Raw genomic sequence first — 72089 nt, 5'->3', positions numbered from 1 at the left:
GAGAGGGAGAGAGGTGGCACACCCAGGAGTCAAGACTGGCACACAAGCTGAAAGGGCAATATTACTCTCCCACTGTTTTTTTATGTTTTTTTTTTTTTTCAGGGAGACTTTAGAAACCAAATAATATTAAAAAAACCAAAAAAAAAAATAGCCTTTCTATGGCCCACTGAATGAGAGAGAGAGGTGGCACACCCAGGAGTCAAGACTGGCACACAAGCTGAAAGGGCAATATTACTCTCCCACTGTTTTTTTATGTTTTTTTTTTTTTTTTTTCAGGGAGACTTTAGAAACCAAATAATATTAAAAAAACCAAAAAAAAAATAGCCTTTCTATGGCCCACTGAATGAGAGAGAGAGGTGGCACACCCAGGAGTCAAGACTGGCACACAAGCTGAAAGGGCAATATTACTCTCCCACTGTTTTTTTATGTATTTTTTGTTTTTTAAGGGAGACTTTAGAAACCCAATAATATTTAAAAAAAAAAAAAAAAAAAAAAGGCTTTCTATGGCCCACTGAATGAGAGAGAGAGGTGGCACACCCAGGAGTCAAGACTGGCACACAAGCTGAAAGGGCAATATGACTCTCCCACTGTTTTTTTATGTATTTTTTGTTTTTTAAGGGAGACTTTAGAAACCCAATAATATTTTTTAAAAAAAATAAATAGGCTTTCTATGGCCCACTGAATGAAATGAGAGGGAGAGAGGTGGCACACCCAGGAGTCAAGACTGGCACACAAGCTGAAAGGGGCAATATTACTCTCCCACTGTTTTTTTATGTATTTTTTGTTTTTTAAGGGAGACTTTAGAAACCCAATAATATTTAAAAAAAAAAATAAATAGGCTTTCTATGGCCCACTGAATGAGAGGGAGAGAGGTGGCACACCCAGGAGTCAAGACTGGCACACAAGCTGAAAGGGCAATATTACTCTCCCACTGTTTTTTTATGTTTTTTTTTTTTTTTTCAGGGAGACTTTAGAAACCAAATAATATTAAAAAAACAACAACAAAAAATAGCCTTTCTATGGCCCACTGAATGAGAGAGAGAGGTGGCACACCCAGGAGTCAAGACTGGCACACAAGCTGAAAGGGCAATATTACTCTCCCACTGTTTTTTTATGTTTTTTTTTTTTTTTTCAGGGAGACTTTAGAAACCAAATAATATTAAAAAAACCAAAAAAAAATAGCCTTTCTATGGCCCACTGAATGAGAGAGAGAGGTGGCACACCCAGGAGTCAAGACTGGCACACAAGCTGAAAGGGCAATATGACTCTCCCACTGTTTTTTTATGTATTTTTTGTTTTTTTAAGGGAGACTTTAGAAACCCAATAATATTAAAAAAAAAAAAAAAAAAAAAGGCTTTCTATGGCCCACTGAATGAGAGAGAGAGGTGGCACACCCAGGAGTCAAGACTGGCACACAAGCTGAAAGGGCAATATGACTCTCCCACTGTTTTTTTATGTATTTTTTGTTTTTTAAGGGAGACTTTAGAAACCCAATAATATTTAAAAAAAAAAATAAATAGGCTTTCTATGGCCCACTGAATGAGAGGGAGAGAGGTGGCACACCCAGGAGTCAAGACTGGCACACAAGCTGAAAGGGCAATATTACTCTCCCACTGTTTTTTTATGTATTTTTTGTTTTTTAAGGGAGACTTTAGAAACCCAATAATATTTTTTTAAAAAAATAAATAGGCTTTCTATGGCCCACTGAATGAGAGGGAGAGAGGTGGCACACCCAGGAGTCAAGACTGGCACACAAGCTGAAAGGGCAATATTACTCTCCCACTGTTTTTTTATGTATTTTTTGTTTTTTAAGGGAGACTTTAGAAACCCAATAATATTTAAAAAAAAAAATAAATAGGCTTTCTATGGCCCACTGAATGAGAGGGAGAGAGGTGGCACACCCAGGAGTCAAGACTGGCACACAAGCTGAAAGGGCAATATTACTCTCCCACTGTTTTTTTATGTTTTTTTTTTTTTTCAGGGAGACTTTAGAAACCAAATAATAAGAAAAAAAATAAATAAATAAATAGGCTTTCTATAGCCCACTGAATGAGAGATAGAACACACAGAAGTGGCACACAAGCCCTGACTGAGGCCAATATTTTTCTCCCACTGATTGATGTAGTGTTTTTGTGTTGAGGTAGATTTTAGAACACAAATCAAGGAAAAAAAAAAATGCTTTCTATGGCCCACTGAATGAGAGAGAGGTGGCACACCCAGGAGTTAAGACTGGCACACAAGCTGAAAGGGCAATATGACTCTCCCACTGTTTTTTTATGTATTTTTTGTTTTTTAAGGGAGACTTTAGAAACCCAATAATATTTAAAAAAAAAAATAAATAGGCTTTCTATGGCCCACTGAATGAGAGGGAGAGAGGTGGCACACCCAGGAGTCAAGACTGGCACACAAGCTGAAAGGGCAATATTACTCTCCCACTGTTTTTTTATGTATTTTTTGTTTTTTAAGGGAGACTTTAGAAACCCAATAATATTTTTTTAAAAAAATAAATAGGCTTTCTATGGCCCACTGAATGAGAGGGAGAGAGGTGGCACACCCAGGAGTCAAGACTGGCACACAAGCTGAAAGGGCAATATTACTCTCCCACTGTTTTTTTATGTATTTTTTGTTTTTTAAGGGAGACTTTAGAAACCCAATAATATTTAAAAAAATTAAAAAAAGGCTTTCTATGGCCCACTGAATGAGAGGGAGAGAGGTGGCACACCCAGGAGTCAAGACTGGCACACAAGCTGAAAGGGCAATATTACTCTCCCACTGTTTTTTTATGTATTTTTTGTTTTTTAAGGGAGACTTTAGAAACCCAATAATATTTAAAAAAATAAAAATAAATAGGCTTTCTATGGCCCACTGAATGAGAGGGAGAGAGGTGGCACACCCAGGAGTCAAGACTGGCACACAAGCTGAAAGGGCAATATTACTCTCCCACTGTTTTTTTATGTATTTTTTGTTTTTTAAGGGAGACTTTAGAAACCCAATAATATTTTTTTAAAAAAATAAATAGGCTTTCTATGGCCCACTGAATGAGAGGGAGAGAGGTGGCACACCCAGGAGTCAAGACTGGCACACAAGCTGAAAGGGCAATATTACTCTCCCACTGTTTTTTTATGTATTTTTTGTTTTTTAAGGGAGACTTTAGAAACCCAATAATATTTTTTTAAAAAAATAAATAGGCTTTCTATGGCCCACTGAATGAGAGGGAGAGAGGTGGCACACCCAGGAGTCAAGACTGGCACACAAGCTGAAAGGGCAATATTACTCTCCCACTGTTTTTTTATGTTTTTTTTTTTTTTCAGGGAGACTTTAGAAACCAAATAATATTAAAAAAACCAAAAAAAAAAATAGCCTTTCTATGGCCCACTGAATGAGAGAGAGAGGTGGCACACCCAGGAGTCAAGACTGGCACACAAGCTGAAAGGGCAATATTACTCTCCCACTGTTTTTTTATGTTTTTTTTTTTTTTTTTTCAGGGAGACTTTAGAAACCAAATAATATTAAAAAAACCAAAAAAAAAATAGCCTTTCTATGGCCCACTGAATGAGAGAGAGAGGTGGCACACCCAGGAGTCAAGACTGGCACACAAGCTGAAAGGGCAATATTACTCTCCCACTGTTTTTTTATGTATTTTTTGTTTTTTAAGGGAGACTTTAGAAACCCAATAATATTTAAAAAAAAAAAAAAAAAAAAAAAGGCTTTCTATGGCCCACTGAATGAGAGAGAGAGGTGGCACACCCAGGAGTCAAGACTGGCACACAAGCTGAAAGGGCAATATGACTCTCCCACTGTTTTTTTATGTATTTTTTGTTTTTTAAGGGAGACTTTAGAAACCCAATAATATTTTTTAAAAAAAATAAATAGGCTTTCTATGGCCCACTGAATGAAATGAGAGGGAGAGAGGTGGCACACCCAGGAGTCAAGACTGGCACACAAGCTGAAAGGGGCAATATTACTCTCCCACTGTTTTTTTATGTATTTTTTGTTTTTTAAGGGAGACTTTAGAAACCCAATAATATTTAAAAAAAAAAATAAATAGGCTTTCTATGGCCCACTGAATGAGAGGGAGAGAGGTGGCACACCCAGGAGTCAAGACTGGCACACAAGCTGAAAGGGCAATATTACTCTCCCACTGTTTTTTTATGTTTTTTTTTTTTTTTTCAGGGAGACTTTAGAAACCAAATAATATTAAAAAAACAACAACAAAAAATAGCCTTTCTATGGCCCACTGAATGAGAGAGAGAGGTGGCACACCCAGGAGTCAAGACTGGCACACAAGCTGAAAGGGCAATATTACTCTCCCACTGTTTTTTTATGTTTTTTTTTTTTTTTTCAGGGAGACTTTAGAAACCAAATAATATTAAAAAAACCAAAAAAAAATAGCCTTTCTATGGCCCACTGAATGAGAGAGAGAGGTGGCACACCCAGGAGTCAAGACTGGCACACAAGCTGAAAGGGCAATATGACTCTCCCACTGTTTTTTTATGTATTTTTTGTTTTTTTAAGGGAGACTTTAGAAACCCAATAATATTAAAAAAAAAAAAAAAAAAAAAGGCTTTCTATGGCCCACTGAATGAGAGAGAGAGGTGGCACACCCAGGAGTCAAGACTGGCACACAAGCTGAAAGGGCAATATGACTCTCCCACTGTTTTTTTATGTATTTTTTGTTTTTTAAGGGAGACTTTAGAAACCCAATAATATTTTAAAAAAAAAATAAATAGGCTTTCTATGGCCCACTGAATGAGAGGGAGAGAGGTGGCACACCCAGGAGTCAAGACTGGCACACAAGCTGAAAGGGCAATATTACTCTCCCACTGTTTTTTTATGTATTTTTTGTTTTTTAAGGGAGACTTTAGAAACCCAATAATATTTTTTTAAAAAAATAAATAGGCTTTCTATGGCCCACTGAATGAGAGGGAGAGAGGTGGCACACCCAGGAGTCAAGACTGGCACACAAGCTGAAAGGGCAATACTACTCTCCCACTGTTTTTTTATGTTTTTTTTTTTTTTTTTCAGGGAGACTTTAGAAACCAAATAATATTAAAAAAACCAAAAAAAAAATAGCCTTTCTATGGCCCACTGAATGAGAGAGAGAGGTGGCACACCCAGGAGTCAAGACTGGCACACAAGCTGAAAGGGCAATATTACTCTCCCACTGTTTTTTTATGTTTTTTTTTTTTTTTCAGGGAGACTTTAGAAACCAAATAATATTAAAAAAACCAAAAAAAAAAATAGCCTTTCTATGGCCCACTGAATGAGAGAGAGAGGTGGCACACCCAGGAGTCAAGACTGGCACACAAGCTGAAAGGGCAATATGACTCTCCCACTGTTTTTTTATGAATTTTTTGTTTTTTAAGGGAGACTTTAGAAACCCAATAATATTTAAAAAAAAAAATAAATAGGCTTTCTATGGCCCACTGAATGAGAGAGAGAGGTGGCACACCCAGGAGTCAAGACTGGCACACAAGCTGAAAGGGCAATATGACTCTCCCACTGTTTTTTTATGTTTTTTTTTTTTTTTTCAGGGAGACTTTAGAAACCAAATAATAAGAAAAAAAATAAATAAATAAATAGGCTTTCTATAGCCCACTGAATGAGAGATAGAACACACAGAAGTGGCACACAAGCCCTGACTGAGGCCAATATTTTTCTCCCACTGATTGATGTAGTGTTTTTGTGTTGAGATAGATTTTAGAACACAAATCAAGGAAAAAAAAAATATGCTTTCTATGGCGCACTGAATGAGAGAGAGGTGGCACACCCAGGAGTCAAGACTGGCACACAAGCTGAAAGGGCAATATTACTCTCCCACTGTTTTTTTATGTATTTTTTGTTTTTTAAGGGAGACTTTAGAAACCCAATAATATTTAAAAAAAATAAATAAATAGGCTTTCTATGGCCCACTGAATGAGAGGGAGAGAGGTGGCACACCCAGGAGTCAAGACTGGCACACAAGCTGAAAGGGCAATATTACTCTCCCACTGTTTTTTTATGTATTTTTTGTTTTTTAAGGGAGACTTTAGAAACCCAATAATATTTTTTTAAAAAAATAAATAGGCTTTCTATGGCCCACTGAATGAGAGGGAGAGAGGTGGCACACCCAGGAGTCAAGACTGGCACACAAGCTGAAAGGGCAATATTACTCTCCCACTGTTTTTTTTATGTATTTTTTGTTTTTTAAGGGAGACTTTAGAAACCCAATAATATTTTTTAAAAAAAATAAATAGGCTTTCTATGGCCCACTGAATGAGAGGGAGAGAGGTGGCACACCCAGGAGTCAAGACTGGCACACAAGCTGAAAGGGCAATATTACTCTCCCACTGTTTTTTTATGTTTTTGTTTTTTTTCAGGGAGACTTTAGAAACCAAATAATATTAAAAAAACCAAAAAAAAAAATAGCCTTTCTATGGCCCACTGAATGAGAGAGAGAGGTGGCACACCCAGGAGTCAAGACTGGCACACAAGCTGAAAGGGCAATATTACTCTCCCACTGTTTTTTTATGTTTTTTTTTTTTTTTTCAGGGAGACTTTAGAAACCAAATAATATTAAAAAAAACAAAAAAAAAAATAGCCTTTCTATGGCCCACTGAATGAGAGAGAGAGGTGGCACACCCAGGAGTCAAGACTGGCACACAAGCTGAAAGGGCAATATTACTCTCCCACTGTTTTTTTATGTTTTTTTTTTTTTTTTCAGGGAGACTTTAGAAACCAAATAATATTAAAAAAACCAAAAAAAAAATAGCCTTTCTATGGCCCACTGAATGAGAGAGAGAGGTGGCACACCCAGGAGTCAAGACTGGCACACAAGCTGAAAGGGCAATATGACTCTCCCACTGTTTTTTTATGTATTTTTTGTTTTTTTAAGGGAGACTTTAGAAACCCAATGATATTAAAAAAAAAAAAAAAAAAAAAAGGCTTTCTATGGCCCACTGAATGAGAGAGAGAGGTGGCACACCCAGGAGTCAAGACTGGCACACAAGCTGAAAGGGCAATATGACTCTCCCACTGTTTTTTTATGTATTTTTTGTTTTTTAAGGGAGACTTTAGAAACCCAATAATATTTTAAAAAAAAAATAAATAGGCTTTCTATGGCCCACTGAATGAGAGGGAGAGAGGTGGCACACCCAGGAGTCAAGACTGGCACACAAGCTGAAAGGGCAATATTACTCTCCCACTGTTTTTTTATGTTTTTTTTTTTTTTTTCAGGGAGACTTTAGAAACCAAATAATATTAAAAAAACAACAACAAAAAATAGCCTTTCTATGGCCCACTGAATGAGAGAGAGAGGTGGCACACCCAGGAGTCAAGACTGGCACACAAGCTGAAAGGGCAATATTACTCTCCCACTGTTTTTTTATGTTTTTTTTTTTTTTTCAGGGAGACTTTAGAAACCAAATAATATTAAAAAAACCAAAAAAAAATAGCCTTTCTATGGCCCACTGAATGAGAGAGAGAGGTGGCACACCCAGGAGTCAAGACTGGCACACAAGCTGAAAGGGCAATATGACTCTCCCACTGTTTTTTTATGTATTTTTTGTTTTTTTAAGGGAGACTTTAGAAACCCAATAATATTAAAAAAAAAAAAAAAAAAAAAGGCTTTCTATGGCCCACTGAATGAGAGAGAGAGGTGGCACACCCAGGAGTCAAGACTGGCACACAAGCTGAAAGGGCAATATGACTCTCCCACTGTTTTTTTATGTATTTTTTGTTTTTTAAGGGAGACTTTAGAAACCCAATAATATTTTAAAAAAAAAATAAATAGGCTTTCTATGGCCCACTGAATGAGAGGGAGAGAGGTGGCACACCCAGGAGTCAAGACTGGCACACAAGCTGAAAGGGCAATATTACTCTCCCACTGTTTTTTTATGTATTTTTTGTTTTTTAAGGGAGACTTTAGAAACCCAATAATATTTTTTTTAAAAAATAAATAGGCTTTCTATGGCCCACTGAATGAGAGGGAGAGAGGTGGCACACCCAGGAGTCAAGACTGGCACACAAGCTGAAAGGGCAATACTACTCTCCCACTGTTTTTTTATGTTTTTTTTTTTTTTTTTCAGGGAGACTTTAGAAACCAAATAATATTAAAAAAACAACAACAAAAAATAGCCTTTCTATGGCCCACTGAATGAGAGAGAGAGGTGGCACACCCAGGAGTCAAGACTGGCACACAAGCTGAAAGGGCAATATTACTCTCCCACTGTTTTTTTATGTTTTTTTTTTTTTTTTCAGGGAGACTTTAGAAACCAAATAATATTAAAAAAACCAAAAAAAAAAATAGCCTTTCTATGGCCCACTGAATGAGAGAGAGAGGTGGCACACCCAGGAGTCAAGACTGGCACACAAGCTGAAAGGGCAATATGACTCTCCCACTGTTTTTTTATGAATTTTTTGTTTTTTAAGGGAGACTTTAGAAACCCAATAATATTTAAAAAAAAAAATAAATAGGCTTTCTATGGCCCACTGAATGAGAGAGAGAGGTGGCACACCCAGGAGTCAAGACTGGCACACAAGCTGAAAGGGCAATATGACTCTCCCACTGTTTTTTTATGTTTTTTTTTTTTTTTCAGGGAGACTTTAGAAACCAAATAATAAGAAAAAAAATAAATAAATAAATAGGCTTTCTATAGCCCACTGAATGAGAGATAGAACACACAGAAGTGGCACACAAGCCCTGACTGAGGCCAATATTTTTCTCCCACTGATTGATGTAGTGTTTTTGTGTTGAGATAGATTTTAGAACACAAATCAAGGAAAAAAAAAATATGCTTTCTATGGCGCACTGAATGAGAGAGAGGTGGCACACCCAGGAGTCAAGACTGGCACACAAGCTGAAAGGGCAATATTACTCTCCCACTGTTTTTTTATGTATTTTTTGTTTTTTAAGGGAGACTTTAGAAACCCAATAATATTTAAAAAAAAAAAATAAATAGGCTTTCTATGGCCCACTGAATGAGAGGGAGAGAGGTGGCACACCCAGGAGTCAAGACTGGCACACAAGCTGAAAGGGCAATATTACTCTCCCACTGTTTTTTTATGTATTTTTTGTTTTTTAAGGGAGACTTTAGAAACCCAATAATATTTTTTTAAAAAAATAAATAGGCTTTCTATGGCCCACTGAATGAGAGGGAGAGAGGTGGCACACCCAGGAGTCAAGACTGGCACACAAGCTGAAAGGGCAATATTACTCTCCCACTGTTTTTTTTATGTATTTTTTGTTTTTTAAGGGAGACTTTAGAAACCCAATAATATTTTTAAAAAAAAATAAATAGGCTTTCTATGGCCCACTGAATGAGAGGGAGAGAGGTGGCACACCCAGGAGTCAAGACTGGCACACAAGCTGAAAGGGCAATATTACTCTCCCACTGTTTTTTTATGTTTTTGTTTTTTTTCAGGGAGACTTTAGAAACCAAATAATATTAAAAAAACCAAAAAAAAAAATAGCCTTTCTATGGCCCACTGAATGAGAGAGAGAGGTGGCACACCCAGGAGTCAAGACTGGCACACAAGCTGAAAGGGCAATATTACTCTCCCACTGTTTTTTTATGTTTTTTTTTTTTTTTTCAGGGAGACTTTAGAAACCAAATAATATTAAAAAAACCAAAAAAAAAAATATCCTTTCTATGGCCCACTGAATGAGAGAGAGAGGTGGCACACCCAGGAGTCAAGACTGGCACACAAGCTGAAAGGGCAATATTACTCTCCCACTGTTTTTTTATGTATTTTTTGTTTTTTAAGGGAGACTTTAGAAACCCAATAATATTTAAAAAAAAAAAAAAAAAAAAGGCTTTCTATGGCCCACTGAATGAGAGAGAGAGGTGGCACACCCAGGAGTCAAGACTGGCACACAAGCTGAAAGGGCAATATGACTCTCCCACTGTTTTTTTATGTATTTTTTGTTTTTTAAGGGAGACTTTAGAAACCCAATAATATTTTTAAAAAAAAATAAATAGGCTTTCTATGGCCCACTGAATGAGAGGGAGAGAGGTGGCACACCCAGGAGTCAAGACTGGCACACAAGCTGAAAGGGCAATATGACTCTCCCACTGTTTTTTTATGTATTTTTTGTTTTTTAAGGGAGACTTTAGAAACCCAATAATATTTTTTTAAAAAAATAAATAGGCTTTCTATGGCCCACTGAATGAGAGGGAGAGAGGTGGCACACCCAGGAGTCAAGACTGGCACACAAGCTGAAAGGGCAATATTACTCTCCCACTGTTTTTTTATGTTTTTTTTTTTTTTTTCAGGGAGACTTTAGAAACCAAATAATATTAAAAAAAAAATAAAAAAAATAGCCTTTCTATGGCCCACTGAATGAGAGAGAGAGGTGGCACACCCAGGAGTCAAGACTGGCACACAAGCTGAAAGGGCAATATTACTCTCCCACTGTTTTTTTATGTTTTTTTTTTTTTTTTCAGGGAGACTTTAGAAACCAAATAATATTAAAAAAACCAAAAAAAAAAATAGCCTTTCTATGGCCCACTGAATGAGAGAGAGAGGTGGCACACCCAGGAGTCAAGACTGGCACACAAGCTGAAAGGGCAATATTACTCTCCCACTGTTTTTTTATGTATTTTTTGTTTTTTAAGGGAGACTTTAGAAACCCAATAATATTTAAAAAAAAAAATAAATAGGCTTTCTATGGCCCACTGAATGAGAGAGAGAGGTGGCACACCCAGGAGTCAAGACTGGCACACAAGCTGAAAGGGCAATATGACTCTCCCACTGTTTTTTTTATGTATTTTTTGTTTTTTAAGGGAGACTTTAGAAACCCAATAATATTTAAAAAAATAAATAAATAGGCTTTCTATGGCCCACTGAATGAGAGGGAGAGAGGTGGCACACCCAGGAGTCAAGACTGGCACACAAGCTGAAAGGGCAATATTACTCTCCCACTGTTTTTTTATGTATTTTTTGTTTTTTAAGGGAGACTTTAGAAACCCAATAATATTTAAAAAAAAAAATAAATAGGCTTTCTATGGCCCACTGAATGAGAGGGAGAGAGGTGGCACACCCAGGAGTCAAGACTGGCACACAAGCTGAAAGGGCAATATTACTCTCCCACTGTTTTTTTATGTATTTTTTGTTTTTTAAGGGAGACTTTAGAAACCCAATAATATTTAAAAAAATAAATAAATAGGCTTTCTATGGCCCACTGAATGAGAGGGAGAGAGGTGGCACACCCAGGAGTCAAGACTGGCACACAAGCTGAAAGGGCAATATTACTCTCCCACTGTTTTTTTATGTATTTTTTGTTTTTTAAGGGAGACTTTAGAAACCCAATAATATTTAAAAAAATAAAAAAAATTCTTTCTATGGCCCACTGAATGAGAGGGAGAGAGGTGGCACACCCAGGAGTCAAGACTGGCACACAAGCTGAAAGGGCAATATTACTCTCCCACTGTTTTTTTATGTATTTTTTTTTTTTTTCAGGGAGACTTTAGAAACCAAATAATAAGAAAAAAAATAAATAAATAAATAGGCTTTCTATAGCCCACTGAATGAGAGATAGAACACACAGAAGTGGCACACAAGCCCTGACTGAGGCCAATATTTTTCTCCCACTGATTGATGTAGTGTTTTTGTGTTGAGGTAGATTTTAGAACACAAATCAAGGAAAAAAAAAAAATGCTTTCTATGGCGCACTGAATGAGAGAGAGGTGGCACACCCAGGAGTCAAGACTGGCACACAAGCTGAAAGGGCAATATTACTCTCCCACTGTTTTTTTATGTATTTTTTGTTTTTTAAGGGAGACTTTAGAAACCCAATAATATTTAAAAAAAAATAAATAAATAGGCTTTCTATGGCCCACTGAATGAGAGGGAGAGAGGTGGCACACCCAGGAGTCAAGACTGGCACACAAGCTGAAAGGGCAATATTACTCTCCCACTGTTTTTTTATGTATTTTTTGTTTTTTAAGGGAGACTTTAGAAACCCAATAATATTTAAAAAAATAAATAAATAGGCTTTCTATGGCCCACTGAATGAGAGGGAGAGAGGTGGCACACCCAGGAGTCAAGACTGGCACACAAGCTGAAAGGGCAATATTACTCTCCCACTGTTTTTTTATGTATTTTTTTTTTTTTAAGGGAGACTTTAGAAACCCAATAATATTTTTAAAAAAAAATAAATAGGCTTTCTATGGCCCACTGAATGAGAGGGAGAGAGGTGGCACACCCAGGAGTCAAGACTGGCACACAAGCTGAAAGGGCAATATTACTCTCCCACTGTTTTTTTATGTATTTTTTGTTTTTTAAGGGAGACTTTAGAAACCCAATAATATTTTTTAAAAAAAATAAATAGGCTTTCTATGGCCCACTGAATGAGAGGGAGAGAGGTGGCACACCCAGGAGTCAAGACTGGCACACAAGCTGAAAGGGCAATATTACTCTCCCACTGTTTTTTTATGTTTTTTTTTTTTTTTCAGGGAGACTTTAGAAACCAAATAATATTAAAAAAACAAAAAAAAAAAATAGCCTTTCTATGGCCCACTGAATGAGAGAGAGAGGTGGCACACCCAGGAGTCAAGACTGGCACACAAGCTGAAAGGGCAATATTACTCTCCCACTGTTTTTTTATGGTTTTTTTTTTTTTTTCAGGGAGACTTTAGAAACCAAATAATATTAAAAAAACCAAAAAAAAAAATAGCCTTTCTATGGCCCACTGAATGAGAGAGAGAGGTGGCACACCCAGGAGTCAAGACTGGCACACAAGCTGAAAGGGCAATATTACTCTCCCACTGTTTTTTTATGTATTTTTTGTTTTTTAAGGGAGACTTTAGAAACCCAATAATATTTAAAAAAAAAAAAAAAGGCTTTCTATGGCCCACTGAATGAGAGGGAGAGAGGTGGCACACCCAGGAGTCAAGACTGGCACACAAGCTGAAAGGGCAATATTACTCTCCCACTGTTTTTTTATGTATTTTTTTTTTTTTTCAGGGAGACTTTAGAAACCAAATAATAAGAAAAAAAATAAATAAATAAATAGGCTTTCTATAGCCCACTGAATGAGAGATAGAACACACAGAAGTGGCACACAAGCCCTGACTGAGGCCAATATTTTTCTCCCACTGATTGATGTAGTGTTTTTGTGTTGAGGTAGATTTTAGAACACAAATCAAGGAAAAAAAAAATGCTTTCTATGGCGCACTGAATGAGAGAGAGGTGGCACACCCAGGAGTCAAGACTGGCACACAAGCTGAAAGGGCAATATTACTCTCCCACTGTTTTTTTATGTATTTTTTGTTTTTTAAGGGAGACTTTAGAAACCCAATAATATTTAAAAAAAAAAATAAATAGGCTTTCTATGGCCCACTGAATGAGAGGGAGAGAGGTGGCACACCCAGGAGTCAAGACTGGCACACAAGCTGAAAGGGCAATATTACTCTCCCACTGTTTTTTTATGTATTTTTTGTTTTTTAAGGGAGACTTTAGAAACCCAATAATATTTAAAAAAAAAAATAAATAGGCTTTCTATGGCCCACTGAATGAGAGGGAGAGAGGTGGCACACCCAGGAGTCAAGACTGGCACACAAGCTGAAAGGGCAATATTACTCTCCCACTGTTTTTTTATGTATTTTTTTTTTTTAAGGGAGACTTTAGAAACCCAATAATATTTTTTTAAAAAAATAAATAGGCTTTCTATGGCCCACTGAATGAGAGGGAGAGAGGTGGCACACCCAGGAGTCAAGACTGGCACACAAGCTGAAAGGGCAATATTACTCTCCCACTGTTTTTTTATGTATTTTTTGTTTTTTAAGGGAGACTTTAGAAACCCAATAATATTTTTTAAAAAAAATGAATAGGCTTTCTATGGCCCACTGAATGAGAGGGAGAGAGGTGGCACACCCAGGAGTCAAGACTGGCACACAAGCTGAAAGGGCAATATTACTCTCCCACTGTTTTTTTATGTTTTTTTTTTTTTTTCAGGGAGACTTTAGAAACCAAATAATATTAAAAAAACCAAAAAAAAAAAATAGCCTTTCTATGGCCCACTGAATGAGAGAGAGAGGTGGCACACCCAGGAGTCAAGACTGGCACACAAGCTGAAAGGGCAATATTACTCTCCCACTGTTTTTTTATGGTTTTTTTTTTTTTTCAGGGAGACTTTAGAAACCAAATAATATTAAAAAAACCAAAAAAAAAATAGCCTTTCTATGGCCCACTGAATGAGAGAGAGAGGTGGCACACCCAGGAGTCAAGACTGGCACACAAGCTGAAAGGGCAATATTACTCTCCCACTGTTTTTTTATGTATTTTTTGTTTTTTAAGGGAGACTTTAGAAACCCAATAATATTTAAAAAAAAAAAAAAAAAAAAGGCTTTCTATGGCCCACTGAATGAGAGAGAGAGGTGGCACACCCAGGAGTCAAGACTGGCACACAAGCTGAAAGGGCAATATGACTCTCCCACTGTTTTTTTATGTATTTTTTGTTTTTTAAGGGAGACTTTAGAAACCCAATAATATTTTTAAAAAAAAATAAATAGGCTTTCTATGGCCCACTGAATGAGAGGGAGAGAGGTGGCACACCCAGGAGTCAAGACTGGCACACAAGCTGAAAGGGCAATATTACTCTCCCACTGTTTTTTTATGTATTTTTTGTTTTTTAAGGGAGACTTTAGAAACCCAATAATATTTTTTAAAAAAAATAAATAGGCTTTCTATGGCCCACTGAATGAGAGGGAGAGAGGTGGCACACCCAGGAGTCAAGACTGGCACACAAGCTGAAAGGGCAATATTACTCTCCCACTGTTTTTTTATGTTTTTTTTTTTTTTTTCAGGGAGACTTTAGAAACCAAATAATATTAAAAAAAAAAAAAAAAATAGCCTTTCTATGGCCCACTGAATGAGAGAGAGAGGTGGCACACCCAGGAGTCAAGACTGGCACACAAGCTGAAAGGGCAATATGACTCTCCCACTGTTTTTTTATGTATTTTTTGTTTTTTAAGGGAGACTTTAGAAACCCAATAATATTTTAAAAAAAAAATAAATAGGCTTTCTATGGCCCACTGAATGAGAGGGAGAGAGGTGGCACACCCAGGAGTCAAGACTGGCACACAAGCTGAAAGGGCAATATGACTCTCCCACTGTTTTTTTATGTATTTTTTGTTTTTTAAGGGAGACTTTAGAAACCCAATAATATTTTTTTAAAAAAATAAATAGGCTTTCTATGGCCCACTGAATGAGAGGGAGAGAGGTGGCACACCCAGGAGTCAAGACTGGCACACAAGCTGAAAGGGCAATATTACTCTCCCACTGTTTTTTTATGTTTTTTTTTTTTTTTTCAGGGAGACTTTAGAAACCAAATAATATTAAAAAAAACAAAAAAAAAAATAGCCTTTCTATGGCCCACTGAATGAGAGAGAGAGGTGGCACACCCAGGAGTCAAGACTGGCACACAAGCTGAAAGGGCAATATTACTCTCCCACTGTTTTTTTATGGTTTTTTTTTTTTTTTCAGGGAGACTTTAGAAACCAAATAATATTAAAAAAACCAAAAAAAAAATAGCCTTTCTATGGCCCACTGAATGAGAGAGAGAGGTGGCACACCCAGGAGTCAAGACTGGCACACAAGCTGAAAGGGCAATATTACTCTCCCACTGTTTTTTTATGTATTTTTTGTTTTTTAAGGGAGACTTTAGAAACCCAATAATATTTAAAAAAAAAAAAAAAAAAAAAGGCTTTCTATGGCCCACTGAATGAGAGAGAGAGGTGGCACACCCAGGAGTCAAGACTGGCACACAAGCTGAAAGGGCAATATGACTCTCCCACTGTTTTTTTATGTATTTTTTGTTTTTTAAGGGAGACTTTAGAAACCCAATAATATTTTAAAAAAAAAATAAATAGGCTTTCTATGGCCCACTGAATGAGAGGGAGAGAGGTGGCACACCCAGGAGTCAAGACTGGCACACAAGCTGAAAGGGCAATATTACTCTCCCACTGTTTTTTTATGTATTTTTTGTTTTTTAAGGGAGACTTTAGAAACCCAATAATATTTTTAAAAAAAAATAAATAGGCTTTCTATGGCCCACTGAATGAGAGGGAGAGAGGTGGCACACCCAGGAGTCAAGACTGGCACACAAGCTGAAAGGGCAATATTACTCTCCCACTGTTTTTTTATGTTTTTTTTTTTTTTTTCAGGGAGACTTTAGAAACCAAATAATATTAAAAAAAAAAAAAAAAAATAGCCTTTCTATGGCCCACTGAATGAGAGAGAGAGGTGGCACACCCAGGAGTCAAGACTGGCACACAAGCTGAAAGGGCAATATTACTCTCCCACTGTTTTTTTATGTTTTTTTTTTTTTTTTCAGGGAGACTTTAGAAACCAAATAATATTAAAAAAACCAAAAAAAAAAATAGCCTTTCTATGGCCCACTGAATGAGAGAGAGAGGTGGCACACCCAGGAGTCAAGACTGGCACACAAGCTGAAAGGGCAATATTACTCTCCCACTGTTTTTTTTATGTATTTTTTGTTTTTTAAGGGAGACTTTAGAAACCCAATAATATTTAAAAAAAAAAAAAAAAAAAAGGCTTTCTATGGCCCACTGAATGAGAGAGAGAGGTGGCACACCCAGGAGTCAAGACTGGCACACAAGCTGAAAGGGCAATATGACTCTCCCACTGTTTTTTTATGTATTTTTTGTTTTTTAAGGGAGACTTTAGAAACCCAATAATATTTTTTTTAAAAAATAAATAGGCTTTCTATGGCCCACTGAATGAGAGGGAGAGAGGTGGCACACCCAGGAGTCAAGACTGGCACACAAGCTGAAAGGGCAATATTACTCTCCCACTGTTTTTTTATGTATTTTTTGTTTTTTAAGGGAGACTTTAGAAACCCAATAATATTTAAAAAAATAAATAAATAGGCTTTCTATGGCCCACTGAATGAGAGGGAGAGAGGTGGCACACCCAGGAGTCAAGACTGGCACACAAGCTGAAAGGGCAATACTACTCTCCCACTGTTTTTTTATGTTTTTTTTTTTTTTTCAGGGAGACTTTAGAAACCAAATAATATTAAAAAAACCAAAAAAAAAAATAGCCTTTCTATGGCCCACTGAATGAGAGAGAGAGGTGGCACACCCATGAGTCAAGACTGGCACACAAGCTGAAAGGGCAATATTACTCTCCCACTGTTTTTTTATGTTTTTTTTTTTTTTTTCAGGGAGACTTTAGAAACCAAATAATATTAAAAAAACCAAAAAAAAAAAATAGCCTTTCTATGGCCCACTGAATGAGAGAGAGAGGTGGCACACCCAGGAGTCAAGACTGGCACACAAGCTGAAAGGGCAATATGACTCTCCCACTGTTTTTTTTATGTATTTTTTGTTTTTTAAGGGAGACTTTAGAAACCCAATAATATTTTTTAAAAAAAATAAATAGGCTTTCTATGGCCCACTGAATGAGAGAGAGAGGTGGCACACCCAGGAGTCAAGACTGGCACACAAGCTGAAAGGGCAATATGACTCTCCCACTGTTTTTTTATGTAGTTTTTGTTTTTTAAGGGAGACTTTATAAACCCAATAATATTTAAAAAAATAAATAAATAGGCTTTCTATGGCCCACTGAATGAGAGGGAGAGAGGTGGCACACCCAGGAGTCAAGACTGGCACACAAGCTGAAAGGGCAATATTACTCTCCCACTGTTTTTTTATGTATTTTTTGTTTTTTAAGGGAGACTTTAGAAACCCAATAATATTTACAAAAAAAAATAAATAGGCTTTCTATGGCCCACTGAATGAGAGGGAGAGAGGTGGCACACCCAGGAGTCAAGACTGGCACACAAGCTGAAAGGGCAATATTACTCTCCCACTGTTTTTTTATGTTTTTTTTTTTTTTTTCAGGGAGACTTTAGAAACCAAATAATATTAAAAAAACAAAAAAAAAAATAGCCTTTCTATGGCCCACTGAATGAGAGAGAGAGGTGGCACACCCAGGAGTCAAGACTGGCACACAAGCTGAAAGGGCAATATTACTCTCCCACTGTTTTTTTATGTATTTTTTGTTTTTTAAGGGAGACTTTAGAAACCCAATAATATTTAAAAAAAAAAAAAAAAAAAAAGGCTTTATATGGCCCACTGAATGAGAGAGAGAGGTGGCACACCCAGGAGTCAAGACTGGCACACAAGCTGAAAGGGCAATATGACTCTCCCACTGTTTTTTTATGTATTTTTTGTTTTTTAAGGGAGACTTTAGAAACCCAATAATATTTTAAAAAAAAAATAAATAGGCTTTCTTTGGCCCACTGAATGAGAGGGAGAGAGGTGGCACACCCAGGAGTCAAGACTGGCACACAAGCTGAAAGGGCAATATTACTCTCCCACTGTTTTTTTATGTATTTTTTGTTTTTTAAGGGAGACTTTAGAAACCCAATAATATTTAAAAAAATAAATAAATAGGCTTTCTATGGCCCACTGAATGAGAGGGAGAGAGGTGGCACACCCAGGAGTCAAGACTGGCACACAAGCTGAAAGGGCAATATTACTCTCCCACTGTTTTTTTATGTTTTTTTTTTTTTTCAGGGAGACTTTAGAAACCAAATAATATTAAAAAAACCAAAAAAAAAAATAGCCTTTCTATGGCCCACTGAATGAGAGAGAGAGGTGGCACACCCAGGAGTCAAGACTGGCATACAAGCTGAAAGGGCAATATTACTCTCCCACTGTTTTTTTAGGTTTTTTTTTTTTTTCAGGGAGACTTTAGAAACCAAATAATATTAAAAAAAATAAATAAATAAATAGGCTTGCTATAGCCCACTGAATGAGAGATAGCACACACAGCAGTGACACACAAGCCCTGACTGAGGCCAATATTTTTCTCCCACTGATTGATGTAGTGTTTTTGTGTTGAGGTAGAATTTAGAACACAAATCACGGAAAAAATAAATAGGCTTTCTATGGCCCACTCAGTGAGAGATGGCACACACAGGGATGGCACTGTAGCAGAAATGCCAATCTTAATCTCCCACAAAAAAAACAAAAAAAAAACAGGGACTGTCCTACAATTACTATCTCCCTGCAGTAATCTAAGCCAGGTATGGCAGGCAGCAATAGGAGTGGACTGATGCACAAATTAAATAAAAAGTGTGGACAAACAAAAAAGATAGCTGTGCAGAAAGGAAGGAACAAGAGGATATGTGCTTTGAAAAAAGCAGTTGGTTTGCACAGTGGCGTACACACAGCAATACAGCTATCACGGAGCCTTCTAGGGCAGCCCAATGAGCTACAGCGCTGAGGGGAAAAAAAAAAAAAATAGCTTCCACAGTCCCTGCACACCGAAGGTGGTGTTGGACAGTGCAAATCGCTGCAGCACAAGCGGTTTGGTGGTTAGTGGACCCTGCCTAACGCTCTCCCTGCTTCTGACGAAGCGGCAGCAACCTGTCCCTAAGCTCAGATCAGCAGCAGTAAGATGGCGGTCGGCGGGAACGCCCCTTTATAGCCCCTGTGACGCCGCAGACAGCAAGCCAATCACTGCAATGCCCTTCTCTAAGATGGTGGGGACCAGGATCTATGTCATCACGCTGCCCACACTCTGCGTTCACCTTCATTGGCTGAGAAATGGCGCTTTTCGCGTCATTGAAACGCGACTTTGGCGCGAAAGTCGTGTACCGCATGGCCGACAAGCACAGGGGTCGGATCGGGTTTCATGAGACGCCGACTTAGCCAAAAGTCGGCGACTTTTGAAAATGATCGACCCGTTTCGCTCAACCCTAGTCATAAGTATTCAGACCCTTTGTTCAGTATTGAGTAGAAGCACCCTTTTGGGCTAAGACAGCCATAAATCTTCTTGGAAATGAAGCAACAAGTTTTTCACACCTGGATTTTATGGATCCTCTGCCATTCTTCCTTGCTGATCCTCTCCAGTTCCGTCAGGTTGGATGGTGAACGTTGGTGGGCAGCCATTTTCAGGTTTATCCAAAATGCTCAATTGGGTTTAGGTTAGGGCTCTAGCTGGGCCAGTCAAGAATGGTTACAGAGTTGTTCTGAAGCCACTTCTTTGTTATTTTAGCTGTGTGCTTAGGGTCATTGTCTTGTTGGAAGGTGAACCTTCGGCCTGAAGTCTGAGGTACAGAGCACCCTGAAAGAGTTTTTCATCCAGGATATCTCTGTACTTGGCCACATACATGTTTCCTTCAGTAACAATCAGTCGTCATGCGCATGCAGCTGAAAAACACCCCCACAGCATGATGCTGCCAACACCATGTTTCACTATTGGGATTGTATTGGGCAGGTGATGAGCAGTGCCTAGTTTTCTCCACACATACCGCATTAGGCCGGCATCACACTAGGCGTAGGACAATACGGTCCGTGTTTTACGGCCGTAATACGCGCGTAATACGCAGAGATGTCCAAGAAATAGTGTTCCGTAGGTAATCCGTTGCCAAGGTGTAGTCGCGTATTTTGCTCGTGTAGTGTTGCGTGTGCGATCCGTATGTGATCCGTAATGCGTATTTTTCACGCAACATCACAAAATGGACATTTAACGGTTTTCTGGCCTGCAAATAATTTAAATCATCATCACCAACCCTATTTAAGCCCTCTACAACAGGTGGCACCCTCCCATCTGGCCATTTAGTTGGTGTGCTTCTTTTCGGTGTGTTGTTATTGTATTGTATGTTGATGATATTTTTTTTATGTGTTGTGTTCTAGCAGGTTTTTGAAAGTATATGTGTACATTAGGGCACAAGCAGATCAACCAAACTGTGTTTAATGTTATAGTAACGTACCCTAGGTAAATGTACCATTTTACAGTGTTAATCATGTTTTTAAAAAGATACTATCTACTTGTGCTTCTTCATGTTTTGTTTGAACTCTTGTTACATACCTAATATTATTTTTTTCCCTTTCAGCTTCCTGTCCACTGTCTTGTCGTATGTGGGACTACACCTGGAGTTTCTGATTGGGCGGTCGACAATTTCGGGCATTGTGCGGTCAACCTGTAGTCAAATATGGGCTAAACTTCAGGAACTTGTTATGCATGAGCCAAAACAGGAGGATTGGCTCAAAATAGCCAGTGGCTTCCAGGACACTTGTGACTTCCCTAACTGCATTGGAGCTGTGGATGGGAAACATATCAGGGTGCATAAGTCGCCGAACTCTGGCTCCCAATTCTACAATTATAAGCAGTTTTTCTCTGTAGTTCTGTTAGCTGTAGTTGACAGTAACTACAGGTTTATAATTGTAGACATTGGGGCCTATGGGCGAACTGGAGACTATAGGATCTTCAATTCATCCATTATGGGTCGGTGGCTACGTGACAACCAGTTAGATCTCACACCACAACAACTCCCAGGCTCCAATGCGGAAGCATTGCCTTTTGTTCTTGTTGGAGATGAGGCTTTCCAACTGACGAGGCACGTCATGAGGCCTTATCTCCGGCGCAACCTGGACCACCGGCGGAGGGTCTTTAATTTGCGGCTTTCCAGGGTGCGGAGACTGGTGGAGTGTGCCTTTGGGATTCTGGTGGCAAAATGGCGTGTTCTCCAGTCTGCCATTCAGCTCAGTGAGGCTACAGTCAATGAAGTCATAAAAGCCTGTGTTATTTTGCACAATTTTACCCGCATACATGATTGTTCCTCAGCTGATATTGGTGAACACCTGTTGAGCAATGTGATTAAGCCTACACCACATGGCCCTCCTCCGTGCCATCCCCTTTCTGGTCTTAAAGTTAGGGATGTATTCACAAATGATTTTGTTTCTCCTCATGATGCCACTCCCTGGCAAGATTATGCAGTTTTGCATGTATGATTATTTTCCTTTAAAAATATATTCTAATTTTTCCAAACCCCAAAAAATTATAATCTAAACTCTGTGTGTTGTATTTACTTAATTCACATATAGTTATAAACAGAGCATGTGTGTGTGTGTGATGTAAGAATGATTGGACCACAAACATAATTAGGCTTTAAACAATATTTTTTACTTACCGCAAAAACCTTTTTGATTTAACTCAAATTTTTTTTTTAAACTTTTGTTGTTTTTTCCAGCCAATTCAAGTTGGCTTTTTTTTTATAACTTGAACATCATAACAAAGTGCTATGACAGCACAAACATATAGAACACATGGTTATGTTCACCTAACACAAAAACAACACAAAAAAATTGCAGATTTCGGTAAGTAGGTGGTGGAGATGGGGGTAGCTCTGGGTCCTGGTCAGGTGGCCTTTGTTGGGCCAATTGTCTATCACCCTGTGTGGATGATGTGTGGGCCGGAGGAAAATTCGGCCTTGACTCTTGTGGCCCAGTTGGGTAATGGCCATAAGGAATCTGACCAAATCTCTCAGGTTGTGGAAAATATGGGCTGGAATCATATCCAACCCCAATATGGCCATGTCGTGCAAACCCAGGTTGGGACCAGCCTCCAGCATTGAGTCTGGACAAGTGGCCATATTGGGAAGGTTGATGATAGTCTGCCATATGGTACTGAGGTTGCCATGGTGGGTTTGGTGTGGGTAAGTGTTGAGGTGTAGGCTCACGTGGAGGGGGTGCTTCTAATCCCTGTTGAGCATGCACCTGTTGACATCTTTGCAGCCGCAGGACGTTACGTGCTGACAGCTGCCAATTCTCAATAGACTCCATAAGCTCATATGGGTCATTTTGGGGGGTGCATGCATCAATAAGGATTTGAATGCACCCTCTCACACGAAGCCTCACCTCACGCTCTAGGGGACGTAAGTAGCGGGCCAGGATCCTCGTAAAGCCCTCCTCACCATCATCCTCAGTAACCCTTGCCAGGTAGTTCAACACCCCAGCATCAACATTTCTCCTAGTTTGGAGGAGCTCTCTTCTGCGGCGAGCACGCTGTGACATCCCTGCAGCCTGTGGTGAGCGCTCCAGGGTAACAGTAGGGCTGCTGCTGTTGGCAGGATCATCCTGGCTTGCTTGTGCTGCTGCTGCTGATGTTGTTGGTGGGGCATCATCTTGGCCAGGTCCTGCTGGAGCTGGATGGGTGGTAGACAAGGATCCTTGAGGGATGGAGCATGACGCATCTGAAGATGGACCAGCCACCTCTCCTCCTTCCCCAACTGGGTCTATGACCACCTCCGAATCCGACCCTGTCTCCCTCTCAGTGAGGTTAGACTGTGTTCTGTTATGAAAGTATGTAGGAAAAATAAAAAACATAAATGTCTGACCATTCTAAACATATGTGGAAAATGTGTTTTGAGGTTTCTACTTACGGTCTGAGGTCCATACTGGGATTCAAGAAGGTCAAGCGATCATTATATATATATATATATATATATATATATATATATATATATATATATATATAATATATATATATATATATATATATAGAGAGAGAGAGAGAGAGAGAGAGAGAAAAAAACCAATCAGCACTCCCAATGTGAACACGTGCACGCTGCAAAATGCTGTTTTCACATGGCCGATTCATGTACATGTGCTGCTGTGATATTTTTTTATCTATATGTTGCATTTTGCAGCGTGCACGTGTTCACATTGGGAGTGCTGATTGTTTTTTTTTTCTCTGTTTGTATGGATGTGGCAGCATCCAGACTTATCTTGCACTCCTCCCATTGACCTTGCAGGTGGCAGCAATCAACTCTACCTGCCCATAAATTGTAGGCTTAGCCCAGAGTGACATGTTTTGTCCAGAGTTGTAGGCTGGTGGCCCAAGAGTGGCATGTACAGTAGAGTAGGACCCATCAGGGGGAGATCACCTTGCCGTGGTTGATGGGCATACATGAATTGGCCAATTTATGCGCTAAGAATCTCCATTTAACTGTAAGTTTTATGAAAAAAAAAATTTTGAAAAAATTTTTTATGAAAAAATATTTTTGGGAAATGTGTATTTGTCTGTGGTCTGTGTTTTCACATGGCCGATTCATGTACATGTGCTGCTGTGATATATATATATATATATATATATATATATATATATATATATATTTATTTATTTTTTAGGAGATGCGCCTGACCCACTCCTGTCACGCTGCTGCCTCTCCCTCCTATATTGATCGCGGATGCTCCGCCATCTTTTCATCACATCATCCACTGCAACAAAATAGAGTAAAATAATTTATTACGCCATTATGCACAGTGGTCACACAAGGTGTAATTGACTACACAGATTGTAGTGTAGCCTAGGAAGCTGCATTTGTTTAATATATTTATTATTAAAGTAAAAAAAAAAAAATAGAATGTAAGGCCACAAGGACAGAGTCCGCTACCCTCTATTCCAATATGTATTTTTTCTGTTGAACACTGTAAGGGACATCTGTAAGAACCCTGTAATTAACCCGTTTCTCATGTACAGCACCATGGACTTAATGGTGTTATATAAATTAATATATCAAATACTTAACAATTTTAGGATAAATATTTCAAAGGAGTTAGGTACTGCTGTTTCACATTAAAATCAATTTACAAACATGAGTGTACTCACTTATTTGGCTCTGTGCCTCACGTGGCTGCTGGTCATAATGTGGGAATAGGGACCAACATATACTCCTCCATGCTGCCTCTCTTTGGGCCCTGTTGGCATAGTTGGGATCTCTCTGGTTTCAAATTACTGGCCTTTCTTGCACCAAAATAATTAACATGTCCACATTTATGATGGTAGCCATGCTGATTCTCACTCTGTGGAGGCGTGCAGCAGACTTCCGGGTTGACTGTCTGGCTTTTTCAGCTAATTAGCATGTCTCAGCTTCCTGATTGAGGCCTTGGCACATTTCCTGGCACCTGCCAGAGTGTAGCGTATTTCTCGCAAGTCACACGCATGGTCCGTATGCATTCCATATTTTGCACGCCCAAATAGACTTGTGCTGCGCCCCAGAGTTCTGGTCGTTGCAGTAATGTTGTTCTTCCACCAGGGGAAGTGATGTTACGTCTGATGGCAATAAAGGAGATCTCCCTACCAGGTATCACAAACCATACACCACACTTCACACTCCAGTCCACCAGGGGGAGCCTTGCTCCTATCTACTAGGGCACTCCTCACAATTAGGTAAAACTGGTGGGCTGGATAGAAAGTTAGTCAGAAGCTGACTGGGCTTCTCCCAGGCAGCACCCTGTCAGGCAGACAGAGAGGAAGGAGGAACATCACAGAGCTGCAGACAGAGAGGTCCATGACAGGGGTGGGATCCTGTCAGAGGCCTAGATGGAAGGCGACGGAGCTGCACCTGCCCCACGTGCAGCAGCATCCTAAGGAAGGACACGAAGAGAATTGTATTGTAGCGGGTGAGAAACGAAGTGATAGCACAAGGAGAGAAAACCAGAAGGAGTTCTGCCCTGTAAAAGGCTGCCTCCTTCTGAGGTGCAGAAGCCGGTAGCCAGGATACCGAGGGAGTAATAGTCTCTACGCTTTACTTCAGAGACTGGCAGGACAGTTAATTCCATGTTGGCTGCACGACCATATACCCAGGAGGCACGGTGGCAACTTGTGGGGGCTGGGGCGTCTCTAGGGTCCCTGTAAAAAGCATCAGGCCATCAGACATATGGGTTTGTCCTATCCATACTATCTGGGGGATAGAGAGGAAGACATAACATCTAGAACTTCTACAACAGTTGTGAGGACCATACCGAGAAGCTCAGCAGGGAGGTACTACAACACACAGGCTCTAGAGGAAGGCTATTGATTTCCACCTGGATAAGGGGACTCTGGATTTGCATTCAGACCAGCTTGGCTCTGCCTACCCTGTGATCTGGTGCCCTGGACTGTGGATGCTGAAGTCTTCAGTAAAAGTAAAGAGACTGCAACCTTGTGTCCTCGTTCTTCACTGCGCCATACATCATCGACCCTCACCACCTACACTTCTGGGAAGCCCTGGGGATACACTTCACCTGTGGAAAGGTATACCATCTTGCTGCCATAACATCACCCCAGCGGACCCCTAAGTAGCGTCGGTCACCCTGACCGAATACCACAGGTGGCGTCACGAGCTACCCCTTTAAAGACCTTTCCCAAAACCATAAAAACTCTTTTCTTTATTGGACGTCCCTCAAAGGGCCATGGACCGGGTCGGGCCACTATGACATCCCCCGAACTGAAGGACCCGGTGCTGAGTACCCCATTGCCCTTGCGTGGGGGCGTTCCAAAATCTTGGGGTCACGAACAGGATCTACTTAAGCCTGGAAAATCGGGTCATGTGCGCCTAAGAACTGTGCCAGAACTGTATTCGAACTGTGATTTGCTTAGGACTGTGTATTGCCATTTACCACCAAAAATCCCGCCAAAACTGCCGACATTAAAGCGCCACGAGGAGTGCAGGAGAAGAAGAAGGTCGTGGAGTTGTGGGCGTGAATGAACTGAGAAGTGCGAAGAATAATGGCCGCCCAGTCTAAATATCTCTGTACCTTGAGGACGTGTCTGTGAGCAGCCCAGATCCGCCTCCTGATCCTCAATGGCGGGCGGAGACAAAGAAAACAAAGACGCCCCAGAAGAAGAGAGTGGGAAAAGGATGAGGAAGAGGCCAGCCACGTGGAGGACTCCATGGCAAGCTGCCCAGAACCAGAGCGTGGGGTCGGAGCAGAGGACTCCCCCAGCTACCTGGCGGGGCACTGTAACCAGGCCTCCACCGCTGCTGCTGACTCCTTGCAGGCCGGAGTGGACGAGCTGATTGATCAGCTTCTGCAGCTGTGGGTGAATGCCAAAGCCCCGTACTGGACGACGGAGGATCCACCAACACCGCTCCCTGCACCGCTACAAGAGCCGCTGCCAGCACCGCTGCAGATGCCACCGCCAGTAGAACCGACCGACACCAAAGAGAACGCTGACCCTGCCCCGGTGACTGAAGACCTGCTGATAGGCCCCATCGCAGCACCACCTCCTCGCGGTACTCACCGCCTGCAGCATCTCGAACCTACGGACCGGGCCACGGGGATGGAGCAGTTCATGCAGGCCCCAATCGCGCCCACCACCCTGCCGGGTGAGGTATACGCAGAGCGGGCTGTGTACCGCTGGGTGAATCCCGGACCAGATTTCATGGGGTTCCCCGGTGCAGAAACACAAAAAGGAGAGACTGTTGAGGTTCTGAGTTGAAAGGACTACCAGGCCCAGCTTGCTCGTCAGTGGGAGGAGACAGAGGAGAGACACCAGGCCCAACGCAAGGCTCATAATCAACGCGACCTAGCAGTCAAGGCCCAGGCCTGCAAGGACCACACCACTCACCAGGCACCGCGCAAGCAGGGCACAGTCGTAGCCTTCAAACTCCGAGGAGGATGGGGCTTTATCAAGGAGCAAGGACTGTATGCCGAGGTATTTGTAAATAGCAGGGATGTGGAATACCACCTCTGGGAAGCCCACCCAGACCAAGACTTGTACCCGGGGGACACCGTTACCTACACCAGACATTTCGGTGAGAAAGACTGGTTTGCTTTAAATGTGCACAAGAAGAGAGACATTGTGGCACATCATACCGGAGCTCCAGCTGTGCTAACTCCCATAACCACCTCGTCCCCATGCGTACGGGCTACTGCAACCACCACGACCACAACTGTCACTCCGGCATGAACCCTCATTAGGACCACTACATGCACCGTCACAACTACTACCACTGTTGTGGCTAAAGCATTGCCTTCAGTGGTGGCCTGTGCTTCGGCTATTCCTGAATGAAAAACAGTGGGTACTCAGACCCCCGTTTGGAGGGAAGGAGCCCCCTAGGTGTTACCAGGTGGTCGCCAATATCCAAAGGGACTACCCCCACCGGTACTACCTCCAGAATGGTTTAAATAAGCCTCGAAACACTGAGTGTAAGTAGTTAAGTGTTTCTTCTTTGCTGCTTTTCAAGTTTATACCCGTCCAGGGTTAATTCCTTAAAGGGGTCCCCTGCTTAAAGGGATCCTATGTCTCAGTTGCATCTAGTTTGCACAAGTTCTCCATTTCATCAAAGAACTGCAGAATCATGGACTGTTGCATGATCACAAACTTCCTGTGAATAGTTTGCACCTTCTTAAAGGTGCTCTCTACTGGTTTTACAAAGGAGGCTTTTACAGAGACTGCCTCTTAACAGAAACTGCTGTTAATTATGCTGTAAAAATAACTGCTTTGTCTTTCAGACCTGGAGAAAAACCCGTTGTTGAGGCAGAATTCCGGGTCAGGATTACACGTCTTGTAGCTCACCCAAGCCCAACGTTCGGGGGTTCGTAACAGGTCCCTCATATCGCATCACGTCATATCGCTTTAAACAAACTTGGAAACTAATGATGTGATTATTTTGCACTACCTCAGAAAAAGACTTGGGTTTCCTCTTAAAGGGAATGTTAGTTTGTTGCACTTTGCCCAAGAGTGATAATGTTGTCTTGAATAGTTAGATAGTAATAATGTTGCATAGCCGATAGTATGTAGCCAAGAATAGGAAATGTAAGATGATGTACTTTAAATAAAATTGAGGTTAAATAAACTGAAGAAAAATGCAGTGAGCCCGTGGGGGTTGATAGATAGTCCTGCATGTGGAGAAGAGAATAAAGAAAATGTTAATTTGCACTTTGGAGTTTTATAGTATACCCTTAGAGGGTATTTGCACTTACGGACTGTTTTGTAATTGCACTTAGTAGATAACAGATAATATACCTGTACGGGAAATAGTATTTTATAGTTAATGCATCTGTATTGTCTTTATCTATCATGTAAATATGTTCTTGTTTGCAACGTTCAAGTGTTCTCACCTCCCATAAAGGGAAGCATTGTTATATTAATTTGTGTTATAGCATTTCAAAAATTTTGCATGTCTTTTGTTAACCTGTAATTGTTGTTTTCTTTTCCCAGTCCGGGAGTACTGGTTTTAAATGGGGGGTGTGCAGCTCCCCAGAGTTCTGGTCGTTGCAGTAATGTCGTTCTTCCACCAGGGGGAGTGATGTTACGTCTGATGGCAATAAAGGAGATCTCCCTACCATGTATCACAAACCATACACCACACTTCACACTCCAGTCCACCAGGGTGAGCCTTGCTCCTATCTACTAGGGCACTCCTCACAATTAGGTAAAACTGGTGGGCTGGATAGAAAGTTAGTCAGAGGCTAAATGGGCTTCGCCCAGGTAACATCAAGTCAGAAGCTGACTGGGCTTCTCCCAGGCAGCACCCTGTCAGGCAGACAGAGGGGAGGGAGGAACATCACAGAGCTGCAGACAGAGAGGTCCCTGACTGGGGTGGGATCCTGTCAGAGGCCTAGACGGAAGGCCACAGAGCTGCGCCTACCCCACGTTTGGCAGCATCCTAAGGAAGGACACAAAGAGAATTGTATTGTAGCAGGTGAGAAACGAAGTCTTAGCACAAGTAGAGAAAACCAGAAGGCGGTAGCCAGGATACCGAGGGAGTAATAGTCTCTACGCTTTACTTCAGAGACTGGCAGGACAGTTACTGTAATTCCACGTTGGCTGCCCGACCATATACCCAGGAGGCACGGTGGCAACTTGTGGGGGCAGTGACATCTCCCGAACCAAAGGACCCGGTGTTGAAAACCCCATTGCCCTTGCGTGGGGCATTGGCGTATTTTTTGCACAATACGCTGACAAACGCAGCATGCTGCGATTTTCTACGCCCGTGCAATGCCGTATATTACGGATGCATAATATACGGCTGATAGGAGCAGCCCCATAGAGATTCATTGGGCCGTGTGTAATGCGTATTTTACGGATGTATTTTCTGCGCTCATACGTCCATAAAACTCGCTAGTGTGACGCCGGCCTTAGAATTAATGGTATCATCAAAAAGGTCTATATTTATCATATCAGATCAGACAATCTTATTTCTTATAGTCTGGGAGTCTTTTATGTGTTTTTCAGCAAACTCTATGCCGGCTTTCATATGTCTTGCACTGAGGAGAGGCTTTTGTAAGGCCTGACTGGTGGAGAGTTGCAGTGATAGTTGACTTTGTGGAACTTTCTCCCATCTCCCTACCGCATCTCTGGAGCTCAGCCACAGTGATCTTGGGGTTCTTCTTTACCCCTCTCACCAAGGCTCTTCTCCCACGATTGCTCAGTTTGGTTGGACGGCCAGGTCTAGGAAGACTTCTGGTGGTCCCAAACCTCTTCCATTTAAGGATTATGTAGGCCACTGTACTCTTAGGAACCTTGAGTACTGCAGAAATTCTTTTGTAACCTTAGCCAAATCTGTGCCTTGCCATAGTTCTGACTCTGAGCTCCTTGGCCAGTTCCTTTGACCTCATGATTCCCATTTGGTTTAACATGCACTGTGAGCTGTGAGGTCTTATATAGACAGGTGTGTGCCTTTCCAAATCAAGTCCTACCAGATTAATTAAACAGCTAGATTCCAATGAAGGAGTAGAACCATCGCAAGGAGTATCACAAGGAAATGGACAGCATGTGACTTAAATATGAGTGTCTGAGCAAAGGGTCTGAATACTTATAACCATGTGATATTTCAGGTTTCTTTTTTAATATATTTGCAAAAATTACTACATTTCTGCTTTTTTTCAGTCAAGATGAGGTGCAGAGTATACATTAGTGAGAAAAAAATGAATTTTTTTGAATTTACCAAATGGCTGCAGTGAATTAAAGAGTGAAAGGTGTAAAGGGGTCTGTCAGGTGTCGAGTTCCTGCCACTGCACAGGGGGAATCTCGAACCAAGTCTTCTGCGGTCTCCCATTCTTCTCCAGCCGCAGTGGAACCTGCTCAGTGGAGACATTTGTCCCAGCGCCTAGCTCGGACATATACTGCACGTTTGGTTACTGCTGCCCTTCCAGGTTCAGCCATTATAACCAGTACTGTTCGGCGGTGAGCAGGCGCTCCTGGGACTAAGTCCTGCTTTTCTCCTTCTGATCATTCCCAAGGAAAGACCTCTCATTTGATGTCGGGAGTCGCATGCTCAGGTCCGGTAGCAGCTCCTATTGGTCCACTAGGAAGGTCCTGGAGAGCTTCAACTATAAAAGGTTTGCATGGCTGCACGGCCATGCACTAGTATCATTTGTGTTTGGATGTTGCCAGTGGATACTCTACCATTCAGTTATATGTGGTGCGAGTCTGTTTAGCTTTGGGGCTGTACACTCAGGCAGGCAGCTAGCATCAGTGGGGGCAATTAGCCTTGGCTTAGCATCTGGTTCCTTCATGTGTGCGGTTAGCACAGAAGAGTTTCAGAGCAAGCACAACCCTAGTTAGGGTATTATTCTCTGTGTACAGCGCAACTCTGTGAGGCAACAGAGCTTGCTTTCATTTCACACGGGGTGAAGTTTAACCCACATGTGAGCTCAGTGTCCTTCCGCCATTACTTTGCAGCAGGTATCTCTGCACGGTGGACCCTGGGCTGTGAACGCACCTAGTATCAATCTCTCTATTACTTAGTGCGTTCCACTAGCCCTAACAGTATACTAGCACCAGGGTCTGGCTATTAATGGTGGACGAACAGCAACTGCTGCAGTACATCCAGCAGCTGGAGGGCAGGTTGTCGGCTCTTGAGCGCACAACCTCAGCTGTGGAAGTTACCGTCGTAGCTGTTCAGGCTGCTAGCGTGGCTGCAGCAAGTTTGTCCACTGCCACTCCTGTTCCGATACTCTGGTGATAGTAAGGCCATGTTCACACTTTGCGGTTTTTACCGCGATTTTGATGCTGCGGGTCCGCAGCAGTTTCCATTGCGTTTACATTAACATGTAAACCCTATGGAAACCGCAAACCGCAGTGCACATGCTGCGGGAAAAACCGCGCAGAAACGCAGCGGTTTACAACCCGCAGCATGTCACTTCTTTGTGCAGAATCGCTGCGATTCTGCACCCATAGAAATGCATTGTTCCGCTTACTTCCCGCATGGGCTGTGCCCACGATGCGGGAAGTAAGCGGATAATGTGCGGTTGCTACCCGGGGTGGAGGAGAGGAGACTCTCCTCCAGGCCCTGGGAAGCATAAATAGTGTAAAAAAAAAGAATTAAAATAAAAAATGATGCTATACTCACCTCTCAGCGCTGCACGCGGCCGTCCGGTCTCAGTTACTGTGCGAGCAGGGCCTGAGATGATGTCGCGGTCACATGACCGTGACGTCACGAAGGTCCTTCTCGGCACAGCATCTTTGGAACCGTGCAGCGCCGAGGAGATCGAGACGTCAGAGGGTGAGTATATAACCAATTTGTATTATTTTTAACATTACTATTGATGCTGCATATTGCTGCATATGCAGCATCAATAGTGTAGGAGTAATCCCGCAGCGGAAATCTCAAAACAAACCGCGATAAATCTGCAGGGATAACCGCAGCGGTTTTGCCCTACAGATTTATCAATTCCGCTGCGGGAGAACCCGCAGAGCACGCCGCAAAGTGTGCACACAGCCTAAATCTTGTAGGGGTTTCGTGAGCCAGTGCGTAATACACCTTGAGCTCCTGGCTGCACGTTTTCACACAGAGTGGGCAAAGGTGGGATTCATTATATCTCTCCTTTCGGACAGGGTGTTGGAGTGGGCTACGCCGCTGTGGGTTTTGTGGCAATCATGTGGTGCAGAGTGCACCTGCAGGGGCTGGGTTCTTCTTCATGCAGAAGAACGGAGAATTATGTCCATGCATAGATTACAGGGGTCTTAATGCCATCACCGTTAAGAACAAGTACCCACTGCCCCTGATATCTGAGCTTTTTGATAGGCTTCGGGGAGCAAGGATATTTACTAAACTAGATCTGCGGGGTGCTTACAACCTGATTTGCATCCGTGAGGGGGACGAATGGAAGACGGCTTTTAACACCAGGGATGGGTAGTATGAATACCTGGTGAAGCCCTTCGGGCTCTGTAATGCCCCAGCCGTTTTCCAAGACTTTGTGAATTATATCTTCCGGGATATGCGCTCCACCTCGGTTGTAGTCTATCTGGATGATAATATTTTCATCTACTCTCCAGATATAGATTCCCATCAGAGAGATGTTTGCAAATTCTTCGACCTCCTACCGGCAAACTCCCTCTTTGCCAAGTTGAAGAAGTGTGTGTTTGAGCAGGAGTCTTTGCCATTCCTGGGCTATATCATCTTGGTCCAATGATTGGCTATGAATCCCGCCAAGCTACAGGCTGTTATGGACTGGCAGGAACCCCATTCTCTCAAAGCAGTGCAGCGCTTTATGGGGTTTATCAACTATTATCGCCAGTTCATTCCTCACTTCTCAACTTTGGTAGCTCCCCTGGTTGCCCACACCAAGAAGGGAGCAAATCCCAAATTGTGGAGGTCTCCAAGGCCTTCCTCTGTATTAAGTCCCATTTTGCTAGTGCTCCCATTCTACATCAACCCGATCAGGGCCGTATTTAGCGTTTATGCCGCCCTAGGCACTTTTTGTGCTGCCTCCCCCATTGGTGAGTATGACTAATGCAAACACTGTCGGCAGTGACTTAGGCTACTTTCACATCAGCGATTTTTGCCATTCACGGCAGATCTGGCAGTTTTTCTGCATCTGCCGCATAACGGATCACTTACTGCAACACTGCGTTTGGCCTCATTCATTCCCTATGGAACTTGCGGACATGTGCGGCACTTCTAGTTTTGCCGTGATCCTGCAAATGCAGTACTTGCAGCAGCGGAAAAAAAATACTGCTAGAGCTGTTTTTTTTTGTCTTTGTCTCACCGCAAGAGCCGCACATGTCCGCAAGTCCCATAGGGAATGAATGAGGCCGAATATATGTATATGCCCATGTAGCACTTTCAAAGAGAATTCCAGAAATATTTTTACATTTTCAGTCTGTTTATCTGAAATCTGTTTGCATACATATGCAAATGAGGGAGTAGATCTGTTACTCCAGCTCTATACCCGCTCATTGCCACCTCTTCCTCATCCACTTACAGCCCTTTTTTCCAGAAGGAAACAGAGCATAGAGGCTGTCAGTGAAGCAAAAAGAGGTGGCACTCTGCGGGAAATAGAGATGGAGTGATAGAGGGTTAAGATCCACCATAGTCGTTAGGCATTATTTATATATCAATTGAAATGCTGATTTGAACCATCAGGCCGGCGTCACACTAGCGGGTTTTACGGACATATGAGAGCAGAAAATACGTCCAGAAAATACGCATTGCACACGGCCCAATGATTCTCTATGGGGCAGCTCCTATCTGCCGTATATTACGCATCCGTAATATACGGTATGTTATGGGCGTAGAAAATCGCAGCATGCTGCGTTTGTCAGCGTATTGCACAATAAATACGCCAATGAAAGTCTATGGGGGCGAGAAAATTATGGATTACACACGGACCATGCGTATGACTTGCGAGAAATGCGCAGCGGTGTTCTCTAGAAAAGCCGGTAATTCAGCGCGGTGTACAGTAAAATCACACTGATAGAATAGAATAGAATAGGTAGAATAAATGTGTACACATAGAATAGGTATATATATATGTCAGTGAGACACATATATATATATATATATATTTATATTTAATTCAGCGCTAGATAGCAGAAAAGCCGGTAATTCAATCGCCGGTTTTTGCTATCTCCTTCACAAACCCGACAGGATATGAGACATGGTTTACATACAGTAAACCATCTCATATCCCTTCTTTTATTACATGTTCCTCTTTACTAATGTAACAAGTGTATGTGTGTCAAATTTGGGGTCTCTAGCTATTAAATTCAAGGGTTAAATCCCGGAAAAAATTGGCGTGGGCTCCCGCACAAATTTCTCCGCCAGAGTGGGAAAGCTAGTGACTGAGGGTAGATATTAATAGCCTAGAGAGGGACCATGGTTATAGGACCCCCCTGGCTAAAAACATCTGCCTGCAGCCACCCCAGAAAAGGCACATATGTAAGATGCGCCTATTCTGGCACTTAGCCTCTCTCTTCCCACTCCCCTGTAGCAGTGGGATATGGGGTAATAAAGGGATATTGTCACCTTGCTATTGTAAGGTGACATTAAGCCAAGTTAATAATGGAGAGGCGTCAATTATGACACCTATCCATTATTAATCCAATAGTACGAAATGGTTAATAAAACACACACACATTATTAAAAAGTATTTTAATGAAATAAAGACAAATGGTGTTTTAATATTTTATTATACTCTTAATCCACCTAAAGACCCTTATCACCTGAAGTAAAGTAAAAAAAACAAACAACAATATCCCATACCTTCCGTCGTTCAGTCTTGTCCCCCGCTATAAATCCATCCGAAGGGGTTAAATCATTTTACACCCAGGAGCTCTGCTAATGCAGCTGTGCTCCTGCCTGTAAAACTTGGTGAATGAATGGAATGCAGGGGAATGTACTGTAGTTACCTCGAGTCGCGGTCATGCGCGCTCTGCTGGATGAACTCATATGAACTCATATGTAAACTAGGGGGCTGGTCAGTGAGGGATCAGTGACCTGTCAGAAGCCTATTAATTTGTTAAATCCTGCTGTCAAATGCTGACATCAGGCATTTAACTAAAGCTTCCATCGCGTGGCCGGAAATACGCGCATCGCTGACCCCGTCACGTGATCGGGGGGTCAACGCTGCGTTGCCATAACAACCTGAGGTCTCCTCGAGACCTCTATGGTTGTTGATGCTGGATTGCTATGAGCGCCACCCTGTGATTGGCGCTCATAGCAATGCTGTATTTCTACTACATAGAGGCGATCTATGCATCACCTCTATGTAGCAGAGGTGATCGCACTACGCCAGCTTCTAGGATCCTATGGAGGCTACTGAAGCATGCCAAAAGTTAAAAAAAAGTGTTTTAAAAAAAGAAATAAATAAAAAAACATAACAGTTTTGCTCAAATCAAAACAAAAAAAAATCAATATTTGGTATCTCCGCGTTCAGAATCGCCCGATCTATCAATAAAAAAAAAAATAAAAAATAATAATAATAATCTGACCGCTAAATGGCGTAGCGCAAAAAAAAAATCAAAGTGCCAGAATTACTTTTTTTGGTCGCAGTGACATTGCATTAAAATGCAACATTAAAAGAACGTGCACAAGAGTGGTATCATTAAAAACGTCAGCTCGGTGCGCAAAATGTAAGCCCTAACCCAACCCGAGATCACAAAAAATGGAGACGCTATGGGTATCGGACAATGGCACCATTTTTTTTTTTTTCTTTAGCAAACTTTGGAATTTTTTTTCACCACTTAACCCCTTAGTGACAGAGCCAATTTGGTACTTAATGACCGAGCCAATTTTTACAATTCTGACCACTGTACCATTGTACTTCAAGTTAGTGGTAACATTTCTTCGATATTACTTGCGATTATTTATGAAAAAAATGGAAATATGGCGAAAATTTTTAAAATTTTGCAATTTTCAAACTTTGTATTTTTATGCCCTTAAATCAGAGAGATATGTCACGAAAAATAGTTAATAAATAACATTTTCCACATGTCTACTTTACATCAGCACAATTTTGGAAACAAAATTTTTTTTTGTTAGGGAGTTATAAGGGTTAAAAGTTGACCAGCAATTTCTCATTTTTACAACACCATGTTTTTTTTAGGGACCACATCACCTTTGAAGTCATTTTGAGGGGTCTATATGATAAAATAACCAAGTGTGACACCATTCTAAAAGCTGCACCCCTCAAGCTGCTCAAAACCACATTCAAGAAGTTTATTAACCCTTTACGTACTTCACAGGAACTGAAACAATGTGGACGAAAAAAATGAACATTTAACTTTTTTTTGCAAACATTTTACTTCAGAACCATTTTTTTTAATTTTCACAAGTGTAAAAACAGAAATTTAACCACAAATTTTGTTGTGCAATTTCTCCTGAGTACGCCGATACCCCATATGTGGAGGTAAACCATTGTTTGGGCGCACCGCAGAGCTTGGAAGAGAAGGAGTGCCATTTAACTGTTTCAATGCAGAATTGGCTGGAATTGAGATCGGACGCCATGTCGCGTTTGGAGAGCCCCTGATGTGCCTAAACAGTGGAAACCCCCCACAAGTGACCCCATTTTGGGAACTAGACCCCTTAAGGAACTTATCTAGATGTGTGGTGAGCACTTTGAACCCCCAAGTGCTTCACAGAAGTTTATAATGTAGAGCCGTGAAAATAAAAAATCGCATTTATTTTCACAAAAATGATTTTTTCGCCCACAAATTCTTATTTTCACAAGGGTAACAGGAGAAATTAGACCACAAAAGTTGTGCAATTTCTCCTGAGTACGTCGATACCCCATATGTGGAGGTAAACCACTGTTTGGGCGCACCGCAGAGCTTGGAAGTGAAGGAGCACCTGTTTGACTTTTTCAATGCAGAATTGGCTGGAATTGAGATCGGATGCCATGTTGCGTTTGGAGAGCCCCTGATGTGCCAAAACAGTGGAAACCCCCCACAAGTAATACCATTTTGGAAACTAGACCCCTTAAGGAACTTATCTAGATGTGTGGTGAGCACTTTGAACCCCCAAGTGCTTCACAGAAGTTTATAACGTAGAGCCGTGAAAATAAAAAATCGCATTTTTTCTACAAAAATGATTTTTTTGCCCCAAAATTTTTATTTTCACAAGGGTAACAGGAGAAATTAGACCACAAAAGTTGTTGTGCAATTTCTCCTGAGTACGTTGATACCGCATATGTGGGGGTAAACCACTGTTTGGGCGCACCGCAGAGCTTGGAAGAGAAGGAGTGTCGTTTTACCTTTTCAATGTAGAATTGGCTGGAATTGAGATCGGACGACATGTCACGTTTGGAGAGCCCCTGTTGTGCCTAAACAGTGGAAACCCCCCACAAATGACACCATTTTGGAAACTAGACCCCTTAAGGAACTTATCTAGATGTGTGGTGAGCACTTTAAACTCCCAGGTGCTTCACAGAAGTTTATAATGTAGAGCCGTGAAAATTAAAAAATCGAATTTTTTCTACAAAAATGATTTTTTGCCTCCAAATTTTTATTTTACCAAGGGTAACAGGAGAAAATGGACCACAGAAGTTGTTGTACAATTTGTCCTGAGTACGCCGACACCCCATATGTGGGGGTAAACCACTGTTTGGGCGCATGGCTGAGCTCGGAAGCAAAGGAGCGCCATTTGACTTTTCAATGCAAAATTGACTGGAATTGAGATCGGACGCCATGTCGCGTTTGGAGAGCCCCTGATGTGCCTAAACAGTAGAAACCCCCCAAAAGTGACCCCATTTTGGAAACTAGACCCCCCCATGGAACTTATCTAGATGTGTAGTGAGAACTTTGAATGCCCAAGTGCATCACAGAAGTTTATAATGCAGAGTCGTGAAAATAAAAAATATTTTTTTTTTTAACAAAAAAGATTTTTTAGCCCCCAAGTTTTTATTTTCACAAGGGTAACAAGAGAAATTGGACCCCAAAAGTTGTTGTCCAATTTGTCTTGAGTATGCTGGTACCCCATATGTGGGGGTAAACTACTGTTTGGGCGCATGGCTGAGCTTGGAAGGGAAGGAGCACCGTTTTGGAATGCAGACTTTGATAGAATTGTCTCCGGGCATTATGTTGCGTTTGCAGACCCCTAATGTACCTAAACAGTAGAAACCTCCAACAAGTGACCCCATTTTGGAAAATAGACCCCCCCCAAGGAACTCATCTAGATATGTGGTGAGAACTTTGAATGCCCAAGTGCTTCATAGAAGTTTATAATGCAGAGTAGTGAAAATAAAAAAATATATTTTTTCCACAAAAAAGATTTTTAGCCCCAAAATTTTTATTTTCACAAGGGTAACAAGAGAAATTGGACCCCAAAAGTTGTTGTCCAATTTGTCCTGAGTATGCTGGTACCCAATATGTGGGGGTAAAGCACTGTTTGGGCACACGGCAGAGCTCGGAAGGGAAGGAGCGCCATTTTGGAATGCAGGCTTTTGATAGAATGGTCTGCGGGCGTTATGTTGCGTTTGCAGAGCCACTGATGTACCTAAACAGTAGAAACCCCCCACAAGTGAACCCATTTTGGAAACTAGACCCCCCAAGGAACTTATCTAGATATGTGGTGAGAACTTTGAATGCCCAGGTGCTTCACAGAAGTTTATAATGCAGAGTAGTGAAAATAGAAAATATTTTTTTTTCCCACAAAAAAGATTTTTAGCCCCCAAGTTTTTATTTTCACAAGGGTAACAGGAGAAATTGGACCCCAAAAGTTGTTGTCCAATATATCCCGAGTACGCTGATGCCCCATATGTGGGGGTAAACCACTGTTTGGGCACACGGCAGAGTTCAGAAGGGAGGGAGCACCATTTGACTTTTTTAGCGCAAAATTGGCTGTCGTGTTTGGAGACCCCCTGATGTACCTAAACAGTGGAAACCCCCCAATTCTAACTCCAACCCTAACTCCAACACACCCCTAACCCTAATCTCAACATGATCCATAATCCTAATCACAACCCTAATGATAATCACAACCCTATCCCCAAAACAGCCCTAATCTCAACCCTAACCATAACCCTAATCAAAACCCTAAATCCAACACACCCCTAACCCTAATCTCAACCCTAACCTCAAACCTAACCCTAATCCCAATACACCCCTAATCCTAATCCCAACCCTAACCTTAACCCTAATCCCAACCCTAACCCTAATCCCAACCCTAATCCCAAATGTAACCCTAATCCCAACCCTAATCCCAAACGTAACCCTAATCCCAACCCTAATCCCAAACGTAACCCTAATACAACACTAATCCAAACCCTAACCCTAATTCCAACTCTAACCCTAACTTTAGCCCCAACCCTAACCCTAACTTTAGCCCGAACCCTAACCATAACTTTAGCCCCAACCCTAACCCTAATTTTAGCCCCAACCCTAGCCCTAACCCTAACTTTAGCCCCAACCCTAACCCTAAATTTAACCCTAACCCTAGCCCTAACTTTAGCCCTAACCCTAAGGCTACTTCCACACTTGCGTCGTGTGGCATCCGTCGCAATCCGTCGTTTTGGACAAAAAACAGATCCTGCAAATATGCCCACAGGATGCCTTTTTTGCCCATAGACTTGTATTACCAACGGATGGCCACACGTTGCGTCCATCGTGCATTGGATCCGTTGTGTTTTGGCGGACCGTCGTCACAAAAAAAGTTCAATATAACCTTTTTTTTGTACGTTGCGTCCGCCATTTCCACGCATGCGTGGCCGTAACTCTGCCCCCTCCTCCCCAGGACATAGACTGGGCAGCCGATGCGTTGAAAAACTGCATCCGCTGCCCACGTTGTGCACAATTTTCACAACGTGCGTCGGTACGTCGGGCCAACGCATTGCGACCGCCCCGTACCGACGCAAGTGTGAAAGAAGCCTAAGGCTACCTTCACACTAGCGTCGTACTCGGCCCATCGCAGTGTGTCGGGCCGACGTACCGACGCTAGCGTTGTAAGTGCCGCACAACGGGTGCAGCGGATGCTGTTTTTTCAAAGCATCCGCTGCCCCATTGTGAGGTGCGGGGAGGCGGGGGCAGAGTTCCGGCCGCGCATGGCCGGTCGGAAATGGCGGACACGTCGCACAAAAAAAGTTACATGTAGCGTTTTTTTGTGCTGACGGTCCGCCAAAGCACGACGCATCCGTCGTACGATGGATGCGACGTGTGGCAATCCGTCGCAGTGTGTCGCTAATGCAAGTCAATGGAGAAAAAACGCATCCTGCAAGCACTTTTGCAGGATGCGTTTCTTCTCCAACGACACATTGCGACAGAAGCCAAAAAACGCTAGTGTGAAAGTAGCCTAACCCTAACCCTAGCCCTAACCCTAAATTTAGCCCCAACCCTAACCCTAAATTTAGCCCCAACCCTAACCCTAGCCCTAACCCTAGCCCTAGCCCTAACCCTAGCCCTAACCCTAACCCTAATTTTAGCCCCAACTCGTCTCTCCTGCCGGCCGGCAGATGGCAGCAGATGGCGGGCGCACTGCGCATGCGCCCACCATTTTCTTTCCCGAGGAAGAAGCCGGCCGGCAAGAGGAGACGCAGGAGGACCCAGGGACACCGGGTGAGTATGATAGGGTCCCCGAATCCCCCTATTTCTCTGTCCTCTGATGTGCGATCACATCAGAGGACAGAGAATTACAGATCTTTTTTTTTTTTTTTTTTTTTTTAAACAGTTAATTACCGGCGATCGCAAAACAGGGGTCAGTAAAAAACGACCCTGATCATGTTCTTTGGGGTCTCGGCTACCCCCTTTATCGGCGGGCTTATATGTAACATCATCAAGTTTCTTAAGACGTTTCAAACATGTTCGTTCAGATGTCGACATATTATCTTTATAGATTTTTAAGGGTATATTTTCAAAATCTTTTTATACCATTTGTACAAAGATTTCAATATTTGGGCATATTGACAGAGGAGGAAACTTTTTAGATTTAGGTTTAATTGTTACAGGTACAATACCTAAGGATGGCAAGTCGTGTTCTCTGCTCAATTCTTCCAGTATTTGTAACGCTTCTTGTTCCTCAGGCATCGGAAAATTACGTCTCGTATCTTCATTGTGGAACCACTTTTTAAAAACCAGTGTGCGCGTCCATACTGATGCCGCCTCTGCTCTGCTACGTCCACACTGATGCCGCCTCAGCTCTGCTACGTCCACACTAGGGTTGAGCGAAACGGGTCGATCATTTTCAAAAGTCGCCGACTTTTGGCTAAGTCGGCGTCTCATGAAACCCGATCCGACCCCTGTGCTTGTCGGCCATGCGGTACGCGACTTTCGCGCCAAAGTCGCGTTTCAATGACGCGAAAAGCGCCATTTCTCAGCCAATGAAGGTGAACGCAGAGTGTGGGCAGCGTGATGACATAGGTCCTGGTCCCCACCATCTTAGAGAAGGGCATTGCAGTGATTGGCTTGCTGTCTGCGGCGTCACAGGGGCTATAAAGGGGCATTCCCGCCGACCGCCATCTCACTGCTGCTGATCTGAGCTTAGGGAGAGGTTGCTGCCGCTTCGTCAGAAGCAGGGAGAGCGTTAGGCAGGGTCCACTAACCACCAAACCGCTTGTGCTGTAGCGATTTCCACTGTCCAACACCACCTTCGGTGTGCAGGAACAGTGGAAGCTATTTTTTTTTTTTTTCCTCAGCGCTGTAGCTCATTGGGCTGCCCTAGAAGGCTCCGTGATAGCTGTATTGCTGTGTGTACGCCACTGTGGAAACCAACTGCTTTTTTCAAAGCACATATCCTCTTGTTCCTTTCTGCACAGCTATCTTTTTTGTTTGTCCACACTTTTTATTTAATTTGTGCATCAGTCCACTCCTATTGCTGCCTGCCATACCTGGCTGAGATTACTGCAGGGAGATAGTAATTGTAGGACAGTCCCTGTTTTTTTTTTTTTGTTTTTTTTTTTGTGGGAGATTAAGATTGGCATTTCTGCTACAGTGCCATCCCTGTGTGTGCCATCTCTCACTGAGTGGGCCATAGAAAGCCTATTTATTTTTTCCGTGATTTGTGTTCTAAATTCTACCTCAACACAAAAACACTACATCAATCAGTGGTAGAAAAATATTGGCCTCAGTCAGGGCTTGTGTGCCACTGCTGTGTGTGCTATCTCTCATTCAGTGGGCTATAGAAAGCCTATTTATTTATTTATTTTTTTTTCTTATTATTTGGTTTCTAAAGTCTCCCTGAAAAAAATAAAAAAATAAAAAAACAGTGGGAGAGTAATATTGCCCTTTCAGCTTGTGTGCCAGTCTTGACTCCTGGGTGTGCCACCTCTCTCTCATTCAGTGGGCCATAGAAAGGCTATTTATTTTTTTGGTTTTTTTAATATTATTTGGTTTCTAAAGTCTCCCTGAAAATAAAAGAAAAAAAACTTAAGAAAACAGTGGGAGAGTAATATTGCCCTTTCAGCTTGTGCGCCAGTCTTGACTCCTGGGTGTGCCACCTCTCTCTCTCTAATTGTGGGCCATAGAAAGCCTTTTTTTTTTTGTTTGTTTTTTAATATTATTTGGTTTCTAAAGTCTCCCTTAAAAAACAAAAAATACATAAAAAAACAGTGGGAGAGTAATATTGCCCTTTCAGCTTGTGTGCCAGTCTTGACTCCTGGGTGTGCCAACTCTCTCTCTCATTCAGTGGGCCATAGAAAGCCTATTTATTTTTTTGGTTTTTTTAATATTATTTGGTTTCTAAAGTCTCCCTGAAAAAAAAAAAAAACATAAAAAAACAGTGGGAGAGTAATATTGCCCTTTCAGCTTGTGTGCCAGTCTTGACTCCTGGGTGTGCCACCTCTCTCCCTCTCATTCAGTGGGCCATAGAAAGCCTATTTATTTTTTTTTTAAATATTATTGGGTTTCTAAAGTCTCCCTTAAAAAACAAAAAAAACATAAAAAAACAGTGGGAGAGTAATATTGCCCTTTCAGCTTGTGTGCCAGTCTTGACTCCTGGGTGTGCCACCTCTCTCATTCAGTGGGCCATAGAAAGCATTTTTTTTTCCTTGATTTGTGTTCTAAAATCTACCTCAACACAAAAACACTACATCAATCAGTGGGAGAAAAATATTGGCCTCAGTCAGGGCTTGTGTGCCACTGCTGTGTGTGCTATCTCTCATTCAGTGGGCTATAGAAAGCCTATTTATTTATTTATTTTTTTTCTTATTATTTGGTTTCTAAAGTCTCCCTGAAAAAAAATAAAAAAATAAAAAAACAGTGGGAGAGTAATATTGCCCTTTCAGCTTGTGTGCCAGTCTTGACTCCTGGGTGTGCCACCTCTCTCTCTCATTCAGTGGGCCATAGAAAGCCTACTTATTTTTTTGGTTTTTTTAATATTATTTGGTTTCTAAAGTCTCCCTGAAAAAAAAAAAAAACATAAAAAAACAGTGGGAGAGTAATATTGCCCTTTCAGCTTGTGTGCCAGTCTTGACTCCTGGGTGTGCCACCTCTCTCATTCAGTGGGCCATAGAAAGCCTATTTATTTATTTTTTTAAATATTATTGGGTTTCTAAAGTCTCCCTTAAAAAACAAAAAATACATAAAAAAACAGTGGGAGAGTAATATTGCCCTTTCAGCTTGTGTGCCAGTCTTGACTCCTGGGTGTGCCACCTCTCTCATTCAGTGGGCCATAGAAAGCCTATTTATTTTTTTTTTTTAAATATTATTGGGTTTCTAAAGTCTCCCTTAAAAAACAAAAAATACATAAAAAAACAGTGGGAGAGTAATATTGCCCTTTCAGCTTGTGTGCCAGTCTTGACTCCTGGGTGTGCCACCTCTCTCTCTCATTCAGTGGGCCATAGAAAGCCTATTTATTTTTTTGGTTTTTTTAATATTATTTGGTTTCTAAAGTCTCCCTTAAAAAACAAAAAAAACATAAAAAAACAGTGGGAGAGTAATATTGCCCTTTCAGCTTGTGTGCCAGTCTTGACTCCTGGGTGTGCCACCTCTCTCATTCAGTGGGCCATAGAAAGCCTATTTATTTATTTTTTTAAATATTATTTGGTTTCTAAAGTCTCCCTGAAAAAAAAAAAACATAAAAAAACAGTGGGAGAGTAATATTGCCCTTTCAGCTTGTGTGCCAGTCTTGACTCCTGGGTGTGCCACCTCTCTCTCTCATTCAGTGGGCCATAGAAAGGCTATTTATTTTTTTGGTTTTTTTAATATTATTTGGTTTCTAAAGTCTCCCTGAAAACAAAAAAAAACATAAAAAAACAGTGGGAGAGTAATATTGCCCTTTCAGCTTGTGTGCCAGTCTTGACTCCTGGGTGTGCCACCTCTCTCTCTCATTCAGTGGGCCATAGAAAGCATTTTTTTTTTTCCTTGATTTGTGTTCTAAAATCTACCTCAACACAAAAACACTACATCAATCAGTGGGAGAAAAATATTGGCCTCAGTCAGGGCTTGTGTGCCACTGCTGTGTGTGCTATCTCTCATTCAGTGGGCTATAGAAAGCCTATTTATTTATTTTTTTTTTTTCTTATTATTTGGTTTCTAAAGTCTCCCTGAAAAAAAATAAAAAAATAAAAAAACAGTGGGAGAGTAATATTGCCCTTTCAGCTTGTGTGCCAGTCTTGACTCCTGGGTGTGCCACCTCTCTCTCTCATTCAGTGGGCCATAGAAAGCCTACTTATTTTTTTGGTTTTTTTAATATTATTTGGTTTCTAAAGTCTCCCTGAAAAAAAAAAAAACATAAAAAAACAGTGGGAGAGTAATATTGCCCTTTCAGCTTGTGTGCCAGTCTTGACTCCTGGGTGTGCCACCTCTCTCATTCAGTGGGCCATAGAAAGCCTATTTATTTATTTTTTTAAATATTATTGGGTTTCTAAAGTCTCCCTTAAAAAACAAAAAATACATAAAAAAACAGTGGGAGAGTAATATTGCCCTTTCAGCTTGTGTGCCAGTCTTGACTCCTGGGTGTGCCACCTCTCTCATTCAGTGGGCCATAGAAAGCCTATTTTTTTTTTTTTTAAAATAATATTGGGTTTCTAAAGTCTCCCTTAAAAAACAAAAAATACATAAAAAAACAGTGGGAGAGTAATATTGCCCTTTCAGCTTGTGTGCCAGTCTTGACTCCTGGGTGTGCCACCTCTCTCTCTCATTCAGTGGGCCATAGAAAGCCTATTTATTTTTTTGGTTTTTTTAATATTATTTGGTTTCTAAAGTCTCCCTTAAAAAACAAAAAAAACATAAAAAAACAGTGGGAGAGTAATATTGCCCTTTCAGCTTGTGTGCCAGTCTTGACTCCTGGGTGTGCCACCTCTCTCATTCAGTGGGCCATAGAAAGCCTATTTATTTATTTTTTTAAATATTATTTGGTTTCTAAAGTCTCCCTGAAAAAAAAAAAACATAAAAAAACAGTGGGAGAGTAATATTGCCCTTTCAGCTTGTGTGCCAGTCTTGACTCCTGGGTGTGCCACCTCTCTCTCTCATTCAGTGGGCCATAGAAAGGCTATTTATTTTTTTGGTTTTTTTAATATTATTTGGTTTCTAAAGTCTCCCTGAAAACAAAAAAAACATAAAAAAACAGTGGGAGAGTAATATTGCCCTTTCAGCTTGTGTGCCAGTCTTGACTCCTGGGTGTGCCACCTCTCTCTCTCATTCAGTGGGCCATAGAAAGCATTTTTTTTTTTCCTTGATTTGTGTTCTAAAATCTACCTCAACACAAAAACACTACATCAATCAGTGGGAGAAAAATATTGGCCTCAGTCAGGGCTTGTGTGCCACTGCTGTGTGTGCTATCTCTCATTCAGTGGGCTATAGAAAGCCTATTTATTTATTTATTTTTTTTCTTATTATTTGGTTTCTAAAGTCTCCCTGAAAAAAAAAAAAACATAAAAAAACAGTGGGAGAGTAATATTGCCCTTTCAGCTTGTGTGCCAGTCTTGACTCCTGGGTGTGCCACCTCTCTCTCTCATTCAGTGGGCCATAGAAAGGCTATTTATTTTTTTGGTTTTTTTAATATTATTTGGTTTCTAAAGTCTCCCTTAAAAAACAAAAAATACATAAAAAAACAGTGGGAGAGTAATATTGCCCTTTCAGCTTGTGTGCCAGTCTTGACTCCTGGGTGTGCCACCTCTCTCTCTCATTCAGTGGGCCATAGAAAGCCTATTTATTTTTTTGTTTTTTTTAATATTATTTGGTTTCTAAAGTCTCCCTGAGGAAAAAAAAAAATAAATTAGGTGGGAGATTAATATTGACATTAGTGCTTGAGTGACAGTCCTGCGTGTGTGTCATCTCTGTGATTTTGTGCCACAGAAAACAGAGTGTGTAACATTGTGCCTGATTTTCCTTGTGGTCTCACCAACCTGTTAAGGGATATTGAAATCATACTGAAGTTATAGCTCACCGTGTAAGTTGTTTGACAGCAACAAATAAAGTTACTTTGGTTAAGATTTTAAAACAATGAGGAAGTCTGGTGCAAGAGGTCGTCGTGGGCGTTCATTGTCAGCTGGTAATGATGGTAGTGGTAGTGGAGCATCAGGTGGTCGTGGGGATAAAAATATTCCACCTAAGTCTGGAGCTGTGGAGCCAGTTTCGTCGTCAGGCTACACAAGGCCTCGAACGCTCTCTTTTCTGGGAGTAGGAAAACCGCTTTTAAAGGCGGAGCAGCAACAGCAAGTTTTGGCTTACATTGCAGACTCAGCCTCTAGCTCTTTTGCCTCCTCTTCCGAAACTGGTAAATGTAAAAGCAGCGCGTCGCTTGTGGATGTTCACGGTCAGGGACAAGTCGCTTCCTTGTCCTCCTCAGCAAAAACTACAACAAGAGAGAAGGATGCAGCAGGCGACACAACGGGTCACTCCATGGAGCTCTTTACACATACCGTCCCTGGCTTAGAAAGTGAAACATTTAACAGGCCATGCCCATTACAAGTAGATTCTGACATGGAGTGCACTGATGCACAGCCACAGCCAGAGTACTATGCTGCTCCTTTGACTCAGACCACCACATTGCCCTCTCAGGGTACAGATCCACAATCAGACCCTGATGAGACTATGTTGCCCGGCCACGAACGCTATACCACCGACCGACACAGTGACACAGACGAAGTTGCACACGAGCTCGAAGAGGAGGTAATAGATGACCCAGTTATTGACCCCGATTGGCAGCCATTGGGGGAACAGGGTGCAGGCGGCAGTAGTTCAGAAGCGGAGGTGGAGGAGGGGCCGCAGCAGGCATCAACATCGCAACAGGTTCCATCTGCCGGGCCCGTATCTGGCCCAAAACGCGTGTCAAAGCCAAAACCTGTTGGAGGACAGCGTGGCCATCCGGTTAAAGCTCAGTCTGCAATCCCTGAAAAGGGATCCGAGTCTAGGAAGAGTGCAGTCTGGCATTTTTTTAAACAACATCCAACTGATCAGCGCAAAGTCATCTGTCAAAAATGTTCAACTAGCTTAAGCAGAGGTCAGAATCTGAAAAGTCTAAATACTAGTTGCATGCATAGACACTTAACCACCATGCATTTTCAAGCCTGGACTAACTACCAAACGTCCCTTAAGGTTGTAGCACCCTCGGCCAATGAAGCTAGTCAGCAACGCAACATCCCTTCCGTCACTGTAAGGCCACCATTTTCCGCACCACCGGCAGTATCTGTGCAGGTTTCTTTGCCAGCCAAAAGCAGTCAGGTTCAGGGAACCACCAGTTTTGTAGGAGGAAATATTGCATCTAGGGCACCGGCGGAAACAATACCGTCTCCAACCGTCTCTCAGTCTGCCATGTACACCGGCACACCCGAAAGTTCCACGATCTCCAGCTCTCCAGTCCAGCTCACCCTACATGAGACTCTGGTTAGAAAAAGGAAGTACTTATCCTCGCATCCGCGTACACAGTGTTTTAACGCCCACATAGCTAGACTAATCTCGTTAGAGATGATGCCCTACCGGTTAGTTGAAAGCGAAGCTTTCAAAGCCCTGATGGAGTACGCTGAACCACGATACGAGCTACACAGTCGACACTTTTTTTCCAGAAAAGCCATCCCAGCCCTGCACCAGCATGTTAAACAGCGCATCGTCCATGCACTCAGGCAATCTGTGAGTACAAAGGTGCACCTGACTACAGATGCATGGACCAGTAGGCATGGCCAGGGACGTTATGTGTCCATCACGGCACACTGGGTGAATGTGGTGGATGCAGGGTCCACAGGCGACATCAATTTAGGGACAGTTGTGCCTAGCCCACGGTCTAGGAAACAGTTGGCTGTAGGCGTTCGCACCCCCTCCTCCTCCTCCTCCTCGTCCTCCTGCAGAAGCTACAGCTCTTCCACAGAACGCAGTCTGCCAACCACTCCATCGGCAGATGACACTGTTGCACACCAGTTGTCCCATTATGGGCCAGCTACTGCCAAGCGTCAGCAGGCTGTATTGGCTATGAAGTGTTTGGGCGACAACAGACACACCGCGGAAGTTCTATCCGAGTTCTTGCAACAAGAAACGCAGTCGTGGCTGGGCACAGTAGATCTTGAGGCAGGCAAGGTAGTGAGTGATAACGGAAGGAATTTCATGGCTGCCATCTCCCTTTCCCAACTGAAACACATTCCTTGCCTGGCTCACACCTTAAACCTTGTGGTGCAGTGCTTATTGAAAACTTATCCTGGGTTCTCCGACCTGCTCCTCAAAGTGCGTGCACTTTGCTCACATATCCGACGTTCGCCTGTACAAGCCAGCCGTATGCAGACCTATCAGCGGTCTTTGAACCTTCCCCAGCATCGCCTAATCATAGACGTTGCAACAAGGTGGAACTCAACACTGCACATGCTTCAGAGACTGTGCGAACAGAGGCGTGCTGTTATTTATTTGTGGGAGGATACACGGGCAGGCAGTAGGATGGCAGACATGGAGTTGTCAGGTGTGCAGTGGTCTAAGATACAAGACATGTGTCAAGTCCTTCAGTGTTTTGAGGAATGCACACGGCTGGTTAGTGCAGACAACGCCGTAATAAGCATGAGCATCCCCCTAATGCATCTGCTGATGCAAAGTTTGACGCACATAAAGGAGCAGGCGTCTGCACCAGAGGAAGAGGAAAGCCTTGATGACAGTCAGCCATTGTCTGGTCAGGGCAGTGTACAGGATGAGGTAGCGGGCGAAGAGGAGGTGGAGGACGAGGAGGATGATGGGGATGAGTATATTTTTAATGCCGAACCTTTCCCGGGGGCACAGGAAATTGGTTGCGTGTCACGGCCGGGTTCTGGTTTTTTGAGGGACACAAGTGACGTAGATTTGCCTGCAACTGCCCCTCAACCAATCACAACCGGAGATTTGACAACTGGAACTTTGGCCCACATGGCGGATTATGCCTTACGTATCCTAAAAAGGGACACACGCATTACGAAAATGATGAACGATGACGATTACTGGTTGGCCTGCCTCCTTGATCCACGCTATAAAGGCAAATTGCAAAATATTATGCCACATGAGAACTTGGAACTAATATTAGCAACCAAACAATCAACTCTTGTTGACCGTTTGCTTCAGGCATTCCCAGCACACAGCGCACGTGATCGTTCTCACACGAGCTCCAGGGGGCAGCAGACTAGGAGTGTTAGGGGTGCACACATCAGAAGTGGCGTTGGACAGAGGGGTTTTCTGACCAGGTTGTGGAGTGATTTTGCTATGACCGCAGACAGGACAGGTACTGCTGCATCAATTGAAAGTGACAGGAGACAACATTTGTCCAGTATGGTTACTAACTATTTTTCATCCCTTATCGATGTTCTCCCTCAACCGTCATTCCCATTTGATTACTGGGCCTCCAAATTAGACACCTGGCCAGAATTGGCAGAATATGCATTGCAGGAGCTTGCTTGCCCGGCAGCAAGTGTCCTATCAGAAAGAGTATTCAGTGCTGCAGGTTCAATATTAACCGAAAAAAGGACTCGTCTGGCTACCCAAAATGTTGACGATCTAACATTCATTAAAATGAACCACAACTGGATTTCGAAATCTTTTGCCCCACCTTGCCCGGCCGACACCTAGCTTTCCTATGAAAAGCTCTTGCCTGTGAATTACTTTTCTAATGTCTAATTTGCTGCAGCTGATTGTACAGCATACGACATGTTTACACCTCCCTAAATGGCAAAACTCCCCACACGGGGCCGTGGTATCGCGACTTGGCGCAAGCACCCGTGAGACTGCTGTTTGTCTGAAGAGGTGGGTGTGCTCGCTTTTGGTTGACGGCATTGCTACTGGGTCCCTCATAGTACAATGTAGTGTCTCTGGCGGTGGTGGTGCGCACCCAACGTCAGACACACCGTTGTAACATGAGGGGCCCTGGGGCGGTCCCGCCGGCCTCAAGAGAGTTCCCCCCTACCCCAGCTCAAAATGTGCTCTACCACGTGCAAAATTATGTCGCACAGCTCCACCAATCTTTAGTCTATTCGCTGACATCATTCAATGTCTGGCACTGACAATACAAATTTGTAGACATCTATGATGCAACTTAAAGTAGTCTGTGTCTGTGTCCTATATTGGCACCATTAAATAGTTACTGCCAAATTACTATGTCAGAAACTCAGTAGATGAGCCCACCCCTGTACCTAAGTATGCCACCTTTTTTTTTGTTTTGGTTGTTTTGCGAGACATTAACATCTATTTATATTTTGGGAGTACTGGGACAGACACTCCTTGCACTACTCCTCCACTCACCACCAAGCTGCCTGTGTATCCATGTAACCGCTGTAAAGCTGCCATGAGCCTATTGTTTGTTATTTTAGGCCTTTGATAGCCTGTCTGCGGTCCCTACTTTAAATACTCCTCCACTCATCACCAGCTGCCTGCCCGTGTATCCATGTAACCGCTGTAAAGCTGCCATGAGCCTATTGTTTGTTATTTTAGGCCCTTGATAGCCTGTCTGCGGTCCCTACTTTAAATACTCCTCCACTGACCACCAAGCTGCCTGTGTATCCATGTAACCGATGTAAAACTGCCATGAGCCTATTGTTTGTTATTTTAGGCCTTTGATAGCCTGTCTGCGGTCCCTACTTTAAATACTCCTCCACTCACCACCAAGCTGCCTGTGTATCCATGTAACCGCTGTAAAGCTGCCATGAGCCTATTGTTTGTTATTTTAGGCCTTTGATAGCCTGTCTGCGGTCCCTACTTTAAATACTCCTCCACTCATCACCAGCTGCCTGCCCGTGTATCCATGTAACCGCTGTAAAACTGCCATGAGCCTATTGTTTGTTATTTTAGGCCTTTGATAGCCTGTCTGCGGTCCCTACTTTAAATACTCCTCCACTCATCACCAGCTGCCTGCCCGTGTATCCATGTAACCGCTGTAAAACTGCCATGAGCCTATTGTTTGTTATTTTAGGCCTTTGATAGCCTGTCTGCGGTCCCTACTTTAAATACTCCTCCACTCATCACCAGCTGCCTGCCCGTGTATCCATGTAACCGCTGTAAAACTGCCATGAGCCTATTGTTTGTTATTTTAGGCCTTTGATAGCCTGTCTGCGGTCCCTACTTTAAATACTCCTCCACTCACCACCAAGCTGCCTGTGTATCCATGTAACCGCTGTAAAGCTGCCATGAGCCTATTGTTTGTTATTTTAGGCCTTTGATAGCCTGTCTGCGGTCCCTACTTTAAATACTCCTCCACTGACCACCAAGCTGCCTGTGTATCCATGTAACCGATGTAAAACTGCAGTATTTTGCTTATAAAAAAGAAAATACTGGAGAGATATCAAATGCAGACATTTTAACATTAAAAACAAAAACACATACAACAAAAAACTGGTACAGTACAAAAATTGGCCACCAGCTACAAAAACTTGCTCCTGCAAGTAGTTAACTGAAAGGTTTTTTTCCATTGAAAACACAGATATGGCATCCACCGAGTGTTGTCCTGTCGCGTCTTCTTTATATTATTGCCAAGAAGCTGCAACTGAATAAAGCTGAGCTTCTACCTTCTGCCTCTTACTAACTGCTGTTTTTTTAAAAAATTGGCTGTTCCGGCCTACTAAAGGTGTCTGTCTGCCCCTGCCTGGTGTTGTCCTCAACTGAATAAAGCTGAGCTTCAACCTTCAGTTCCAAATTACCATTTTTAAAAATGCAATTGGCTGTTCCGGCCTACTAAAGGTGTCTGTCTGCCCCTGCCTGGTGTTGTCCTCAACTGAATAAAGCTGAGCTTCTACCTTCTGCCTCTTACTAACTGCTGTTTTTTTTAAAAATTGGCTGTTCCGGCCTACTAAAGGTGAATGTCTGCCCCTGCCTGGTGTTGTCCTCAACTGAATAAAGCTGAGCTTCAACCTTCAGTTCCAAATTACCATTTTTTAAAATGCAATTGGCTGTTCCGGCCTACTAAAGGTGAATGTCTGCCCCTGCCTGGTGTTGTCCTCAACTGAATAAAGCTGAGCTTCTACCTTCTGTTCCAAATTACCATTTTTAAAAATGCAATTGGCTGTTCCGGCCTACTAAAGGTGAATGTCTGCCCCTGCCTGGTGTTGTCCTCAACTGAATAAAGCTGAGCTTCTACCTTCTGTTCCAAATTACCATTTTTAAAAATGCCATTGGCTGTTCCGGCCTACTAAAGGTGTCTGTCTGCCCCTGCCTGGTGTTGTCCTCAACTGAATAAAGCTGAGCTTCAACCTTCTGCCTCTTACTAACTGCTGTTTTTTTAAAAAATTGGCTGTTCCGGCCTACTAAAGGTGTCTGTCTGCCCCTGCCTGGTGTTGTCCTCAACTGAACAAAGCTGAGCTTCCACATTCTGGCTTTCACCCTATACTATCAGATATTAAACTGCATTTGGCCTACTAGTGTGGTTAGGCCCTTGAAACAGTGTCTGCTGCTCTTGGGTTTGCTACTCCACTGAACAAAGCAATGCCGCCTGTTTAGTCCTGTTACCAATTTTGAACTGCATTTAGCCTACTTTATTCTTTGGCCCTATATCTGTTTCCTCCTCATCCTGCCCATTGCCCAGCCACTGCTAGATGAGTCTGCTGGTACATTGACCTAGACCACTACATTCCCCTTATACTCTACACAGCCAGAATCTGACCCTGCTGAAAGTAAGGTTCTCCTTCCCGCATGTTATACCACCTTACACAGGGACAGAGAGGAAGGTGCAGATGAAAGTGCAGGTTCCTTCATCAGGTGGGGGGGCATACTCGTTGGCGACGTCACTGGCACAGGGCCCCTCAGAGTACGCAAAAGTGTCGCTGCTGGTGGGAGGCGCCCCCGCCATGCAAACACACATCGCTGTACTTTGAGGGGCCATGTGCCAGTGCCAATGCGAACGAGTGGGCCCCCCCTGCTTGCTCAGGATCACAGCACTTGCAACGTTGAAATACTTACCTTTCCCTGCAACACCGCCGTGACGTAGTCCGCATTTCCTGGGCCCACGAAAAACTTGAGCCGGCCCTACTCCCCCCACAACTTTTGCCAAATGACCCCCAATTCCCTATGCCCAACTATTATTATAAAGTTAATTAAGATTGACAAGCTTCAGAAACAAGAATGGATGTTTTTGGCATTAAAATGGGCACTGTAGGTGTTTTCCTGGCCTCCACTCACTGCCGACTGTGCTTCCCCATTGACTTGCATTGGGTTTCGTGTTTCGGTCGATCCCCGACTTTTAGCGATAATCGGCCGACTGCACTCGACTCGACTCTGGACAAAATCGGGTTTCACAAAACCTGACTCGATCTTAAAAAAATGAAAGTCGCTCAACTCTAGTCCACACTGATGCAGCCTCTGCTCTGCTACGTCCATACTGATGCCGCCTCTGCTCTGCTACATCCATACTGATGCCTCCTCTGCTTTGCTACTTCCCTACTGATGCCGCCTCTGCTTTGCTACTTCCATACTGATGCCGCCTCAGCTCTGCTACGTCCATACTGATGCCTACTCTGCTTTGCTACATCCATACTGATGCCGCCTCAGCTCTGCTACGTCCATACTGATGCCACCTCAGCTTTGCTACGTCCATACTGATGCCGCCTCTGCTTTGCTACTTCCATACTGATGCCGCCTCTGCTCTGCTACGTCCATACTGATGCCGCCTCTGCTCTGCTACGTCCATACTGATGCCGCCTCTGCTCTGCTACGTCCACACTGATGCCGCCTCAGCTCTGCTACGTCCACACTGATGCAGCCTCTGCTCTGCTGCGTCCATACTGATGCCGCCTCTGCTCTGCTACGTCCATACTGATGCCGCCTCTGCTTTGCTACTTCCATACTGACGCTATCTGCATTCCCTATATTTGGACTACAACTCCCGGTACTATACTTGTGCCGATACCACGTGACCATTTGTTGGGCGTTTATTTATATGCATATTCAATAGAGGGCATCCTTGTGTGAGGTCGTCATGGTCTAGTACGCATGCGCGGTGTCACCCTGGGGATATGGTGGGTGCTGGCGGCGCTCGCCGGTGGTGGGCGGCTTGCTGGGCGGAGCTTCCTCCCTTGTGCGGCCGCATGGTTGGTTGCTCTGGACCGGCGCCGCCGACTGCCGGGAGCGCGCTAGTTCACCCTACCTCCCTTAGTCGTGTCAGTGTCGCGTGCGTCATGACGTCTTCATGACGCTATCTGCATTTCCTATATTTAGACTACAACTCCCGGCACTACATTTGTGCCTATACCACGTGACCATTTGTTGGGCGTTTACTTTTTCTGCCATTGGTCGTCCCTTAGTTCAAAAGGAGCTCATATGAACATGATGCCACTCCCCCTGACGAAGGCACCCCACCGAAACGCGCGTAGGGGCAGTGGCACCATTGTCTGAGTATCTAGGTAAAGTATTTAGTATTATCCTTTCCCTACCTTATTGGTTGCTATGTTGCTACTATCTTCTTTTGCAGCATTCTATGAAGCGTCTATGTATATATACCATAGAGGGTTTTAGTGGCATTACGGTAATAGTGACTCCTGTTTTCAGGATAGCAGCCTCATTTGTACCACTTGGTACTAGGCGATAACACTATAAGTATGGTAAGGTAGTGTGTGGTTGTTTTTTTCGATCTGTTTGTTACAATACTCATTCAATGTGGTGCCACTTACATCTTTTTTTGGCTCATTTGTATAACACACTTGTGGCTATCAGTTTTTTTAATGTGTCTTAGGCATTGTAGGGATTATATCCCCTGTTGTTGTTCTGTTTTTTCTTGAATAAAGATTATTATATTATTTTGCTCGTATACGTAATTTTTTTATATGATTATACTTCCATACTGATGCCGCCTCTGCTCTGCTACGTCCATGCTGATGCCGCCTCTGCTCTGCTACATCCACACTGATGCCACCTCTGCTTTGCTACGTCCATACTGATGCCGCCTCAGCTCTGCTACGTCAATACTGATGCCGCCTCTGCTCTGCTATGTCCATACTGATGCCGCCTCTGCTCTGCTACGTCCATACTGATGCCGCCTCTGCTCTGCTATGTCCATACTGATGCCGCCTCTGCTCTGCTACGTCCATACTGATGCCGCCTCTGCTCTGCTATGTCTATACTGATGCCGCCTCTGCTCTGCTACGTCCATACTGATGCCGCCTCTGCTTTGCTACATCCACACTGATGCCGCCTCAGCTCTGCTACATCCATACTGATGCCGCCTCAGCTCTGCTACGTCCATACTGATGCCGCCTCTGCTCTGCTATGTCCATACTGATGCCGCCTCTGCTCTGCTACATCCACACTGATGCCGCCTCTGCTCTGCTACGTCCACACTGATGCTGCCTCTGCTCTGCTACATCCATACTGATGCCACCTCTGCTCTGCTACGTCCATACTGATGCCGCCTCTGCTCTGCTACATCCATACTGATGCCTCCTCTGCTTTGCTACATCCATACTGATGCCGCCTCAGCTCTGCTACGTCCATACTGATGCCTCCTCTGCTTTGCTACATCCATACTGATGCCGCCTCAGCTTTGCTACGTCCATACTGATGCCGCCTCTGCTCTGCTACTTCCATACTAATGCCGCCTCTGCCCTGCTACGTCCATACTGATGCCACCTCAGCTCTGCTACGTCCATACTGATGCCGCCTCTGCTCTGCTACGTCCAAACTGATGCCTCCTCAGGTCTGCTACGTCCATACTGATGCCGCCTCTGCTCAGTATATTCAAAGCCGTAAATTTCCTTGGGATTTGCAAAGCTTCACTGGTTGCAAGGACCTTTTAAGATCTCCACCAATAGGAGATCTCAAAAAATGTCCCATGATCAGGTCACATGTACTGGATAATAGTAAGTGAGTGCATGAAGGACCTTTGAAGGCTGAACCAATGGCCATTCTGGATATAATCACATGTTGGCTATTTACCAAAATAATGTAGTATAGTGATGCACCAATCGGCACGCCTCCTCGTGATACCCGGCTCTCAAAACGGCCGACCCAGATAACCAGCACCCCACAGGAATGGAGAGAGGAAGAATATCATCTCCCCAATCCACAGGGCAGCCGATCACCGGGCCGGACCGGGGCAGTGCATGCGCACATCGCGTCTGGGCGCAATAGAGTAATTAAAACAGCCCTAACAATGCAAAAAACAACATTAGATAAACCAATAACATCATAATAATGATACACACCAGTTCCATATACACTCTAATAGACGGCACTATATAGGGAACTCACTTCCCTCATGTTAGCCACGCCTCCTGACGAAGCCTTAGTGGCGAAACGCGCGTCGAGGTGCCCACCAGCATGACAGCAGGGGAGATACACCAGCTTTAGCTATGGCCACAGGTACTACATGAATATTTGTTGATGCTATGACCAGCTGTGACTCTTTCATAAGTTGGTGACTGTACTTAATTATAGGATTATATAAGTTCCACTATTTGTGTACTGTGAAAGGGACTTATGCTATATTAATGATGTTATGTTGGTATAGTTTCTCCACTTGTGTAGATATAATTTGATATCCCTGGTCTCAGCAATCTATATACTTCACCATAGGTATATTTATGTTTCCTCTCATTGAGGTTTTTCATGTGTTCCATCTCTAATACCTTTGGCTTATTGGCACCCCCGGCTAGTCCCACTATGGTGGATGTTGTTGTTTTGTCTTGGATTGCCTTCTTTGTACTTGCTCACAGTATTTGACTTGTCCATGTGATTTTACGTATTATTTTGATATATATAATAAAATTTGCTATATTTCGTTATATATGTACAGACTATTATTTGGTGTCCTTTTCAATCTATATAGCCCGGGATGCACTAAGCAACATTATTATGTTGTGGCAAATCTAGGACTATGTGGCGATAGGTAAAATGTGTATACATCGATTGATGTTTTTGGGAGTTTTAAATATATTTGTATAAATTCATAGGTCTTGTAGGTCACATAACTCATCCCTGCAACATTTCCGCTCTGGGGTCTGCGGTGTATAGCACAAGTGGATGGGACTACGGAAATAGCCTAGTGAGGTTTACTGCTATGCCATTTCCATATCGTAAGCAGCTGCAGCAGCCGGAAGACTGAGGTGGGTGGGTGGGTCGAATCCGGACTAAAAAAAAAAAATTTTGGTGTGCTCAGGTGCCGCCCCCCGCATCCTCCCGCCCTAGGCACGTGCCCTTAAGTGCCTAGCGGTAAATATGGCCCTGACCCCGATGTAGATAAGCCATTTATCATGGTGGTGGATGCCTCATCTGTCGGTGCAGGAGCAGTCCTCTTTCAAAAGAATGCTCAAGGTCGGAAGCATCCTTGCTTCTTTTTCTCCAAGACCTTAACACCAGCGGAGAGGAATTACTCCAACGGGGACAGGGAGTTGCTAGCTATGAAATTGGCCTTCTCGAAATGGAGATACCTCCTGGAGGGGGCTTGTTTTCCCTTCCAAGTGTTTACCGACCACAAAAATTTGGTTTATTTGCAGACTGCCCAGCGGCTAAACTCTCGCCAGCCTAGATGGTCCCTGTTCTTCTGCCGGTTCCACTTTACTCTCTATTATCTTTCTGGGGAGAAGAACATCCATGCCAATGCTCTCTTTCACTCTGTGGTATCTTCAGTAGAGGAGGAGGAGGAGCCTCAGCTAATTGTCCCTTCTGAGAGCCTGAGGACAGTGGCCCCGGTTTCGCTAGAGTCTGTGCCAAAGGGCAAGACTTTCGTGCCATCTAATTTGCGATCGGAGGTTCTCTCTTGGGCTCACTCGTCCAGGGTGGGTGGACATTTTGGGACCAAGAGGACATCTGAGCTTCTGGCGAGGATGTACTTGTGGCCGCATATGGCCCGTGATGTCGGGGATTATATTCGGGCGAGTGTCTCCTGCTCCAAGAATAAGTCTCCTCGGCAATGGCCTGCTGGGCTACTTTACCCCCTGCCGGTGGCAGACAGGCCCTCAGAGATGGTCGGGATGGACTTTGTGGCGGGCTTACCCAAGTCTCGTAGCTGCACCATTATCTGGGTCGTCACCGACCATTTTTCTAAAATGGTGCACTTGGTGTTGAGTCCATGGTTACCTTCTGCACGGGCCTTGGCGGCGTTGTTCATTAAACATGCTTTCCGTCTACATGGCATGCCTGACAAAATTGTCAGTGACCGGGGTCCCCAGTTTGTGTCTCGGTTTTGGAGAGAGCTCGGTCGTTTACTCAGCATTGAGCTGAATCTCTCTTCCCGAGACGAATGAGATGGTAGAGAGGGCCAACCAGACTCTGGTCACATACCTGCGACATTTTGTCTCTGCCAGGCAGGATGACTGGGCATCTTTGTTACCTTGGGCAGAATTTGCTTTGAACAATGCCATAGCCGACTCCATTGGGCAGACTCCATTTCTCCTTAATTACGGCCAGCATCCGCATGTCCCTGTGCCCATGCCCGTGTCATCCACCAATTCAAGGGTGGCAGACTTGGCGGTGAAGGCACGTTACATTTGGGACAGCACACAGGATGCCATCTGGGCCTCCAAGGAGGGAATGAGGGTGTATGCTGATGCACACCGGAGCCCCGCTCCGACGTTTGCTCCTGGCAACTTAGTGTGGCTCTCCACCCATAACATCAGGCTTCGAGTTGGGTCCACTAAGTTTGCACCTTGCTACATAGGCCCTTTCAAGGTTCTGGAACAGGCTAACCCTGTGGTCTACCATTTGACTATTCCTCCGCGCCTAGGTATCACCCACACTTTTCATGTATCCCTCTTAAAGCCCATCTATATGTCCTGGTTTTCCGAGTCATCTGCCGGGACATCGGGTTCGTCCACGGATGAGTACGAGGTGAGCTCTATCTTGGGGTGCAAGGTGGTATGTGGCAAAAAATACTATCTGGTGGACTGAAAGGGCCACGGCCCAGAGAACAGAACCTGGGACCCTGTGGACCACATTTGGGCTCCGCTGCTCATTGCAGCATTTTAACGTAGTGATACTCAAGGAGGGGGCCCTAGGAGGGGGGTAATGTTGGGTGTCGAGTTCCTGCCGCTGCACCGGGGGAATCTCCAACCATTTCCGCTGCGGTCTCCCATTCTTCTTCAGTCGCAGTGGAACCTGCACAGCGGAGACGTCAGTCCCAGCACCTTGCTCGGACAGATACTGCATGTTTGGTTACTGCTGCCCTTCCAGCTTCAACCATTATAACCAGTACTGTTCGGCGGTGAGCAGGCGCTCCTGGGACTAAGTCCTGCTTTTCTCCTTCTGAGCATGCCCAAGGGAATACCTCTCATTGGAGGTCGGGGGTCACATGCTCAGGTCCTGTAGCAGCTCCTATTAGTCCACAAGGAAGGTCCTGGAGAGCTACAACTATAAAAGGTTCACATGGTCGCACGGCCATGTGCCAGTATCATTTGTGTTTGGCTGTTGGCAGTGGATACTCTGCCACTCAGTTTATATGTGGTGTGAGTCTATGTAGCATTGGGGCTGTACACTCAGGCAGGCAGCTAGCATCAGTGGGGGCAATTAGCCTTGGCTTAGCATCTGGTTCCTTCATGTGTGCGGTTAGCACAGAAGAGTTCCAGAGCAAGCACAACCCTAGTTAGGGTATTATTCTCTGTGTACAGTGTGACTCTGTGAGGCAACAGAGCTTGCTTTCATTTCACACGGGGTGAAGTTTAACCCACATGTGAGCTCGGTGTCCATCCGCCATTACTTTGCAGCGGGAATTTCTGCACGGTGGACACCGGGCTGCGAACGCACCTCGTATCAATCTCTCTATTACTTGGTGCGTTCCGCTAGCCCTAGCAGGGTCTGAATACTTTCTGTACCCACTGCATATGCATATTAAGCATTGTATCATGCTACAACGCAGGTGCCTCCGCTATTTTGATAAATGTTAATTTGTTTTTTTTTAACCACATCAGATGATATGCAGTATGTAAACAGCGCACCACATAAAGCCTAGCCCACGGGGCGCACCGGAGAACAAGATTTAATTAACTTAAAACAACAAATACAAATTAAACAACAACCACAAGATGGATTTCATCAACCAAGGTATAATTTGAATCAATATAATGGCACCCACCTGGCAGTGTCTGTAGTTTACTTAGCACAATCCTGCTGTTTCACATTAAGCTGTTGCAGTCAAAGCTCAGCAAAAACTTAAGCTACTATACCCCGCACGATTTCCATGACATGCCAATACGTTAAAGGTCAGGAACCCCTTCCCAATTATGACGTACAAGTATGTTCATGACCGTGAAGGGATTAAAACTAGTAATGTGCTAATTTACTTAGGTAGATTTGAATTAAACTGTAGAGGAATGGCAAAAGTTAAAATGCGAAGAAATAAAAATACAGTCCTCGTCATGTTTTCTTACCACTGTAACCATCTTCATGCAAGGCTGTCTGTAGAGAGACCCCATAGCATAATACAAACATTTAATTCACATGAAATAATTTTTCTGCAAATCGAATCTCCCTGTAAATCACACGTAATTTGGCAAATTAGAATCTAACCATAAGGAAAAAGCCTTACACTAAACAGCAACTAAAAGAGGACTAAAAATCCTCCAAAAATTAAAAAAACAGCAGAAAAAGGCAGTGATGTTTTACCTGCCTAGGCCTCCAGACAAATGCACTCTCAGGGTGCAGCAGGACAACATAGTTAAGATGGCGGCAACACAGGTGCAAAGATACTGATGAAACAACCACTCACTACCTACCAATCCATGGAGGGGGTGGCTGCTTAGCATCTTATTGCACAATGAAGACTTGTATGCTGCGCTATTCACACAATGGTAAAGCACAGCATCCAGGTTAACAGCCTATTTGTGACGCCCATACTATTAGATCAGGTGGACTGCCCAGCGCTATCCAAATGCATCCCATGTGAACAGGCACCACATAAGGAAAAAGCCTTAAGAAAACCTGTCAGATGACAAATGCAGAAGGCCCCACTAATAAAGGCGGGGCAGCACAGGTGCGAACTACTGATAGAAACAGCCACCCACACACCTACCAGATTATGGAGGGATTGGCTGCCGAGTAGAAAAAATGCCCACTAATGGGGCCAGTCACACAGGTACAGTATGTGTGATGCAAAGTGTCTGGCTTACAGCCTATTGATGAAATCCATAATATTATCAGCCGGGCTGCCTAGCACTATATACAGTACATGCACCCCACATGGACAGATGCCCCAGTACACCAAGCCAACAATAAGGGACCTGACTGCATCCTGCAAAAAATTATAAAAAGTGCAATAAAAGATGAAAAAATTAGTGTATGTGATAAATACTTTAAATGATGTATTGGTCAATATTAGAATTTTGGCAGCTTTGATCATTTCTAATATGGATTCCTTTTTTTCTGAAACAGAACAGCATCATTATGCTCTTTATCAAAAAGCCGACTTTGACATTTACTGATAACTCCTCTTGCTTTTGAGTGCCACTGTTTGTTAATATCTACAGTTTTGCCTATGTTCACACGGCCGTATTTTGGTCAGTATTTTACATCAGTATTTGTAAACCAAAACCATGAATGGCTGATAAATACAACACTGGTGCACATGTTTCTACTATCCCTCTGATTGTTCTATTCCAGATTTTGGCTTACAAATACTGATATAAAGTCCTGATGAAATATTCGGCATGTGAACATGGCCTTGCAGCAACTATACATCTGCCTAGTGATACAAATGTGTAGTTACATGAATGATGTGGACAAAACAGTGAAATGTTAATACTAGTTAATCCTTCCAAAAAGACCAACAGCCGTGGATTAGTTATTTGACATAAAAATATGCCAACTCATGAAAATCACAAGAAGTACTGTATAACTGCAGGACAAGCCATCATGTACTGTGACAATGTGTAGGGGGCATGTTATGGTTTACCATTGAGACCTGTGAATTTTAGCTCCATCCCTCCCTGGAGATGCTGATATTTTCAGTTTAGGACAAAATGTACTACTGTATATTAACGGGTTCATACAAAGTATAGTTGTCAATGTTTTTCAATTGAAACTGTCAGCAAAAGTACATTCTATGCAGAGGACTACAAATATCATTCATTAATGCTTTCAGCCAAGGGGGCTAGCTCCATAACGGAAGACCGAATGCAATAAACCAAATGCTTTTTACTTTGTTGAACATTAGAAGAAAAAATAATCTGACAGCCTGAGTATATTTTAGCAATATTTTTATACAGGACTTTCACTTAGCTTAGATATATCTGTGTCAAAAATTATTTTATTGTTGTAATATTATTAAACTGTTACTTTTGTGACACTGCGATCCTTAGCTGTAATGTTGCCCAGAGAGGGAAATGGCCCGCAGAGGGTTTTGATTGCCTACTGATATGGTTGGTTGTATTAGCGTCTCCTGTCTTCTCAGAGTCATTTATTACTGGATTACTGTCCCAGGATCTGAAGAGATCTCTAAACACCAATGAGTGTTGAGCTGTGATTATAATTGAAATGCCCAATTCCATTTCTGTATGAAAAAAAGTGATTTTTCAGGCATCCCTCCTCTAGCTTATGCTTTTGTATATAATTACAATATATATGTTAGAGACATAGATGATGTAGGATAGCTGTTAGAATAAAATGCCATTGCCAGAGATTTGGAAACAATTCACATAAACTAAACATTGCAACATAATCTACTAACAGATTTTGAGGTTTTGCCTAAATATACAATCTTCACAAGATTAGTAAGAAATACTGACATAATGCATATGTGATGATATCACATTGATAACCGTCACCTAGCCTATACTTGGTGCCACCAGTATTATCTGTTATTTGCTCCAACGGTGGCTGGATGGAAATATCTAAGAAAGCGGCACTGCAAAGCTCTGTTCAATTTTTAGCAGCTGATTCCATGTTCTGCATATCAGCTTCTATTCCAGAGGAGTTAATCACAGCTGATCAGAGGGGATTCCCATTGTCAGACCCTCACAGATCTGATACTGAAATCCATAGACAGATCATCAATATCATGTGACTAGAGAATAAAAAAAAACTGGTGAGGTCTACTTCTGTTAATTTGGGTTTTATTAATTAACACTTTAACCTGTGATACACATTTTTGTCACAGGCCAAGCTGTGGGTGTATGAAACAGGCTCAAGAGCTGAACCTGCTCCATACTGAATAGATGCCGGTTGTGTTACACAGTTGACAACTCCCTGTAACAGCTGCTACTAGAGAAGGCCCTAATCGTTGCTGTTTTTTAGATGATGCTGTCATCATTAGTGTTGAGCGATACCGTCCGATACTTGAAAGTATCGGTATCGGAAAGTATCGGCCGATACCGGCAAAGTATCGGATCCAATCCGATACCGATACCCGATACCAATACAAGTCAATGGGACTCAAGTATCGGACGGTATTCCTGATGGTTCCCAGGGTCTGAAGGAGAGGAAACTCTCCTTCAGGCCCTGGGAACCATATAAATGTGTAAAAGAAAGAATTAAAATAAAAAATATCGCTATACTCACCTGTCCGACGCAGCCGGGACCTCAGCGAGGGAACCGGCAGCGTTGTTTGTTTAAAATTCGCGCTTTTACTTGGTTACGTGAATTCCCGGCTTGTGATTGGTCAGGGCGGCCATGTTGCCGGGACGCGGACCAATCACAGCAAGCCGTGACGTAATTTCGTCACGGCTTGCTGTGATTGGTCCGCGTCCCGGCAACATGGCCGCCCTGACCAATCACAAGCCGGGACGTCACTGGAGGCTGGACACGCGCGTTTTTTAAAAAGTGCGCAAGTCCAGCCTCCCGTGACGTCACGGCTTGTGATTGGTTAATGGCGGCCATGTTGCCGGGACGCGGACCAATCACAGCAAGCCGTGACGTAATTTCGTCACGGCTTGCTGTGATTGGTCCGCGTCCCGGCAACATGGCGCCGTGACCAATCATAAGCCGGGACGTCACTGGAGGCTGGACACGCGCGCTTTTTAAAAAAACGTGCAAGTCCAGCCTCCCGTGACGTCACGGCTTGTGATTGGTTAATGGCGGCCATGTTGCCGGGACGCGGACCAATCACAGCAAGCCGTGACGTAATTTCGTCACGGCTTGCTGTGATTGGTCCGCGTCCCGGCAACATGGCCGCCCTGACCAATCACAAGCCGGGAATTCATGTAACCAAGTAAAAGCGCGAATTTTAAACAAACAACGCTGCCGGTTCCTTCGCTGAGGTCCAGGCTGCGTCGGACAGGTGAGTATAGCGATATTTTTTATTTTAATTCTTTCTTTTACACATTTTTACATTAATGTTGTTTCGATACCGATACCCGATATCACAAAAATATCGGATCTCGGTATCGGAAATTCCGATACAGCAAGTATCGGCCGATACCCGATACTTGCAGCATCGGAATGCTCAACACTAGTCATCATCACAGTGGCATTTAAGTGAGCAATCTTCTTTGGGCATCTGCCTGGCTGCCCATCACCCCTCCCTTTTCACATGAAGTGATCTTAGTGTGGCAAAAAGTTACTACTTTCTTCATTTAAAAAAATAAATAAACAAAATAAACATTACCATCTCTGTCTTCAGAAAAGTCCAATCTATTAACCCCTTTCTGACATCTGATGTAATAATCTATTCATGTGTCCTGGGCCTATTTGACCAGGGATGGATTATTACTTCATTGTGATTGTCTACGCACACTGGATGTGCGCTGGCAATCGCCGCTGGGTGTCAGCTGATTCTGATTCTAAGTGCCAAGAGAGGTACTTTAACCCCCTAAATGCTGATGATCATTGCCACTTTGAATATTTTTTGAACATAATAATAAAAAGTATAAAGATATTGTATCTATAAATAAGTATTGTTATGAAAAAAAACCAAACTATAAATGTACACATATTTGGTATAGCCATGTCCGCAACAACCCAACCTATAAAACTGTCCCACTAGTTAACCCCTTTAGTGAATACCTTAATAAAATAAATAAAAAACAAGACAAAAAACAATGCTTTATCATCATACTGCCGAACAAAAAGTGGAATAAAACGATGTGAAGAAATCAGAGTATATCTTAATTACTCAATTACTGGCTATGTTTTTGCAAATCAAGAAGAATTGACTTTTTATCTGTATATTAGCTTGCGGATTAAGTGCTTATGTCTGGTGGGTCAAGAAGACAGATGTGCAAACTGTGCAAATAGATTGAATGGTCAAGTAGTGCTACTTGATCTCATCACCATTGCTTACCTTATCTTGATGTTGGACTGAAGGACACTGGGTAATTCTAAAAATAGCTTACATGCCTCGGGTACAAAAAGACTCAGAGATTTCATCATTGGTACTAAAGTAACACAGAGCTACCAGCTCTCAAACGGATGAGAGACAGGACTTCAGCCAATTCATCATGGCACCATCACGAGGGACATGGATCTATGATTCTATAGGAAACAACCTAGGGGTTTTCAGCTCCGGTTGGAAGGACACAGATCTGATCCAGTGACCTTCTCTGAACCATTGATAGGTTTGGGACCCGCTGGTCACCTGGTTCCATGGAGATGGTCAGATAAGGCTGGTTTCACACTTGCGTTATGCAGAGCTGTGGAGGGCTGCATTCTTCCGTGTACTTCCTCTGTTAAGTCCCACCCACTGCCACACCTCTTCCATTGAGCTCCGCCTACGTCGGCATGCATCCTGCGTACCTATCTTTAACATTGGGTACACAGGCCATGTGAATGTATGTGGATGCCTCTGCATGTGTCGTTTTGATGCTGCACCAAACTGCGTTGAATGCAACATATTACATTTTGTTGCGGTCGGTGCAGCATCAAAACGACGCATGTGGAGGCATCCACATATATTCGCATGGCCTGTGTACCCAATGTTAAAGATAGGTACGCAGGATGCATGCTGACATAGGTGGAGCTAAATGGAAGAGGTGTGACAGTGGGTGGGGCTTAATGGAGGAAGTAGGAGGAAGTGTGCAGCTCTCCACAGCTCTGCACAACGCAAGTGTGAAACCAGCCTAAGCCAGGTGGTGACTCTCATGTCAACTGGCTTTGGACCTTGTACGGACTCTATGGACTGTTCTTGCCTCATCTCCCTATGCTTGTCATAACCTTTTCTCTGTGTTTGTATCACAGGTATAATAGATGAATGTGGATAAAATCCGCGCTGCTGTGACAAATAATGGATCCAGATATAGTTATAAGGTGTTCAGGTGGTTTATTCAACGCGTTTCGAAGCTCATGGCTTCTTCTTCAGGAAGTTTCCACACAAAGAAGCCATGAGCTTCGAAACGCGTTGAATAAACAACCCGAACACCTTATAACTATATCTGGATCCATTATTTGTCACAGCAGCGCGGATTTTATCCACATTCATCTATTATAACGTCTCTAAGAGGTCGCAGCGCCGACCTGTGGATCTGCAGCAGCTGACAAACTACACGCCTTTACTTTGTACCACCAGGTGAGCAGTTCTCTCATAATTGATTAGAAGCAATCCTGAGGATAAGACCCTATTTGCGCTTTTTTGTCTCCTACTTTTCTATATTTGTATCACAGGTGGAATAGCGACCCTGGGAGCTCTGATGCCATGTCAACTGGTTTTAGACCTTGTACGACTCTATGGACTGTTCTCGGTCATCTCCCTACGCTTGTCGACATCTCTCCTCTGTGTGTGTATCACAAGTGGAATAGTGACCCTGGGAGCTCAGACAGGTGGGACCCTCTAATATGCACCACCTTGGGGGTAATTGCTGAGACTGTTCTGTTTGCTATTGTGTGTTGTGGTTCAATAAAGTATTGCCACGCTGGTTACCATAACCCTGTGGTGTCTGAGTAGCGTTTTGCCCATGTTTAAAAGGAAGAGCAGGCATTAGGCGGAACGATCCCTAGTCCATGTGGTTTCGGCTTGCAAACTTGGGCACCCATCAACGCCCCATTTCTCCACAAACGCGATAAAAAAGATGGATATAAATAAACATATAAATAATAAATAAACATAATAAATATAATAATAAGCATGTAAATAAAAAAAGTTACCGTATTTTGTGGATTATAAGACGCACCCCAAATTTTGAGGAGAAAAATAGGAAAAATAACTTTTTAATAAAATAGTGGTGCTTCTTATAATCCATGCGTCTGGTGGCTGAGGTGAAGCAGGGTCCCAGGGTTGCCACTGGAGGAGGCAAGAGTGGAGCATTGCTGCAGGCCACAGGCTGCGATGAGGGGGTGTTTGGATGTACGGAGACCTTATCTCCCTAGATCTTGGTGCCAAGATCTCAATATGCACATGTGTTACCCCCCGCCAGCAGCCATTTTCCTGGAGTCCAGTCCACTTCATAGGAAAACATGTCACTGTGGGGGCTCTGGGCTTTAACAAGATGCAGAGTACCTGCAGAACTGAACATCGGCAGCGGCATGCCGCACCGCACATCCAAACATCCCAGCCTGAGATCGGTAAGGTATATCCGTGTAATAAGACCCACCCCATTTTCCCTCCAAATTTGGAGGAAAAAAGTGCATCTTATAATCCGAAAAATACGGTATAGCTCTCAGAATAAAACGATGCAAAAATAATTATTTTCTCTATAAAACAGTTTTTATTGTGTGAAAGCACCAAAACATAAAAAACAAATGAGGTATTACTGTAACTGTACTGACCTGAGCAATAAAACTGCCTTATCAATTTTACCACACACAGAATGGCATAACCCACCCAAAAAATAATTCCAGAAGTTTTTGTTAATTTTGCCTCCCAAAAATTGTAATAGAAAGCAATCAAAAAATGGTACCGAAAATGGTACCAATAAAAACGCCAACTCGTCCCGCAAAAAACAAGCCCTCACATGACTCTGTGGGCCAAAATATGGAAAAATTATAGCTCTCAAAATGTGGTGATGAAAAAACTATCTTTTGCAATAAAAAGCGTCTTTTAGTGTGTGACAGCTGCCAATCATAAAAACATGATATAAATCTGGTATCGCTGTAGTTGCATCGACCAGAAGTATAAAGTCGCCTTATCACTTATACCGCATGATGAACGGTGTAAAAAAATAAATAAAAACAATTCTTCACCTGCTGGTGATTTTTTCATTCTGCCTCCTAAAGATCGCAGTAAGGCTCGGAGCACAATAATCTTGGGCTCTGTGCTGAAAGCTTACACCGGGGTTTCATGTAAATCTCTGAAATATGTGATTCAGATGGCAGAAGATTCCCTATAATGAGGCAGATGGAGGAACTGTGGACGCCGTTTGACCTGTGATCCGGAGGGGTCAGTCTTTTTAGGATTGCATAAAAGTGCTGATGGACACAGTTTTGTGCACTTCTGAAAATAAGGACACCGCTGAATAGAGGCCAGATGGAGTCCAAAGTAACTCTGCTGCCTTATTATAGTGAATGGAATCATTCATCTGAATCATGTCACTCAGAAATTTAGATGGAAACCCCAAAGTAAGTGGAGCGCCAGATAAATGTGATTCCAAACACTATGTAAAATGTTCGGGACCGCAGTTTGCGGCTGCATGTATTTTTATTCAGCTGAATGCTCCGACCCAAACCACCGGCGCCAGTGCCAGGAATTGATGCGAGAGACTCACGTGAGTTTCTCGCGTAAAACAAGCAAGTGTGACCCCAGCCTTAGGGTGTAAGTGCACGTTGAGTATTTTTTTGAGAAATTTCGGCAAGGTTTCTGCATCTCTTGGCAGAAAAACGCAGTTTGCCGCATTTTTGGTGCATTTTTACCACAGTTTTGTATGTGCTTTTTGGATTTCTTTTTACATGCATTTGTACAGCAGTGAAGGCTTTTTTGTGCTAAAGAAAGATATTTAAAAAAGTTTTGTGATGTAATTTTTTGGTTGAACACCACATTTGTCATTCTGATGCAGTGTGGCATCAGGGTAATAGGATTAGGGCTTGGTGTCAGAAGTTGTCATTGACACCATGTCCTAGGTTTAGTACTGAAAAGGTGTCAGCCAAACTCTCAAATTATTAAAATGGTAAGTAAACACAAACACACACACAAAGACACACATTGTCACCAGCCTTGGAGCATTAACAGAATTAATCTTCAGAGGCTGTAACCAAACAGCAACTGTTAATAAAATAAAAAATTGTGTAGTCTCCCGTGTAACTATAATAACCAGCAGAGGGAAAGCCAGCAGCTGAGGGCTGATGTTAATATTCTGGGAAGGAGCCAATAGCCATAAAGGTTCCCAGTCGATTTATATCAGTTTAGAGCTGTTTGCTTAGCCTTTACTGGCTCACTCTTCTCACTTGCTCTATAGCGCTAGTAAGTGGGGTAATGGTCGGGGGGTTGATGTCATCTTTGTATTGCCAGGTGACGTCAAGCCCACAGGTTAATAATGAAGAGGCGTCTATAAGACGTCTCCATTACTAACCCCATAGTGATATTGAAAAAAAAAAAACACACACACCCAGAATAAAATGATTTCACATAAGAAAAAAAATGTGGCTTAGAAAGCCATAGCCAGCTCACCAACCAGTCCTGCAGGTACGGAGCAAATCCAATAGAAAATAGATACTCCAGCTCCGATAAAATTGAAGTCTTTATTTATCCAAAATGGTTAAAACGTAGTCCTTACATTTGGTGGACCAAACAGGTGTATATAGATCACGGCTACGCGTTTCGACCTAGATCGGTCTTAATATCCTGAAAACTGAGCAAGTCTTTAACAGGTTAACAAAAATAGTATTTAGTCACAGTTTGGAAATCTATTGCTGCTTTAGATGGACTGAATGCTAAATGGACAAAAATAAACTGAGAGACAACAACCAACTCTTAATTAAACAGAGCAGCAATGATTAAACCTGTAATGCTACCCTGAAGGGATGAATGTCGGTAAGATGTTTATGTTCTGCTTGCTAGGCCTCTAAGAATTATTAGATTGTATAGATGTACTCAGTAATTATGGCCTCTCCTCTAGACTAAAATATTAAGGTTTTCTCACTGGTAATAAGACAAGACCCAGAGAAACATTAATTACTGCCAGGAGGTTCAGGTAAACAGATAATCCTTCTTACTATAATCCTAAATTTATATAAATTGCTGCAGTTTATCAAAAAGTACAAATAACTTGAAGTCTTGTTAAAAGATCAAGTATCTAAGCTAGTTTTTTCATTATATCCTGCTTGTATGTAAGGAGGAAGAACAGGCCGCGGGTACCTGCGCTGAGCTGGGTCCGGAACTGTCGAGGCTGTGTACCATGTTGACCGGGGGAAGGAATAGGGGACCGGACAGGTCACATGACCTGGGAAGAGTGGGCGTGTTTAGGCCAGAAACAGAGAAAAAGCACGCGAAGAAGGAGGTCAGGTTCTTGCCATCAGGGACAGAGCAGCAGAGTCAGAAACATGCTTTGCACCCCGAGCCCCGGCACTGCGACGTATGGCAGCCGACACCAGCGGGTAACACGAGTGGGACAGGGAGTGTGGGAAGCACCGTGCGCCTGGCTAAACATAAGATCGGGTGCGTGCAGAGAAGCGTGGGCCTGTTGCAGGACATTGAAGTGGGGTTTCATTTGCTGGCCAGTGCGCATCACCCTACGGTCGGTGCCACTTTGATTACGCAGGCTTATGGACTTGGGGCTCAGCAGGTAAAACCAGAGACTGCCTGCTGCCACCAGAAGATGGATTGCTAACCTTGGACCCCATCTGAAGACCCTACACTGGCCGCTGCCAGTACTACCCCCATCAGACTGTGGACTAAGGACCCCACCAGGAGCTACGATAAGTGTTGCTTAAAACTTAGACTGTCGCACTTGTTTTGTTTATCTCATTTAACCCTTGCTGTTCCAATAGCTCTTTGCTGTTGTCTATTAACTCTCTGCAAGGAGAGAACTTTACCTTTCACTGTAAAAAGAATAAATACTATTGTTATACCGTACTGCTCTGCAATCCCTGCATACTGCATCTCAGCACCTGCTTACATGTACATGGCACAAATATCCCAATGTTTTTCGAGGAGAGGACTGATGTGATGCAAACTCTAGACATTCTCCTGTAATGTGGTTAATTCTTTTTTTAATAACCTTGTACGTATTGATAAAAATAACAAACTAGCGATGAGAGCTGCTTCTGTAAACCAAGGCATTGATGCATTTTGTACATCAGTCTTAATGAGGGGTGTGCACTTATAAGATGTGCCAAGTTCACTAATGAATTCAGCACATTTTATAAGTGGTGTAGGCCTTCTCGTGCTTTGCCAGATATGTAACTCCAGTCAGGGATCGAGTAACAATTCTGAAGAAATGCTGCCACTATTGATGATTTTGATGGACAACCATTAGCACGTCCCATTGTGACTTCACCCCATCGCCATACTTTTTTTTGGAGATGCCAAAAACTGAAAATGCCACAAGTCATAATATTTTTCCACAATTACTTTGTGCAAATTTTTTGTGACCTTTCCAAACATTTTAAACTAGCTTTCTGGTGAAAACACTTTGCTGAATCAGAGCCACAATACGAACATTAATGGCAACAATAAACAGGTAATGACAGTCTGTGGGACTGTGAACAGTATAGCGAGGATTTTTTCAAATGATACTAATCAAAAGTAGACCTGAGTGGATTGATCTGCAGAGGATCAAGTT

Source organism: Ranitomeya variabilis, chromosome 5, assembly GCF_051348905.1.
Source record: "Ranitomeya variabilis isolate aRanVar5 chromosome 5, aRanVar5.hap1, whole genome shotgun sequence".
Classification (NCBI taxonomy): Eukaryota; Metazoa; Chordata; class Amphibia; order Anura; family Dendrobatidae; genus Ranitomeya; species Ranitomeya variabilis.
This window is presented reverse-complemented; position numbering follows the sequence as displayed.